Genomic DNA, 72,089 nt, shown 5'->3' with positions numbered 1-72,089 from the left:
ACAAGAAAACAATTAGAAAGGCTGGAAAGATAGCTCAGTGGGTATTGCACGAGCCTGAGGGCCCAAGTTCAACTTAGAACTCATGTCAAGAAGCCCAAGATGGTGACACAGACTTGTACTCTCAGTGCTGGCAAGATGAAGACAGGTGGATCCTCAGGGCTTGCTGGTCATACAGCCTAGTTTAATCAGCAAGTTCCGGGCCAAATGAGAGAACCCTGTTTCTATACAAGGTGGGTGGTACCTAAGGAGCAACCCCTGAGGTGGACCTCTGGTCTCCTCACACACGAGCATTCATATATGCATGTGCACATACACACATAGATACAAAATAAACATGAAAATAACAAAAATAGATATATTCACCCAAGACTAGCTGCTCAGACTTTGTTAGAATCCTAAGGCCAAGTCAGGGCATGCTGACACACACTTTTAGTCCCAGTACTCAGGAGGCAGAGGCAGGTGGATCTCTGTGAGTTAGAGACCAGTCTGGTCTATAGAGTGAGTTCCAGGTCATCTGAGACTATATACTGATACCCTTCCTCAATTAACTAACCAACTAATTAATGAATAAAAAACCCTCTTGTCTTAAAATTTATTTTTGGTAGATAGTAAAAATCTTTGTCTCAAAAAAGTAATTATAATTTAGGTTACTTCAGGAGTCTACTAATTACACACACACACACACACACACACACACACACACACACACACACACACACGAGCTCCTTGTAAATAGAGAGGAAAATGAAGACGCCACGGGGTTGCCCCAAGTGAACGTGAAGTAGCCCTCCATGCCCCCATTGCTTCTCCTGGCAGAACAGTGCTTGCTGAAGGAGAGAGGCTAACTCTCACTTAGTCACCATTTCTAAATCCCTAATACTTAGATATTGGATTATCTCTAAAGATAAGGAAACATTTTATAAATATAAATAACAGGATTATAGCAGATCCCACAGCATCTTGAACCAGGATTAGTGTGGTCAAAATATAGTTCCTTAATCCAGGACTCCTGTAAGTAATTGCCCCCTCCCTGTGAATTATCTGAGTAATCCGATTACAGACAGATGGGAGATGAAAGTTTCAGAAAACGGACCAGGAGTGTATTTCTTGTAATAATCTCAGAAATGCGTTTAGTCCTTCCAAGATATCTGTGTCTCGATCCATTCTTGATACCCAGAGAATGACTGTCGTGTTACCGCTCTGGGGTGGAGTGGAGCTGGGTATCTTGGAAGGATTATTAATAGGTTTCCTGTGGGGTGATTGTTTCATTTCTGCCAACAGAAAGGGCATGTGGGGAACAGATGGCTGTCATTCGGCACAGCCTGACTCCAGATGACAACACCCTTCCCACGTTGAACTCGGAGGAAGCTCAAACCAACGTGGCTGTGGGCAGTTGCCCAGTGACTGCTGAAGCCATCCCACACAGCCTACCTTGAGCTTTATGCTTTGGTGTCTTTGGGGCAGAGAAAATGGTTTCCTGAGTGGGAGATTTGAGATGATCCACAATCCAAACGGTAAAGAGGAACGTTTCCAAACGACAAAGGTGAGACTGGAGAGCATCTTCTCTGTGAAGCGTACTGGAGAAAATACTGATATTGCATTGGTTTCTTCCCTCTCTGTACAAATGGAACAACTGCTCTGCAATGATCTGGGTTGAACCTTAGACCAAATAAACAGTCTTTGTGTGCATGTGTTCGAGCGTGTGCATGAGTGCACACATGCATGTGTGTTGTGGTGTGTTGGCAGGTGCAATCACCCATGCTTGCTCATGGGAAGGTCACAGTTCAGCATCCCTTGCTTCCTCTGTCATTCTCCACCTTGTTTTCCAAGTCAGGCTCTGTCGCTGAGTCTGGAGCCCACCATTTCAGCCGGACCCAATAGCAAGCAAGTACCTGGTTGTACACAGGGATTTGAACTGTGGTCCTTGTGCTTGCTTGGCAAACATTTTACCCCCTGAGCCATCTTGTCAGCATTAATGTTATCAAAGCAAAGTAGACCACCTGAGGGCACATATTAGATAGTCGAGTATCTCTGACCCTTCAAGATATAGTAGCTTACAATCCTCAGGAGACACTACTATGAGATCTCTGACCTTTGAATTCAAACTATAATTTCTTCTTGGAACATAGTTGAAATGCTCAGCGCTTTTGTTTCTGAAGCCCACAGACAAGAGACCTTTCCTTATTTGTCTGACCAGAGAATGAAACTATTTTCCCTCTCACTATGAAGTCAAGGATGGTCTTGAGTCCCTGGCGCTACTTTCTTTACCTCCCATGTGCTGGGACCATAAGCCTGCACCATCAGGCTTGGTTTATACATTGCTGGGAATTGAACCCAAGACTCATGTATGCTAGACAAGCACTCTACCAACTGAGCTACAACCCACATCCTTGAAGAAGAGACAAGAAGGACTCAAGGAAGTCTCAAAGTAGGATCCATAAAACCCACTGGCTGCTAAGTATTTGGAAGACTGTCCCTTTAAAATTGGCCCCACTTTATTTAGCTATATTAAGTCATTCACATATACGTTCAGCCAGCAAGTATTGGCGAGTCACTTAGAATGAGCCAGGCTTTGATCTAGGCCACAGAATATAGTAATGATCAAAGTATAAACACTGTGGTCCTTTCCTCTAGCGTTCTTTAAAAACATGCTTCAGGGCTTGAACTAGATACATCAAACCAGCCCCAAGATTACCCTAATCAACGCACTCTCCTTAACCTGTCTCTAGGCACTCCTAGAGCTCAACTGTTCTTCGCCTTTCTGACGGTCTGTCTGATCCCTTCAGTTTCACACAATGACAAATTTTAGAACAGATTCTCCACGTTGTGTTCCCGAATCTCTCCTCTTCCTGAGGTTCCCCAGAGAAGGAAGAACTCGGTTTCAGCCCCGGAGACTTGCCGTGGCCCTGTGTCCTGCTCGGTTAGCAGGTCCGCAGAGGCAGCGGCTGCAGGGCTGGTGAGCCAAGTCACAATAAGCCAGTTCGTACAGGACAATAGAGAGGCAGAAGGAGATGGCTGACACTTGAACTTCCTGTTGCTCTTTCTTCATAGCAAAGCATACTCTACCTTTGGAGATATTGCTTTAGTCATTAAAGGACCAAGAGAGAGGAGCATCCCTCCCACAACCTCTTTCCTTAGCAGCCAGCAGGCTTTCTGTAAGAACCTTGCCCCTTTCATTCAGACTCTACGCACAAGATTCAAATGTTTGAGTGAGATCTGAATTTCCACAGTCAGTAACAATGAGTGTGCTAACAACCCCTTGATACGGCCACACTTAACTTCAGCATTGTGTCATCTGTCATGGAAGCATAATCAGGTCTGTGCTGCTCAAGCCGACCCTGTCACTCAGAGGACACGGAGGCTCTAACCCAGACCATCAGACTAGAAAAGGGAACTACAAAATAATGACTCAGAGCGGTTACAAAGTCCCCCAGAGGGCTGTATGACAGCTGACTGTTGACGTGGGTATGGCTGTGTCAAGGCATAGCCTCTGACCCATGGGACAATGGCAAGTTCTGTCACCTGCTCCTACCCTCAGGGTGAGGCTCAGAGGAGTTTTAATAGTATGCGTAGAAAATGCTCAGAGTCTGCTCCTGAGAGGTTAGCTGAACCTGGCTCTTTGATCCACCTGTATACCATAAATCCTGCCTCCTTGTTTATCTGTATGTAATATTCCTCCTCCTTATTAATCTGTATGGAACTGCCCTGCCTCTCTGTTCAACTGTGTGGTGGTCTGAATGAAAATGACCCCCATGGGCTCATAGGGCGTGACACTATGAGGAGGTGTGGCCTTGTTGGAGTAGGTGTGTCACTGAGGGTGGGCTTGAGGTCTCAGATGCTCAAGCCAGGCCCAGTGTCTCTCTCTCTCTTCCTGCTGCCTACTGATCGGATGCAGAACTCTCAGCTTCTTCTCCAGTACCATGTAAGTCTGCCTGTAGGTTGCCATGCTTCCCCATGATGGTAATGGACTAAACCTCTAAAACTCTAAGCCAGCTTCAATTAAATGCTTCCTTTTGTTAGAGCTGCCATGGTCATGGTGTGTCTTCACAGCAGTGGAAGACTTAACTCAGACAAACTGTATAGAACAAACATGCTGAGCTGCAGCTTCTCCATCAGAGAGGCCAGTGCCCCTGGTCCTAGCCTTTCCTATGTGTCCGTGTGTCTGTCCTTTCTCCATTCCCTTGACACCCCAGTCAGGTCAAGTCTCTCAAGCTGTGCAAGAATTCTGCAAGATTTTTGTCTGTTTGTTTTTAGAGGCAGAGTTTCTCTGTGTAGACCAGACTGTCCTTAAACCCACAGAGCTTTGCCTGCCTCTGCTTCCCTAGTCCTGGGATTAGAGGTGTGCACCACTATTGCCTAGCAAGGTTTAATTCTAATGTGGCTCTCTCTCTCTCTCTCTCTCTCTCTCTCTCTCTCTCTCTCTCTCTCTCTCTGTGTGTGTGTGTGTGTCTAGATTTGTGTAAGTGAATGCAACCTTTGGATGCTAGAAGAAAGCACTCCATCTTTGGAGATGGAGTTGTGGGTAGCTGTAAACATGTCCTGGGAATCAAACCAGGATCCTCTGCAAGAGCAGTACTTGCTTGTTTTCTATATTTAGATGGAGTATCTAAATATATCACTATGTATCCCTGGTTGGCCTAGAGCTAACTATGTAGACCAGACTGACCTCCAAATTACAGAAGTCTGCCTGTCTCTGCCTCCTGAGTCTTGGTATTGAAGGGTAGATGCCATGCCTGGTCCAGAGTCCACGATCTTAACTGCTGAACCATCTTTCTTGCCTTTAGCACCTAACTTTGATGTTATCTGGTGCCCAGTGATGTAGGCAGTCCCTGTTCTGCTCAAGAAGTTGTTCTTGCCAGAGTTCCTCTCCTCTGACTTCTCCCCTTCCCTCGTCTAGTTCCCACTGGCCCATTTCTCTCTCCAGAATGCTGTTCTTTAAAGATGTGTAAGAAGCTGGCTGTGAATACTTTATTTTCACTTCTGGTGTTTTATTTCATTCTTTAGATTTTTTTTTACTTTGTGTAAAATGTTTTTCAGTCATAAAATTTAGAAAATTTCAGCCAGGTAGTAGTAGCACACATCTTTAATCCCAACACTTGGAAGGCAGAGGCAGGTGGACCTCTATGAGTTTGAGGCTAGCCTAATCTATAGAGCAAGTTCCAGGACAGCAAAGGCCACATAGAGAAACTCTGCCTTGAAACATCCTCCCCACCCCAAACTTCATTTAAGTTCAACTAATCTTTATAGATAGACAGACAGACAGACAGACAGAAAAACAGGTACAGAAAAAAATTTTTTAAAGATTAGGTATCAGTATCTCAGGCTGGTTTCCAATTACCATGTAGCCAAGCATAACTTTGAACTTTGAACTTCTGATCCTCCTGTCTCTGTCTCTCACCAAGTGCTCTGGGGACAGGTGTTTGCTACCTTCAGTGCTGAAGATTAAAGCTAGGGCTTCATGTGCGTCAAAGAAGCATTCTACCAATGAGTTACATCCCTGCCCTGTAACTCCCCCTTAATTCCCCCCACCCCTGACATGCTGGGGATAGAACCTAGGGCCTCACACATGCTTGTCAAGTGCTTTAGCTCTGAGGTGCTGCTTTGGCTTTTTACTACTAGTCATGTTTATACTAGATGAGAGAGTGCATCCTAAGTCAACCGTCTCTTATGGTTCAAACACAATGTCACTGTTGGAGGCTGACACTATCTGAGCTTCTGGAAACTTTAGTGTGCGATCTAGACAGAGGAAATCTGTTGTTAGGGGCACATCCTCAGAGATTGTTCCTTGTTCCAGTTCCCTGCCCGGGCCCCCTTCCTCTCTACCCTGAGATGACATTTGTTCTCTAAATCACGATGTTGTGCTTGACGATGGGGCCAAAGATGGTAACCTTGGGACCTCTGAACCATGAGCTAAAATAATTCCTGTTTATGTTGCTTATGCCTATATTTTTCCAGTAATGAGACATCTGAATAATACAGGTCCTTAATGTACAAAGAAAAGGGACTCCAGGTTGGAGTCTGATGACACTAACCTGTTTGGAAATGTTAAAAAATCTCCCTAAAGAAGTCTAAGAAATCCCAGACAGGCTCCCACATCATAAAAGAGGGTGTGTAACAGGCTGGAGTCTCAGAATTCCTGAAAGGAAGCTTGAAATTCCCAGATAATCTAAACTTTCTGAAATAATTCTAGAATCCAGCTGGGCAGTGATGGTTCACACCTTATATCCTAGCACTAGGGAGTCAAAGTCAAGCAGATTTCTGAGAGTTTGAGGCCAGCCTGGTCTACAGAGGGAGTTTTAGGACAACCAAAGCTATACACAGAAACCCTGTCTCAAAAAACAAAACAAACAAACAAACAAAGAAGGAAAGAAAAAAAAATCTAGAACCCACCCCTCTCTGACCAGAACTATTTTACATGAGAGAAACGGCCCAAGGAGGAGATGAGAAACCTGAACCTGCAGTTTTGTCCTATGTCCCCACCATGCCCCCATTTTCTCAAGACTCTCCACTGTCCTGAAACCTACTACTCAGACTGAACTAGCCTGAAAGACTGAGCAATTCTCCTGCCCCTGCATCCAGAGTGCTAGGATTACAGTATGTGCACCAATGCCTAGCTACTGTTGACACATCTTTACTTTCTGTCTCTGCCTGGCCACATGGAGCTGATTTCATTTCGTGAGAATTCTACCTTCCTTTCATGGCAGTTATAACATCCTATAGTTAGAGATTTGTTTGGCATTTGATTGTCTGACTTCATTATATTGTCGCTTAAAGAAAAGGCACTTTGATTTTGACAGGTTTGTTTTGGCAGATGTATTAGCTTTGTTTTTGAACTACAATATTTACCCCAGCCTGGCCCTAAACTTTCAACCTTCTTGCTTTTGCCTCTCTGGTTGGGATGACAAATGGGCACCACCAAGCAATTTGTTTTGTTCAGAAGTACATCTTCAGTGCCGAGTAGAAAGTAGCTGTGGCAGCTTTAATAAGAACCTGTGGCTTCCATGGGCTCATATGTGTAAATGCTCGATCCTCAGTTAGCAGACCTTTTTGGGAAGGATTAGGAGGTGTGGCCTTGTTGGAGGACATGTGTCCTTGGGAAGGTCCATGCCAGTCTCTGTCTGTCTCTCTTTCTCTGCCTGCAGATCAGGAAGTAAGGTTCTCAGCTGTAGATTGCCCTGAAACTGTTGTCCTGAAGCTGTTTGTATTTTAATGTTAATTCCATTTCCCCAAGAAGGGCTGCCTAGTCACATACTCTTTAGGTGACTTCATCTGAATCCATTTTAATTAGTAAAATAAAGGAAAGCCGGTGAATAGGCAAAGCGAGTGAGGTGGAGAGAAGAAAAGGTCTGAAGAGGTCAGAGGATAAGGAGAGGTCGTGGCAAAATGGAGGTTCTCAAGGACCAGCTAGACCCAGGTGATATTAATTGGCATTAAATAGCTATGAACACTAAGGATTTTCTAGGTCTAGTATTTCATATAAAAGGGCAGTTTGTATCTTTGTCTATTTGATGCAATCTTGTTGTGTAGAGGGTTTGTGGATTGAGAGTTGAATATATGAACCTGTATGAAAAGCTATTGGGCTGTAGAGGTGTATTTATGTGGGATTTGGGGGTAGAGAATCACCCCGGAACAGAGGCGGAGAATAGGCGGTAGAAAACCAACAGGGAAGAAAGTTGTGCGGACAAGTTGGGCCATAGGGCGGTTCAGACTGGGTGCCAGAGGTACGCATGGCTCTGAACTAAAGCTGGGCGTGAGGAGTGAGACCTCAGGGATGGTAAAGAAATAAACCATTTTATATTTTTTAATATTTACTACAACACTCAGCTACTGGTCCAGCATCATGTCTGTCTGCTTCTGACCATGATAATCATAATGTAGCCCTCTGAAACAGTAAGCAAGCCACCTATTTATATGTTTTCTTCTATAAGAGTTGCCTTGGCAATGGTGTCTCTTCACATAAGTAGACAATATTCTAGAATGTCTATCTGAAACACTTCATTTTTACTTGTTTGTTTGTTGGCTTTTTGAGATTAAGTTCCACATTGCACTGTTGGCCTCAAACTTGGCATATGACCTTGAGTCTCCTGACTATAGTGAGACTCCCTAAAATTTCCAGCAACACTTCCACATGCTTGATTTAACTTGTGCCTTCCACATAAATATATAAATGCATTGTTGTGAGTATGCCACGGCAAAAAAATAAATGAACACGTGTGTGTGTTTCTACAATGTCAGAATTTATTGAATAACAGAAGATTCACAAGGTTAAGTGGTATTAATGGCAGTAATTTGTCAGATAATCCTACTTACTTTTATAGCTTGGCATAGGCAAAGGCAGGTTCGTTTATCCCAATCTCAATAATTAATATTAACTCATATCACACTCCTCACAGTAAACAAGTTTAATGTCTATATGAATATATAGGATCAAGTATGCATTCATATACACATATCAAATCTTAATGAGGTATGTATTTATGACTTATTAAATAGGGTCATTTAATCAACACTAAATTGTTTGGTTTAACAAAAATACCAACACAGCGTGTTGGAAGAAGCTGGAGATGAATAAGGATGTCAGTAAAAGGCAATACAGCAATAGCATGTGCCTTTATGCGCAGAAAGTCGTAAACCCAGGAACTTGGAAGCAGATACAAATAGCCTAAAAGTCTGAGACAAACTTTTATGGATAGTAGGGTACGGGTGTGACAGAGTTACAGGAGAATAGGTTGGCTTTTGTTGTATATGCCTTTGGCATTCCTTGACCTCCTAAACCATGCATGTATATTGATTTGATAAGTAAAATCAGTTAAAGGCGCTCTTATTGAAAGGGTACTAAATGGTAAACCTGGCTGGTGGCCCACACGCCTCATTACAGCTCTGCCCCACAACTCCACTCCCCACCCCCGTGCTGGAGGAGAGAGGTATGATCAGAGAGAGAGAGAGAGAGAGAGAGAGAGAGAGTGTGTGTGTGTGTGTGTGTGTGTCTGTCTGTCTGTCTGTCTGTCTGTGTGGTTGGAGGACAATGTTCTATGTGCTAAGCCAAAGAGCTTAGGCTCTGTGATGAAAGGATCAGGAGCCTTTGGGGCTGCTCAGCAGTGGCATGATAGGGTCAGACAAGCTCTCTGCGCACGCTGACCTGACTGGCCACTCACATTCTGCCACAATGTTATTATGGAAAGTTCTAAGTGTTTCATCAGAAACCTATATATTCATTTTGTTAGTGTTTAGTGCACATAACATCCCTTTAGTTTTATTTATGTGTGTGGATGTCTGTCTGCGTGTATGCCTGTGCACACATGCATGCAGTGCCTAAAGAGGCCAGAAGAGGGTGGTAGATCCCCCAGAACTGGAGCTGTGAACTGCTGTGTGGATTGAGATTCAAATCTAGGTCCTCTGCATGAGCAGCCATTGCTCTTACAAACCAAAGTATCTTCCAGTTCCCTAAGTTATGTGTTTCTTGACCAAACAATTATACAGTTAACATATAAATACCTAGATTCTGTAACATCTCACTGTGTGCGTGTGTGTGTGTGTGTGTGTGTGTGTGTGTGTGTGTGTGTGTGTGCCTGTATGTTCTAAGACCAGAGGGTCAAAGTAGGGTGTTCTCCTCTATTGTTCTGCACCTTATTTTCCAGACATGGATCCAACTGAACCTAAAGCTTGCTGTTTTGATTGGACCGCCCAGCCAGTGAGCCCATGGATTTCCTTCCCCCTTCCCCTCATAGCCCTGGGATTGCAGGTGTATACCACGGATTACAGATGTATATGACCACGTGTGGCTTTTATATGGGTGCTGGGGATCCAAACTCACAACCTCCTACTTGCTCAGCTCACACTTTTTCCACCGAAGCATTTCTTAGCCCAGTGCACATTTTACTAAAGTCAGGCTTGTACAGGTAACTCAACACTTAGCACCCAGGGGGCGATTATGCAGGATCACAGAGGTGAGGCTAGCCTGGGCTATGCAGTGAGACTCTGCCTCAAAAACAAAATAAAACATTCCGTAGTGGTTCCCTCTCATGTAATAAGCCATCTGTATATGCCCATTTTCCATTAAACCACAGTAAGTTTACCCATTTGTAGGTATTAATATATTTCATCTAAATCTGCCTGTGTATATGTCATTTGCAAGAATTTAAGACATGTTCTACATTTTAAAACTAACTCCATAAGGTTTTATTTGAAAAAAAATCTTATGCTTTTGAAATATTACTTAGAGATGTTTAATACATGCATGGTGTAGCCGATGTTTCTATTACTATATAGACTATCATTATTATTTCTTTATTATTGCCCCTTTGGATTGTTTTTCAACTGGTGAGTCCCAATATGAAGGTGGCTGAGTGCCAACATTGGAGCCACCATGTAATGTGAGGACTGAGAAAGAGCACAGAAGTTAGGAGGTGACTTAGAAGATGTCCTGGACCAGTTCCAGAAAGACCAGAGAGGTTGTTGGTGTGATAGATTGGTTGATTTACTAGCTCCTGCTTTAAAACGTGGTAGTTGTTGGGATGTGGTGATGATGGTCTTAATCCCAGGTCAACATAGAGAGATATGTCTCAGAAAGAACCCTAACCTAGTCAAAGCAAACCAGACCAAAACCCACAACAAAACAAGTTAAACATCAACCCCACATTCTGATCAACCAACCAACCAACCAATCGAAAGAAAGCCCTATTGGAGGAACGGCCTTTACAAAGACCTTTAAATCCCTGCCACCTCTAAGGACAATGTAGATTGTCCTGATGCTGTTTGTATTTTAATGTTATTTCCACTTCCCCAAGAAGTGCTGCCTAGTCATGGGAATCCAACTGAACCTTACCATTTTAATTAGTAAAATAAAGGAAAGCCAGTGACTGGGTAGGTCGAGGGAGGTAGAGAGGGCAGAGAGGACCAGAGGTCAAAGGACAACGAGTGTTTGTGGCAACATGGAGGTTTTCAAGGACCAGCTAGACCCAGGTGATATTAATTGGGGTTAAATAGCTATGAACATTAAGGATTTTATAGGTCTAGTATTTCATATCGAAGGGCAGTTTGTATCTTTGTCTATTTGATGCAATCTTGCTGTGTAGAGGGTTTGTGGATTGAGAGTTGAATATATGAACCTGTATGAAAAGCTATTGGGCTGTAGAGTTGTATTTATGAGGGATTTTGGGGTAGAGAATCACCAGGGACAGAGGCAGAAAGCAGGCAGTAGAAAGCCGCCAGGGAACGGAGTTTCTTGGTCAAGTTGGGACATGGGGTGGCTTCAACCAGGTGGCTTGAGCCAAATGATGGAGATGCACAAAGCCCCGTATCAGGGTCTCGCCTGAGGAGTGAGACCTCAGGGCTGGTAAAGAGATCAACCATTTTTATTTTTTTAATATTTACTGCAACAGGACACAGCTGTGTTTCTGTTATCTTGGGTTTCTGTGTGTTTGTCTTGTACAAAGTATCATATCCTAGGCTGGACTCTGTCTGTGTAGCCAGAGATGACCTTGAACGTCTGATCTCTTCCTATCTCCTTAGTGTTGAGATCACAGGAGTGCACCACCTCTATGTGGTGACACTGGGGACTGAACTCAGGGCTTAAAGCACACTACAGAGGGCTTTCAGCATGCTGTGAAAGCTCCTCAACAACTGAACTATATCCCCATTTCCCCCCTAAAAATAGGGTCTCACTCTGTGGCCCTGGCTCTTGCTGGATTTTAGCCTCTGAAGGGGGGGCTCAGGTATGAGCCGTCATTCCTCATTCAGCAAATAATCTTTGCTTTAACTCCGCTGAATTTAATTTGTCTGAAGTTTTTCTTTTAAAAGCAGGCCAAGTCGACCTGCTTCGCGTGTGCCTTGGGGCTTTGATTCTATTTGTCCAATTGGGTAAAGCTTAAGTCAATAGATGGGACAGGGTAATGTAGTCGTGTCTCTTACCCAGCTTTTATACAATTATGAGGTGAGCAATCGCCCTGGTGATCTGTGATGGGCACGTGGGAGGCAGCTTTTAGCATTACAAAGAGGTTTCTCAGTGTGAAAGATTTCTCATTCTGTATTAACCAGAGCCTGAATACTCAGGACAAGAGCAGAGCCCAGTGGGCTGGAGAGATGGCTCGGTGGGTAGGAGCACAGGGTGCCCCCCAGCAGACCGGGATTTGATCCCAGGACCCATCTGGCAGCTCATCGCCACCTGTCACTCTAGTCACAGGAAGTATAACATGAAGTTTATTTGTTGCGAACATTTTTAGAGTCTCCCAAGAACCCATTGTGATAAAAGGCCTGGAACCCCAGTGTGACGATATTGGTTATAGGAGAATTTTCAAGTTTTATAGTGTTTTTGTTAATATGTGTCTGAATATGCTTGGCAGATGGGAAGTGGCACTCTTACAAGATGTGACCTCGCTGGAAAAGTGTAATCTTGTTGGAGGAAGTGTGTTACTGTTAGGTGGGCTTTGAGGTCTCCAAATGTTAAAGTTTCCAGTATAACCCAGGACCACCAGCCTAGGGGCAACACCACTCACAGAGGGCTGGGCCTTCCTATATAAACATTAATTAAGAAAAATGACTCTTGGGGGTAGTGAGAGAAGAGAGAACATGAGGGTAGAAAGCTAGTGAAGGAGCCATCTAAATGTTTTCTTTTTCTTTTTTTAATTTTTTTTTTTTTTTTGAGACAGGGTCTCTCTGTGTGGCCCTGGCTGTCCTGAAGGAAGGACCCAAAACAGAGGCCATGGTGCAGAGCAGCTTAATGGCCGGCTCCTGTGGGGTGGTACTACCCACAGTGCTAGTGCACTATATAGGAAAGCTAGCGGCTTTCCTATATAATTATTTTTTTTAATAAATGCAATATACAAACTTTATTTAACAAAACAGGTAAAGTAAAACAGGCATTTATACTAAGAAAAAACTACAGTTTGTAACAACTTAAAATAACCTACTTGCAGTTGCATTTAACTGAGCTCTGTTGCTGTGAAGAATACAGCTCATGCACAGGTATGGATGAAAGATTTGTACATTTTTCAAGTATTCACCGAATACTACCCTATATACACATATACATTAGATTTGAAAGATTAGATGATCCCAGCTGTACTTCATTTCTGTTGTTCTTTTGGAAGAGGTCGTCTAAAGAGAAGAATGTGCGGTTCAGTTCATGAATCATGTAATGAACCCATCCTAGACTCTGTTGGACACCAAGTCTCCTCCACTCCTCTTCGGACATCAGATGAGTTTTGGGTACTTGTTTAGAGAGTTCTCTGGGTAACATGACATGCCGATATTCATAGTGCTCGTCGAAATACTTGTCTGAGTAGTAGATCTGCTTGTGGGCCATCCTGCCAGTGCGCAGAGGAAAAAACGGGAGCAGGAAATGAGGCGCAAGGAGCTCCACGTCCGCCTAGGACCAGCACAACGTCTTGAATGCTCCTATATAATTATTAAGAAAAATGTCTCAGAGAGAAAGAGAGAGAGAGAGAGAGAGAGAGAGAGAGAGAGAGAGAGAGAAGAGAAGAGAAGAGAAGAGAAGAGAAGAGAAGAGAAGAGAAGAGAAGGGAAGGGAAGAGAAGAGAAGAAAACTTGGAATAACATAGCTCTAACTGGAATTTCCCCATTAACTCTCTCCCCTCAGAGCTCAGGGAACTCTACAGCAGAGGATGTAGAAAAAGTGTAAGAGTCAGAGGGGATGAAGGACAGTAGGAAATCAGGTCTTCTGAATTGACTGAGCAAGGCTCATATCAACCTTGGTGGTTTGAATAGGAATGCCCACCCCCGTAGACTTATGTGTTTGAATATGATCGGCCCATGGGAAGTGGCACTCTTAGGAGGTGTGGCCTTGTTGGAAAGGTGTGATCTTGTTGGAGGAAGTGTGTCACTGTGTAGGCGGGTTTTGAGGTCTCTAAGTGTTAAAGCTTCACCCAGTTCAAAAGGCAACCCCTCCTGGTTGCCTTCAGATCAAGATGTACAACTTTGGCTCTTCCAGTACCAAGTCTGCCTATAAGGTGCCATGATTCCAACCAGGGTGGTAATGGACTACACCCATGGAACTATAAGTCGGTTCCAATTTAATATTTTCATTTATAAAAGTTGCCTTGGTCATGGTGTCTCTTCATAGCAATGGAAACCCAAACCAAAACATGAACTAACAGAGACTGAAGGAGCAAGGACAGGTATTCCAGGGATTTGCACCAGGTCTTCAATGTATACTATGGTTTTCAGCTTGGTATTTTTATGGGACTCTGAAGTGTGAGAATGAGTATATCTGTGCCTGCTCTTAAGGCTCTTTTCCTTCTGTTGGGGTGTCTGGTCCAGGCTCAATGCGATGGGTTTTGTTTTCATCATATTATATTTGACTTAGTCATATTTGGTTGTTAACTCCTAGAATCCTGTTCTTTTCTAATGAGAGACAGAAAAGGAGCACAATCTGAAGGGGAGGTGGGAGGGGTTTGGTTAATAGCCGAGGGTATCTCTGTACTCAGTGTGTGCCCAACTCCTTAGTGAGATAGGTAGCTACCATGAGGTACCTAAAGGAAAGAATTACCACAGGACAGAAAGCTGCCTCAGTTACCAAGGAAGCCAACTCAGAAGATCCTGTGTGGTGTCTCGTGACAGCAGTGAGTGGAGGGACATTCAGCAAGGTCTACATCTTGTCTTCTATCACTTATCCCGGGGTGTGAGCCCAGCTATTCTGGTTTTGGGGAGTTTGTTCTGACAATGGAATATTTCCTCCACATTGCAGACAATCCTAAAAATGTCTCAGACAACTTCCTTATCATGCAGGCCAATAGAAAGGAAGCTAAGAATTAATTACGCTAATTTCACAATGAATTGTCCTGCATAGGAAGGCCATCTGTTGGGAATTGGTTCTAATGCTTTGTTTTAATTCTGTTCCCAAAAGTCTTGCTTCCAGACCTGAGAGTCCCTGCCCCTAGCTGACTTTGATTGATCACAAAGGATCTCCATACATCCAGTGGCTGGGCAGGTTGACAGGGGTGAGACTTTAGATTGCCAGTCAAGGAACCAAGGGAGAGAGGGAGAGAAGGAAGGAGTCCATGACAGGGAATCAAGAAGAACAGACTGAAAGGCCCGCCAATCTGTAAGAGTCCAGGAGAGTGGCCCTAGAAGCCATTCTCCTGATTGTGTCTGGAGTAGCAGAGATGAAATATAGTTTAGAAAATATTAATTCCTGAATACTAGAGGGGAGTGTGTACTAGCCATGGGGAGGTTTTGAAGTGCCCAGACATTGAGCAAGTCAAGGCATATCAAAATTAGCTAGTGTGTGTGTGTGTGTGTGTGTGTGTGTGTGTATGGTGTGGTGTATGTGTGTGTGGTGTATGTGTGTGTGTGTGTGTATGTGTGGTGTATGCGTGTGTGTGTGTGTGGAGTGTGTGTGTGTGTATATGTGGTATATATGTGTGTGTGTGTGTGTGTGTGTATGTGTGTGTTTCATTTGTGAATACAGAGCTCTTTTGGTAGGTGCAGTGCTTGTGTGACCCACCAGGAGCCAACATGGATTAACTAATTCTCTGCTACAGCCATCAACTCCACTGTACTGTTTTCTCAGCTATAGAATGAAACTCACTCTAAAGGTTTTTATAAGCTCCCTGGGGGCTCTTTCAGTTTGAAAAGTGCATGTGTGTCTTTTCCATCTCCGGATATGTTCACCCCATGAGTTTGTGTGTAGACTAGTGTTTAAATCAGTTGGTGTTTCCTAATATAACTTGGGTCACTCAAGGCTGTGCTGGCCAAATTTCAAGGAAACAGTAATCTGTCAGGTGGATAATTCCCATGTGGTCAAGTATTGGTAGGGTCCAATCATTCTTAATAAGCCTGAGGCTGGAAGCAGGGCTTCCTCTGCCCTGAATGGTGACCTCATTAATACAAAGTAAATTTCTGGGAGCTCAGGTATGTGTTGTGTGTCTGAGGCCAGAAACTGTGGCAAGAGCGTGTCTGCATGTCCTGTTCAGTCAAATGCCGTTGCCACCCATGCTGCTTTTCGGATGTACATGTGAAAAAGTCTCCTGAATCAATGTAAATTTAAAAAGCTGCTCTTCAAACATGTGAAGCTCAGCTGCTGGAACTTCCCAGTTCCTCTGGCAGTCCTTGTCCTCATCTCCCACAGTATGGCCACGACGGAAGGCACAGAGCTTGTGACTTCAGGGCGCAGGAGTTGTCTCTCTGGGTCTCCCCACTTGCTGAGAATCATTTCAGGGTGCTGAGTGTAGTGAGGGTCTGGGCTTACCGGGTGTCTTTGATCTTTATGGTAGCTGGCAGTATTTAGAGACAGTCTCCCACGGGGTGTGTTTTTCAGGTTTCTGTTGTTTGTCAAGTTTGGTCTGTTCTCTCTCTCTCTCTCTCTCTCTCTCTCTCTCTCTCTCTCTCTCTCTCTCTCTCCTTTTTTCTTCCTTTCTTTCTTTCCTTCTTTCTTCCTTTCTTTCTTTGTTTAAAGAGACCTCTTGTCTGGCTAGCCTGATTTTTGCCCTGATTTTTATCTGGGCCTTCTAAGGCTGTAAGCTTGGGTTCTAATTGCCTTTAAGTTGGACGCCATTTATAAAAGTTGGGTCCTGGCTCTACCTCCCAGTCCCATGCTCCTAGAAATAAGACTCAGACTCAAAAAATATATTCATGAATACTTTGGTTATATAGCTAGGCTCTTTCCTAACTAGAATTATAACGTAAGATAACCCATTTATTTTAATCTACCTTCTGCCACGCGGCTGGTCACCTGAGCTCAGGCACCATACATCTGTCTCCTCACATCTTCCCTGGAGGATCTGCCACATCTGGCTCTATCCCAGAATTCTCTCTGCCTCCTGGATGTCATACCTCCTATGTCCCGTCGAAGCCCTAATTTATAGGTAATGCATCCATACAATTCTATGCACAGTTGTTTGTTTTTGGAGACAGGTTCTTACTCTGTAGCTCTGATTGGTCTGGAACGTGCAGTGTGGCCCAGGCTGCTCTTGCCCTGCAGGGATCTCTTGCCTCTGCCTCCTGCTGGGATTACAGGTCAGTGCCACGACACCCACCTTCATTTTTGCCGACCAAAGCAATGTAAAAATTACTTTCTTTGGAACCCCACTTTGTCTTTTCTTTCTTTCATTTCATCCTTTCTTTGTGTGTGTGTGTGTGTGTGTGTGTGTGTGTGTGTATGACTTCATCACACACCTGTGGCCTGAGAATGCTTTTTAACTACTCATACACCCATTCTGTGTTCTGAATAAGCTTTAAAAGCAAAGCTAACAGCCTCCAAGATAGCTCGGAGGGAACAGGGGCTTGCTGCCAAGCCTGACAGCTTGGGTTAGTTCCCTAGGACCCACGGGGTGGAAGGAAAAATCCGATTCCATCGAGTTGTGCTCTGACTTCCACGAGCAGGCGGTGGCACATATGCACATATACACGTGTGAATGCTTGAACACACAATACACATCAAAACAAATGTAAAAACTAAACAAAATGAAAGTGCAGATCCTGGCTTAAAGTGTACTTAATAATATCTCTTTATGTGAAAATGTCACATTACTGTAAAGAATGTTGGCTTTAACTCATAGTGATCCTTCTGCTTTTGCATAATCCACATTGACTTTGAAAACACCATGTAGTCCAGGTTAACCCTACCACATTGACTTTGAAAACACCATGTAGCCCAGGTTAACCCTGAGTCCACTACCCTCCTGCTTCTATCTCCCATATGCTTGTTGATGTATACTTCCTTCTTTATTTTGTTTTATTTTTTTTATTGACATGGAGTCTCGTGTAACACAGGTGAGCCTCAAACTCACTGTGTAGTGGAAGCCAGCCATGAACTCCCAGTCAGATGTAGGCGCCTAGGAGACTGGAGGCGTCACTCTGCACCTGGAGTTCCAGGAGGTTGTGGGTCACCCAACATGGGTGCTGGAGCGGCAGGTACTTCCAGCTCCTTTCCAGCCGTGCTTCCTGCCTCCGGTTCGAAGCCCTTGGACACTCATTTCGTCAGCACGCAGCACACAGAACAGACGCAGATGGACTAACCTTAGAGATCTAGAAACGCAGTTTGCAATATTTCTATTGAAAACTTCTGATTGATTGTGTCAGTGGAGTTTCAGTTGATGTGAGCTAAGCATCTGCCTCTTAGGAAGAGACTTTAGGGCACAGACTCAGGTTCTCAAAGAACTACTGAGGCTGGCAGGAGTTGGGGAGGCTGCTGGGAGTCCTGGAGGCTGCTGGGAGTCCTGGAGGCTGCTGGGAGTCCTGGAGGTTGCTGGGAGTCCTGGAGGCTGCTGGGAGTCCTGGAGGCTGATGGGAGTCCTGGAGGCTGATGGGAGTCGGGAGGCTGATGGGAGTCAGGAGGCTGAGCTTTATGACAGCACACAGACTGAAATGTCCTGCCAACAGAGTGTAGCCGCAGGAAGGCAGGAAACCAGTTCCTCCCTTCCCCCAACCAAGCATGCACTCCGTTTTTAAAGAACCGGTTAGTACTTCAGTGGTTCTGAGACAGATGCCTCTTGAACATTGTAACATTAGGATGATGTTGCAAAAAACTCCGTGTCAGCAGCCACAGTGGAGAGTACCACCAGCCTTGCCTCTTTTGCTTTCTGGGTCTTGCATAAGGCATAAGATTTTAAAATACAGCCAGGCATGGTGGTGCATGCCTTTCATCCCAGCACTTGGGAGAAGAGACAACAGGAGCTCTGAGTCCCTGGCCAGCCAGGCCTACATAGTAACAAACCCTTTCAAAACCACTAACTACATAAATAAATAAATTACATCAGTGTGTCCTGGCACAAAGCATAGGATGTAATGGCAACACGTAACACACTCAGACCTGTAACACACTCAGACCTGTAACACACTCAGACCTGTAACACACTCAGACCTGTAACACACTCAGACCTGGCCCAGTGTTCTCTCTTCTGCTATGATTTTTTTTAATTGTGTTAAAACACACATGAAAAATGCACATGAAATTATATTGTCTTTTGAAATTTCTGAGTTCATATTTATTTATTTAGTTACTTTTATGTATATGAATGTTTTGCCTGTACCACTGTGTGCCTGGTGCCTGAGGAGGCCAGGGTAGGGCATCAGATTCCCCGGAACAAGAGTTATAGACAGTTATGTGGTGTATAAGATCAATCATGTGGGTGCTGGGAATCAAACCCGAGTCCTCCAGAGAGCAGCCAATGCTCTTGACAGCCGAGCTATCGCTGTAGCCCCCATTTTACTACTGCCTTACCTGTGTAAGCATACAGTGCGGTTACAGCTGTTCGTCAGCCAGCATGACCCACCACCTTCAGAATCCTTCTCATCTGAAAAACACTGCTTCTGAGGTTGGTCTCTGGCTACCCAGTCTGCAGTCCCCACAGCCACCAGCTTGTCTCTAAGGATGCCTCTTAGGCCCTTGGCAGAAGTGTAATTGTCAACTTATGACAGACTTATTTCACTTATCACCATGTTCAAGGTCCCTGCCTATTGTAGCATTTTAGAATTGTCTTTTTTAAAACAGGGATACTATTCTTTTGAATGTCCGTACTACATTTTAAAAAACCCATCCATCCATCCATCAGTGGAAACTCTATTCCATGCTTTTCCTATTGTGGACAGCACAGATTCAAAGTCAAGTAAATAAAGATCTCTGAAATTTTGCTTTCAGCTCTTTAGTGCAAACACCCCAAGCAGAGCTATTAGATCATGTAGTAATTTTGTGCTAATTTTTTGAGGGGCCCTTTGTGTTTTCCACAGCAGTAAAACCATCTGACTCTTCCACTGAGAATGCACAAGGCTCAGATTTTGCCACATCTTTTCCAACATTTGTTCTTTGCTTTTTTGTCTTCCCTTTGATAGTGTGTGGTTGATACCGAACTTTACAGGTTTGACTCACTTTTCTAATGATGTTGGGCATCTTTTCATGTACTTATTGTTTATTATATAACACACAGAGAGACAGAGACAGAGATAGACAGAGAGAGAGAGACTGAGAGAGAGAGGAAAAGAGGTTAGAGGACAACTAACTTTTGGGGGTCAGCTCTCAATTTCTCACTGTTCCTACTTTACTGTGCCTTCTGCTGGTCTGAAAGCGTCTGGTGACTCTCCTGTCTGTGAGTTCCATTCCCAGCTCTCAACATTTCACACAGACTCCAGAGATACTCATCAAACTGTTGTGACTGAATCATCTCCGGGGCCTTCTGTAATTTCCTATGACTCCCTCAGTGTATACTGAACTGGCTTCCAATCTTTCTAGTCACAGCCTATGCCAAAGTGAATGGATTTTTCACTTATTGTGGTGGTTTGAATTAAAAGATAGTTTCTGCAGGTCCTAATGCCATGGCACTATTAGGAGGTGTGGCCTTGTTGGAGTAGGTGGGGCTTTGTCAGAGTTTGGTGTGTCACTAGAAGGACATTGAGGTCTTGGAAGCTCAAACCAGTTCTCTTCCTGGTATCTGCCGATCCGAATGTGGAAGTTTCAGCTCCTTCTCTAGCACCATGTCTGCCTGGATGCTGCCATGTTTCCTGCCATGATGACAATGGACTGAACCTCTGAAGTGTAAGCCAGTCCTAATTGTTTTCCTTGATAAAAGCTGGCATGCTCATGGTGGCTTTTCACAGCAATAAAACTCGAAGACACATAGCTTCACCTGCATACAGGTGTGTTCCTAGAATGAACTACCCAAAGCATAGTTGCTCAGCTACTGGGCATGTTGCTTGTAGTTGTTAATACAACGTATGGTCCTCCTTTTTCATTTCATAAACAAGACTGCATCTGTCTTAGGTTGTTCTGGCAAAAAAGTCTTCTTTACCCATCCTGGAATATGCATTATCAAAAGCAAACAGTTCTACCTTAGGTTGGTAAGGCTCTTGCAGAATTGTACATGTCTGACTGCCAGCCTGTTAAATTAATAACTCTGGGGATCTATTTTTAGTTTCAAGCCATGTATAGTGGCCACCAACATGTTGATGTTGTTAAAGTTTTATTACAATGTGCAGGAATAAAAGTATTTCCAGGGCAAGAAGAGGTAGCATGATCAAACTATACATGCAATTCTTGAATCTTGACCAAGATGGAAATATTGACCTTGGGTCATGAATAATTTTATCAGCAAGATTTGCAGCATAGCTCAGCAGAGCAGTATTCTTTAAATTTACAATCTCAGTATGCAAAGTTAAAATATCCAGAGTGGTGTTAGAATGATGCCAAATACCCTGCATGTGTCTTTAAACTTTTTTCAATTATAGTGTCTATCATTGTAAATTTTAGAAGTGACACAAATTCATTGGTATTAGTGTGACACTCAAGATGGCTTCTTACTCTTAAACTCTGAACCTCCTCTCTACTAATTTTAACAGTATCATAAATCACACCAATCCATTGTTCTAAAAGCCTATCTAAATCCCCTTGAATACTCAGAATATTAGTAACATTTTTTTTTTTGCTACATGACTAACAAAAGTAGCTGTCTTAATTTCTTGTGTTAAAGCAATTGCAGAATCAGTGGTCCTAGCTATTAATGTATTTAAGTTGCTATGCCAGCAATAAATAATCAAGCCCACTACCATCTTGCTTCTGCTTAAAGCCTGACTCACTTCTTCCAGTATTCGCAAGGTTTTTTTCAGAATATCAAGGCCCTGTAATACTCACGGGCAATCAAACAAAAGCTAGTTAATAAACTACCATAATAGATATACTAGATTTCAATACACTAACACAACTAGAAAGTTTGCAATAAATACAACTCACATTAAATACTATGGAAGAAACAAACGTAATTTTAACATGACCAAATAAAAGACTGGGAGCCTTAACACATGCACTAACACTTGTTTGATCAAAGTCCAGATCCTGTTCCAATTTTATCTATTGCTAACATATCTCCATAAAGAACTACATCTAACTTCCAAATATGTCTCTGAAAATATCCAGAACCAGCCTTCCAATGAAGACTTTCATTTCCTTTTTGTTTTCAGTATTGGATTGATTTCTAGATTAGTCCATGATTAAGTCAGAATAACTTGTTACATTAAGGGAAAGAGAAGAGCCATAACTGTTTTTCCATTAAGTTTTTGAAGGCAGTTTCAACAGCCTTTGTGTTCTCTGTCCCACAAGGTCTAAAAGCTTGAAGCAAGGCAGCTTGTCCAGTCTGGGAACAGGTGTCCAATCAGTGTTATTGTCACCATTGTCAGGCACTCAGCAAGCTCACAGTTCAGCATCATTCTTTGTCCCAGCATCAGCATGTCTCACCAATCACTCTGGAAGCCAGCACACTCCTGCAGCACCCTGAGGAAAGAACACAAACATGCCCTCTTCCCCATATTAAATATCTGATCGGGGTCATGTCATATGCCAATAAGTGGATCCTTCCATTTCACCTCGGCATAAGTGTGCCTGGTTGTAGGTGCCATAGACACTCAGAGCTCTTTGGCATCCAAATTTTAAAAATTTAAAATTAAAAGAGCATGGTTTAAATAAATTTATTGTGTATGGGGATATAGCTCCTCCTTTTTTATTTTATGAAGATACTATTTTAAAGTTCCGTAAGACCTTGTCCTTGAGGATTGTAAGAATTTCCAGTAATATGGGTAATGTTATGTGTTCAACAAAGCATCTCAAATGATCCACTGGAGTAGCCAGTCCCATTATCTGTTTTAATCTGGTTTTGAACACAAAGGATAAAGAAACAGTGTAGGCAATGACTAGTTACATTTTTAGTTGCTTCTCCTGTTAAAGCAGTTGTAACTAGTTGACTGAAAATGTGTCCATAGTCACAAATAAGTATTTTAAATTTCCAAAATCAGAAATATGAGTAACATCCATTTGTCACAATTTATAAATTATTGAGGATTAACACCATTATTCGGTACAGGTAGAAATTGAGGACATTTGGGGCAAATCTTTACAATTTGATATGCACATAATCTAGGAATACAAAATTGTTGTCTCAAGCTAGTGCTATTTTGATGATGTAAAGAATAACATTGTTTGGCTAATTGCTCCTGTGTAAGGCCTATAATCTACCTGGTTTACAAATCTGCTGTGGCACTGCCCTCACTAAGGGGTTCAGGAAATCCAGTATGAGCTCTTAAATGTCCTACTGATCAAGCCAACTCAGTCAGTCAATGGGGTTCTCCGGCTGCGGAGTGAGGATGAAAAATGAAAAAGACAATTAGACAAAACTGCAGCATGACCCCAGCCAGTTCCGAGGCTGAAAGGTGGGTTTAATTCTTCCAGTTTCCTTTTATACCATTTTATTTACATGCAAATCATAATAAGGTCAGCTGTAGGTTAAAGGAACAAGACAGAAAACACAAATAGATGGGAACAAACAAGGCCAGAAACAAAGTCCGTGATCACTGTTTCCAAGGGCTTGTGAGGATGACAGGATTCTCTGAGCCCACTTCCCTGTCCCTGGCCAAAGTCAAGTTATTGCCTGAAGCCTGCTTCTTCGTTCTAGCCTAAAACCAGATTCCTCTCTGAGCTTACTTCCTTGTCCTAGCCCAATGTCAAATTCCTGCCTGGAGTAGTCATATTTCCTTGTCCTGGTCCCCTGTCAGACTCTTGCCAAGCGACACCAAAAGCTCTCCATATCCTACAAAATAAAAAGCAGTACATTCTCTTAAATTGAGTTGTATTTGCATAAATAATTGTAAAATTTGAGACTTAGCAGTATCTAAAAAAGAAACAGTTTTAAGATATTGCAAACCATAGCTATATATTGGCTACCGGTATATAAATTAAAAGCTTGATTTTTTTTTTTTAGCATTTCTTTATTTATTCATCTATTTTATATGAGTATATCAGTGCTGTCTTCAGGCACCAGAAGAGGGCATCAGATTCGTTTACATGATCCCATTACAGATGGTTGTGAGCCACCATGTGGTTGCTGGGAATTGAACTCAGGACCTCTGGAAGAGCTTAACCACTGAGCCATCTGTAAATACACTAACCACATTTTCTATGGGCTCCATGTGTAAATAAATTTATGTGAAATACAAAAGCATGCAAATTTTAACAACTTGTCTTTTGGATAGTGATCATCAATTTTGCCTGAAAAGTCTGCACATGCAATAGGCCAACTATCAGTATTCTGTAATAACCAATTTAATTGTTGTTTGAAATGGGGAATAAATATTTCATCAGGTTCTTTCCCAAAATAATTTTATGATTCTATCCTACAATTCTATATCAACACAGCAACAGCTCCATAATAGGGTGTTAAAACTTTACTTGGAGATGAGGAAATATGAATCCACATTTATGGTCCCTTTTGCCAAAGGACTGCTGTGGGCGAGTGAGTTATAGAAAGAATGCAAACAGCCAGCAATTGATTATCATCTATATAATGTCTCTTGTTGGCTAATAACTTCCTCCACTTTCTGCAAAGCTATTTGTCCCTTATCAGTTAATTGTAGAAGGGAATTAGGATTTGTATCCCCTTGAGAGTATCAAACAAAAGTTCTCCTGTGGCAAGTTTAAGGTGAGGTCTTAGCCAATTCATATCTCTAACAACTTTTGAAAATCATTAAAGCAAGTAGATGATCTTTTCTTATTTTAATGTTCTGTGCCAATTTGTTTAGGATAAAACTGATGTCCCAATTTTTAAAAAAGATATTGCCTTTGAATCTTTTCTGGAGCAACAACTACGTCCTGAAATTTTAAAGCTCATTGTATAATACCAAACGCTTGTGGTAAAACTCCTTCAGAGAGATTTGCTAAGAAAATATCCATATTATGAATAATATACATCGAAGGACTCAAAGTCCTCACTTTTATTGAAGCAGCACCAAAAGTTTTACATAATGTAGGGCTGTTGGTGATTCCTTGAGGCAAAACTCCCAATGCTATTGCTTCATGGGTTTTTTAAAATTACAAACAGGCACATCAAATGCAAACCTTTTACAGTCACCAGGATGCAAAGAACAGTCTGCAAACAATCTTCCAAATCCATAATTCTATAAATATTTCCTAGAATGGCAGCTGGAGTAGGAAAGCCTCATCAACCCTTCAGAAACTGCAACAGGCTGCACTTGCCCTGTTCTTTCTCTAGTACAAATGCGTGTGAGTTAAAATCCTGAGCCTGTGATCGAACTGCAAACTGCAGCCAATAGAACACTGGCAGTTTAACTCTAATTTTCAAGGTTCTCTGCAACACCAGAGCACAACCTTAACTCTGGAAAGCAAAACTCAACCTCCAACAAACAATCCCATCTCTCCAAAATCAACACCAAGTACATCAACCCCATGCTACAAAATTTGGCTGCCAGTTCCTGCACTTGAACACACAATGATGCAGCCCCCAATATGGCACCAGACATTGCCCTAAACCTTATCTTTCATAAGTCTGGTTTCTAGAATAGGAATTACACACATTCTTATTCTAATCGAATAAATATTACTCGATTTAGGCCTATCTTTAGAGACCTATTTCCATGGGTTGACTCATGTTATTCGAATGTCTCCCACCCTGACTTACCAGTTTTAAGCCAACTTTCTGTTAACAATGTTTCATATTTTTAATCATACCCAATAACTACCAAGTCAATACTCTACAAAAAGACATGTAGAGCATATTTATACACTTAAGACCAGTCAGAAACAAAAATAAGGTAGCTACGCAATTTACTCATTTAAACCAGACAAAATTCTTACTTTTCTAGCTGTAATTTCAAGAGGAGCACCTTGTCACCTGCTGAACCCAGTAATCACAGTCAGATTTTTCTAGGAGAAACGACCATCAGCTTCCTCACCATAGAAGCCGAGAAGCTGCTGGCCCCTTTAAGAGCGGCTCGTGCACCCCTAGCAGGGCTCCTCCCGCTGTGCTGGGCTCCTAACTCCCAGAGGATGGTTTGCAAGGGCCAAGTGAGACTGCTTTTTATTTCAATTTTTTTGAAACCAGCTAAAGCTAAATGAAGGGATAAACAACCAGCTGATAAAGTTTTAACCTTTTTTTTCTTTTAAACATAAAACACAGAACAACATTCACGCAACGAAACAAACAAACAAACAAACAAACAAAAAAAAAACACACACAGACATAAACTGACAGACACGAACAGTCAGGGAAGAGAACTAGATGATGACCCAGCAAAGGGACCCAGAACCAGAGCTAAGCATCCTTCCAATAGGAGTCAGAAAGGAGGCAAGATGTCCCCTGGCCTCCCGCCCTAAGAGAGCTCTGAAACAGGTTACGTTCGTTTTTCTTCTCTTTCGACAAAGCATCGCCGGATAGTTGCAGATGACTGCTTTTCTCAAACCCGTTCTCTCTCATCTAGGGTCTGAAGTATCTCTAACTAAGGTCCAAAGGCTAAAAGCCTCCGTGGGAACCTTTTCAGGACCATGTGCTGTAAGTTCCCTGTTCCTTTTCCCACGTTATCGCCTATCTGTACCTTCTGCCGGGAACCATGGACAGACTCCTATAAAAATCGGAAACTGGGCAATTTGTTTCTGACTTATTTTCGCTCCTCTAGCCTTTAGCATGTTTTTAAGCATATATTCAAATGGCCTTCTGCCATTCCCAAGCCCCATTCTTACGGGGTTTACTCGCCTCTAGCCCAAAGTTTCCCCTGCGTGTCCTTCGCTGTATCCACCTTGCTGGAGCCGGACGCTGACGCCCCCTGACCAGGTCTGCTCCGTCAGCCGAGGTCTCCAGCGGCGAGGCGAAGATGAAAAACAGATAATCAGACAACACTGCAGCGTGACCCCAGCCAGTTCTGAGGCTAAGCCGGATTTTTATTTTGTTAAACTGATATGACATAGAGAAACATAAAGGGGAAGACTCACAAAATTCATCTTAAAATTGAGAGGGCTGAGCACTGCTTCAGCGAGCATGTTTGGCTCACAACACACACAGCCAGCCACACACACACACACACTCACACACAGCCAGCCACACACACACACACACAGCCAGCCACACACACACACACACAGCCAGCCAGCCACACACACACACACACACACACACACACACACACACACACACACAGAGCCAGCCAGCCACACACACACACACACAGCCAGCCACACACAGACACACAGCCACACACACACACACACACACACACACACACACACACAGAGCCAGCCACACACACACACACACACACACAGCCAGCCACACACACACACAGCCACCCAGGAGCCTTTAGGAACCAGGTGGTGAGTAAGGAACCTCTGCACTAGCCTCCCTGGTGGCTCTGTGTGTGTTGTGAGCCACAGAGCAATAAATACAACATGTTACATGCAATGGGGTGACTAAGGAAGAGGCTGGTCTTAGAGAGCTGCTTTCTTGTACAGCCAAGCACCGTGGCAGTATTTTAAGTATTGCAAAGAAAAACGTGTGTGTGTGTGTGTGTGTGTGTGTGTGTGTGTGTGTGTGTGTGGCCTATAACTCTGAATGCTGTTGTGGGACAGAAACCCCACACCTGCTGTGGACACGCAGATACTTTCATCGTGGTGACAAAGGACCAGGGAGACGAGCTTCAGCACAGACCCTGAAGGCCACCAACCACAGGAGCCAGACTGGCAGAAAAGCTCCACAGGGGACAGGATTGCATGTTATTCTTCACCCACACGCGCCCATTTTCTGCCATCCTCGCAGGGAAGTTAACAGAGACGGCCAGCAGCACTCACTGCAGACTCAGCCACACAGCCGACACCTTCGCCCACAAGGGCAGCCTCCAGTGTGGACGTGGGAATGGAGGCAGGGGCCGGGATTTCAGTCATTCTGGGCTTTCAAAGCCATCAGAGCTATCGTGTCTCAAGAAATTTTTTACAAAAGCATTTTTTCCTGCTAATATATACTGGGGGGTATCGGGGTGGAAGAGATGCCTCAGTGGTTAAGAGCAGTTATTGTTCTTCCAGAGGGTCTGGGTTCAATTCCCAACATCACATGGCAGCTCATAACTGCCTGCAATCCAGTGCCAGTGTCTGACACCCTCTTCTGGTGACGACTGTCCCCAGGAACACACATGTGGCTGACACACATGTGCTGACAAAACTCACACACTTTAAATGAAATAAAGCAAAGGAGCTGACAGCAGAGAGCATCTGTACACACACACAAGCACATATCTGTACACACACACAGCACATATCTGTACACACACACACACAAGCACATATCCATACACACACAAGCACATATCTGTACACACACACAAGCACATATCTGTATACACACACAAGCACATATCTGTACACACACACAAGCACATATCTATACACACACACAAGCACATATCCATACACACACACAAGCACATATCCATACACACACACAAGCACATATCCATACACACACACAAGCACATATCTATACACACACAAGCACATATCTATACACACACACAAAAGCACATATCTATACACACACAAGCACATATCTGTACACACACACAAGCACATATCTGTACACACGAACAAGCACATATCTGTACACACGAACAAGCACATATCTATACAAGTTGACAGTATTAACCACCATACCTATTGAAAGTAAGGACACGACCCCGAGGTATAGTTGAGGAGCAGGATTTTACAGTTGCATGAGGCTACCTCAGAGGCATCTAAGAGTCCAGATTGAACCAGGCCATGTGTGTGTGTGGGGGGGGGGTAGAGGATGGAGAGAGGAAGAGAAGGAACAGAGCAAAGACAGAGAACCATGGGAGAGAAAATCCGGAAGGACATGATATAACCCCTTATAGGAAGGAGAAGCTGGGGGAAGTGAAGCGAAGACCCTGGCCTGGAGAGGGTTAGTGGAGGGAGGGGTGCAGAGAGGAGCATTGGGGAGCCACAGGTACTGAGGGTGCCTGATGTGACGCTACCCAGCATGCACTTTAGTGCACTAATAGATACCTCAGCTACTTGTCCTGTATTTCTTTGGGACCTGAAGAGCCTGCTTTTGCTACTGGAATCCCAAATCAGAGGCAACCTGCCTAGAGAGGGGGTGAAGTACAAAGAGTGTAGACACAGCACCAGAAGAGAAGTGTGGGGGTCTGAAGATGTCAGACATGGGCACTGTCACCATCTCCTCGACCTGAGCCACCGTCCACACAGACAGGTGAAATATGGGAAGAGCATGGTGGAATGTAGGGTGATATTCTCATAGGAGCCATCGATCCCAAGCAGCAGACATGTGGTCAGGGCTTCTGACGCTGAGATACACACATAGCCACCACCACTACCACAGCCACTGCCACCACCACAGCCACCACCACCACTACCACAGCCATCACTACCACCACCACCACAGCCACCACCACCACAACAGCTACCACCACCACCACCTCAGCCACCACCACCACCACAGCCACCACCACCACAGCAGAGAGGTTGCTACACAGGAGTGTAGGCAGTTTATGCCTGAGTGTGCTAAGCCATCCTGACAGACTGAAAAAACGTAAATACAAGTGGTGGCCCTCCAGGTTCCCTCGTAGCCGTGGTTACAGACAGCCCCACACCGACTGACAGATGACGCTCAAAGCACCAGAAACAGGGTTATAATTTGCAACTAGGATACACTAATTTAGCCGGTTCAAGTGAGACCAGCAGCCCACCTCCCAGCCTGCGGCGGCCGATTGAAACAGAGGTCAGAGAGAGAAAGGCCGAGAGGATAGTAACAGTTTCATTTGATCACTTATCCTAAGTACTTCTTAAACTTTATTTTTAATCTTTTCTAACATTCACATTTTGTCCTTTGAAAAACATTTATTTATTTAGTGTGACTGTTTATGTGTGTCCCTATGTGTGAAGGACAACTTGTGAGAGGGAATTTGTTTTCTCCTTACACTGTGTGGGTCCAGAGGATCAAACTCACCAAGGCCTAGGGCCACCATCTCAAAGGCTCGTGTCTTTTACAAATCCGATCTGCTGGACACAGCGGCACACACCTTTAATCCCGGCACTTGGAACAGGTGGGTCTTGAATTCCAGGCCAGTCTGAGATACACAAAAAAGTCTGTTTTAAAACAAACAAGTCAATCTTTCTGTTGTGTAGGGAAGGGAGCAAAGCCAGCTTTAAAAGGTAGCAAAGCTCGGAACCACGTAGTCAAGGAATCAGAAGTGCAGTGTTTACTCGCTGTAAGCCTCAGACACAAGACAGTCACTTGTTAGCCACTGTCACACACTCCTTTAATCTGTAAACACTTGTAGCAGCTTAAACAAGCTTCCCTGTAACAAAGTGTAGCAGTCCTTTGCAGACAAGTTCAGCATCCCTCCGAAGGAGGTGATTAAAAAGTCCCCCTCCTCAGACACTGCTCAGGTTAATGCCCATCCTATCACTTAGAAACATCGTCTCCCGAGTGCCCAGCCGTCTAAAAATCAACCCGTAAGATTAACCGAAGCTGCTTACTTACACAGTCGGGAGAGGGCAGGGGTGCAGCTGTTACCTATGATTGCATATGTCAGAGAGAAAGGTAACTCGGCCGTCCATCCTCCATCGGAAACACTGCTCTTACAACCTTGTTTCTTCCTGACAGCGGGTCAGCCATTCCGTTTGTCTTGTCTGTTAATTCAGTTAGATATTTTGGTCTGCCAAGGGAAAGAAAAATAGAAAATCAGCCCTCCCAAATTTTTTACTAGTTTGAAAATTCTGTTTTCTGTCAATTTCGGCATTAGAAGGTTTGGCTATTGACTGATTCTCATGGAAAGAGAAAGAAAATGGGAGGCAGGTGGTGGCCTGGCCACAGAGATGGGGGTCCCAGGCAAAAATTACAGCTCGGCGGTTTAACACTTAGTGTGGAGTAAGGAAGTATGGATTTGCTCGCTAAGGAAGGAAACTAACACACCTTGGATCCAAGGATGTGAGGGCTGATGTCTGCTTTCCCCCCCCACGCCCCCCAAGGGGAAATCCATGGTCAACCGTCAGGAGGGGCAAATCCAACCAAAAGTCAGATCATCTTTCATGAGCTGCTTTGCAGGGGGACCAAAATCTGTTTCAGTGTCCCCTCTGCCTCTTCCTCAGCCTTGATGTTTCTTTTCTCCAGTCTGTGTGGAATCTGGACCAGTTGGCCCCTGTGGAAATACCAACTGTTTATAGTATGTTCACTGAGACATCGAAGGATATTACATTTTGATGCGGATCAAAACATACAATATCTCTAAATTTGAGAAACTAAAAATGACTGTGGCTTTGCTCTTTCACGCCCCACCACCCTGAGTCTGAGCAGAAGATTCCTCTAGTCAACACAACACAGCGGAGGAGTTCTATGATACAGACTGTAATTAATGGTGAGGAAGGGGCAATAGGCTCATCTCCGGTACTGAGCCCATATTCAGACCCTGCAGTCACACGCCGTACTAACCTGTGCTTCTATCACGTCGAGAAGACAATAGCTAGTGGCCAGTTTGAATGTCTAGGACACAAAGTCCTGGTCTGTCAGCCCGCCTGGTACCTCAGACCCTAATCTTCTTCCAAACCCATGCCTAGCCACAAGGAGAAGTAGCATGGGGGAACTGTGGTAGTTCCCATGTTTACACCGGGAATTTCCCCAGCACACAGTTCAGGTATGAAGAGGAACGAAACATTAGGGATGTTCCAGGGGAGAAATGGGCAATTACAGAGGAAAGCCCTAAACTCCTGATCCCAGAGAAAAGGGCAGGAGAGACACACTTTATGTGTGGGTGGCCTATGGAGAGAGATGTTGATATTCCTCCAGAAATAGAAACACTCAGACTTTCTCTGCTTTAGGAATCCAAGGACCTACCCAACACAGCATCTGTGTGTGTGTGTGTGTGTGTGTGTGTGTGTGTGTTTGGCTCAACTACCTTCCTAAATAAACTCTCTAAGTTGTGTGAAATGGCCCATACCTTAATTGTAGCAGTGAGGAGGCAGAGACAGGGGGATCACTGTTTCCCTAAGGCTAGCCTGATGACATATAATGAATGAGTTCTAGACCAACTGGGGCAGTGGTTCTGAACCCTTTGGGGGTTGAATGACCCTTTCACAGGAGATTCGTAACAGATATCCCACATAAGATATATTAAATTATGATTCATAACAGCAAATTACAGTTATGAAGTAGCAGTAAAATATCTTTAAGGTTGTGGGGCCACCACAACATAAGGGACTGTATTAAAGGGTCACAGCAGTAGAAAGATTGAGAACCACTGAACCAGGGCTGTATTGTATTAATCTGTCTCAAAGGAGAGAGAGACAGGGAAGAGAAGGGGAGGGGAGGGACACCATTCAGAGTTCACTAACGGTGTGACCTTTTGACTTTGTGTGTCCTTAAGAGAGATGTTCAATAACTCACAGAAAGAGATACTTACAGAGGAAACAACGAAACCATTTTAGAATAGCCTTTTCACAGAAATGGGTGATACACTGGCTGTGAAACTAATTATTAACAGTATCAAAGGCCTTTCCTTTGGGCATTGCAGGTGCTCACCAGACCCCTGCAGCTGACTTTGCAGTTCCTCCCTGACCCTGTCAGCAGCAAACAGCTCCAAGTGCGGGGCTTGAATGTGCGCCAGTGTTCTGTGTCCTCGCTCTTAGAGATAACCTGTGGGAGGCTCCTTAAGAGCTGTGGCAGCAGAGAGGTGCTTTCAGTAGGAAGGAAGCAAATGACCTAAGTCAGTTATTTGACTTTTCTGTTAACTAACAAACCAGAGGAAATTGTGGGGTGGGTCAGGAAAAAGGGTAACTGGAAAGACCTTCAAAGTAGATTCAAATGTGATTGGAGAGAGTGTGTATGTGTGTGTGATGTGTGTGGAGGGGTGTGGGGGTGTATGTGTGTGTGATGTGTGTGTGGAGGGGTGTGGGGGTGTATGTGTGTGTGATGTGTGTGGAGGGGTGTGGGGGTGTATGTGTGTGTGATGTGTGTGTGATATGTGTGGGGGTGTGTGTGTGTGATGTGTGTGTGGGGTATATGTGTGTGATGGGGGTGTAGGGGGAGTATGTGTGTGAGGGGTATATGTGTGTGATGGGGGGTGTAGGGGGAGTATGTGTGTGTGGGGTATATGTGTGTGATGGGAGGGTGTAGGGGGAGTATGTGTGTGTGATGTGTGTGTGGAGGGGTATGGTGGTGTATGTGTGTGTGATGTGTGTGTGATATGTGTGGGGGTGTGTGTGTGTGATGTGTGTGTGGGGTATATGTGTGTGATGGGAGTGTAGGGGGAGTATGTGTGTGTGATGTGTGGAGGGTGTATGTGGGGTGTATGTGTGTGATGTGGGGGGTGGGGGTGTATGTGTGTGTGATGTGTGGAGGGTGTGTGTGTGTGTGTGTGCATGCACCTGCCAGGAGCTGGGATGACTAACAAAAGTGAGGAAACAAACAGTGAGAATTTAAAGACCCAAGGAAATCTACACTTTTGAACACTTTGGGTTATCTGTGAGCTCGGAATCTGACAGGGAAGGTTGGTTCCAGAGGCACTGGAGGCCGCTGTCTAGAGCTGGCTGACCCTGAAACCATCTTACACAAGGAAAACATTAACATTAACCCAGGGGCATGATGGGAATGGAAACTGGCTTTAGTGTGTGGTGAATGGGCCACTCAATACCCCATTATTTTTGCTGGACCAAAGGGTTTTGTGCTTTAGTTTTAAAGAGTGCTTGCTTTAGTTTTAGTTCAGCCTAAAGTTTTGCTCTTTTCCCTCCCCCCTTTTGCTTACTTTTGAAACACATAGTCACTGCCCTGGAACTGGTACCATCAATCAGGGTGGCCCTGAACTTGAAGCACAGAGGTTTTTCTCATGTCTCACCAGGATTGGCTTGGGGCCTTATTTAAGAATGTGAAGTCAAACCGAAGACTGGAACCGACGGATGCTTTGCTCACAGTACACATGTTCGACAAGGCTCAGTACTGCGTTCATTTTGTTGACCTCACAGAATACTGCAGACTGGGAAGCTTTGCAGAGCAGATGTTTATTTGGGTCAGGGTTTGGGAGTCTGGGAAGTGTAAGAGACTGACACCTACATCTGGTGAGGATGTGTTGGTGGAAGGACAGCTGCATGCATGTGACACAGGTCCGGGGGCCAAGCTCACCCCATTCAGTAGGGGCTTACTTCAACACACTGTTCATAAATTTCTTTAAAGTCCCACCTTTTAATACTGTGACAATGGCTTTGAGGGGACATTCAAGCCACAGCAAGTTTCCTGGGACTGAGCAGTGTCTTTATCTGCTGAGCCCCCTCACCTACCCTTTGCTATGAACTCTTTACCCGCCTGCTTGTTTTGTTCATAAATTTTCCTTTTTGTGATCGGTAAGAAGCCTCTGGAAGGCAAGTTTCTATCTACCTCTGCTAATCCCACTGGGCAAGAATAAGAGCACGGCCACAATTCTGAGCCAAATTTGAGGCAAACTTTAATTAAAGATTGGCCAGAATGATGGACCGGTCCATTCCCGGGTTCCCAGAAAAATGGCTACAGGTCACATTTTGCAGAAGCTTAAAAAGGCAAACCCATAAGGTCCCCATATGTCCTCTCATATCCAATCAGAGACAAACCTGGTGTATTTCCTGCCTGTGTGTCCCCCACCTACATCTAATCGGTGACCAGAAACATCCTGATATGTTTCCTGATCGTGTACCTTCTGCCTAACGTGATCAAGCACATTCAGCGTAGTTGGGTCGAGATATTTGTTTAGAGGAGAAACGCGGCTGGTCATCCCCATAACACAGCAGCCTCCAGCATCTCAGGAAGTGTCTCTCCTTGGGCAAGGGGCTTACAGGTTAGAGGCATTTTGTTTTATGGATCTCTTAGACATAATAATTGAAATGTGTGTTTGTCTCACACCCCCATGCTGCTTTGTTCACTCTCCTTTCCGTAGGTATCAACTACAGATATTTCTAAACAGGGCTTTGACAATGTCCATCTTGAAGGCACTGAACTAATACCAGAAATTGTTGGACGGCAGCCAGGGCCCAAAGAGCAAAAACAAGCTGACCCCTGAAATTGTCACTTGGATATTTCGGTAAATATTAAAAAATAAAAATCTGTTTATCTCTTTACCAGCCCTGAGGTCTGATTCCTCAGGCCCAGTTTTAGTTTGGAGCTGTGCGCACCTCTGGCGCCCAGTCTGAGGCACCACCATGGCCCAACTTGTCCACACAACTCCCTTCCCTTGGCTGTTTACTACCGACTGTTCTCCGCCTCTGTACCCCCAAAATCCTACAAACACAACTCTACAGCCCGATAGCTTTTCATAGGTTCATATATTCAACTCTCAATCCACAAACCCTCTACACAACAAGATTGTATCAAATAGACAAATATACAAACTGCCCTTCTATATGAGATATTAGACCTGTAAAATCCTTAATGTTCATAGCTTTTAAACACCAAACAATATCACCTGGGTCTAACTGGTCCTTGGGAAACTCCACATTGCCACGACCTTCCCCCTCCGTCCTCTGACCTCCTCTGACCTCTCAGCCCTCTCTACCTCCCCCACCCCCAGTCACTGGCTTTCCTTTATTTTACTAATTAAAATGGGAAGGTTCAGTTGGAGTTAGGTAACTAGGCAGCCCTTTTGGGGGAAGTGGAATTAACGTTAAAATACAAATAGCTTCAGGACAATCTACACTTGGACATTGTCCTACACACCACAATTTTGAATTATTGGAAGAAATTGTAAGGAAAGTAGACATGTAACCCAGTCCTCCAAGAGCATGCCAACGTACAGATAATGATTTATTCTTACCACACGCCCCGCCATTACTGATGTCTGCCGCTTGATGCTACAGACCTGAAAGTGGTCGCTCTGGGAGCTTGTGTTTTTGGAAAGTGTTCTATTAATATCACATCCTCTGGAACACCAAGAAAACAAATGTACTTTAAAAACAGATGGAGAGTAAGTACAACCATGTTCTCTTCTAACTACTAATTTTCAACTTGGAAAGTAACTCAATGGGTGCCAACAGGGAAAACTATGCTATGTTCTAAAATGGCAAAAGTCAGATCAGGCACAAATGAGAAAGGTCTGAATGGCTTTCGGGATCTCTTAAGATCCTGGAGGACATCGGGCCTCCGGAAGCCCCCAAACCATTCTATGAGGTAAACAAACATGCTTACAATTAAATGGCTGTAAATGGAGCTCAGGGCACCTGGCGGATGGCAGCAACTTCAGATCCTACTTGATCTCGCTCACTGATACCCTGTGCACCTACCTGTGTGGCTATTTCACTTTGATAGCTTGATTACAACACCAGCCTTGTTTTCACTCTCCACAGCTAAAGTGAGCATTTAAAGGAAGTCAGATCAATAGCTCCTGTTTAATGCTTCTTGGGTATGAAGTTCCTTGCTCTAGAACACCAACCACCACCGAATGACCAGGAGCCTTCCGTCCCCTAAAGTCGGCCTCCCTTCAGTTTTGTTGTCTTGATGCACTGAGTAGTCTGGAAGTGCTGTTTTTCTCTCCATCCCAGGAACCTGCAGAAACCAGTGTGCAGTGTAGTCTTTTTAATTGTTATCTTCGAACCAGCAGTATCAACATTGCCTGGATAATTTTTAACATGAAAATTACTTGCCTTCACCCCCATGATGGTGAGTTACAGTGTGTGTGTGAATAAAACTCACAAATGATTCTAATTTATGATAAATTAATCATGGCAGCACGTGTACACAGGTCCAGCCCTGGGAAGCAAGGGGTCAAGAGGTCATTCTCCTCCTCTACTATACAGTGAGTTCAAGGTCAGTCTAAGTTTCTGGTGAGTTTTAAGTTTAAGTTCCAGTGAGAATGGATCCCATATGCTCATATATTTGAATACTTAGTCACCAGGGAGTAGAACTGTTTGGAAGGATTAGAAGGATTAGTAGGCATTAGTTGGAGGACTTTGTCATTGGGGTGGGCTTTGAAGTTTCAAAAGCCCTGCCATGACGATAATGGACCAAATCTAAAACTGTAGGCAAGTCTCCAGTTAAATGAATTATTTGATAAGAGTTGCATTGGTCATGGTGTCTCCTCGAAGCACTGAAGCAGTGCCTAGGACAAGCTTATATGCCTCAAACAAAAGAAAAGGAGAAGGGGGGAAGAGAAGGAAAACTAGAAGTTCTTGAAGAATCTCACTGTTTATCCTTTAGGGATCCTCCTTAGCCTTAGTTGAGCAACTCAACTTTGGTTAATTAACACCTACTGTGTGCCTGTGTTCTCTGACTAACCTGAATCCTACACTGTCAAACTTTGCTGCACAGTAGCTTTTTGGGTTTTGACAGTATAAAGAGTCCAGTATTTCATGTGAATGAAAATCTCCCATGACCAAGTTATTCTTTTGTATGTTCAGGGATAAAGACTGATAAAGATATTTGCATGACTTGTTCTTGTATTAACAAATATTTGCAGGTTAGCAGACCTTCACTCCCCCTTCCTCCTCACCCTCCAATCAGCTGCTAGTTTCTGTAGGTCCAGAGTTCAACAACAGTTTAGCTCAGGATCTCTGTCTTAAGGTCTTTTACAAAACCTAAATCAAGGTATGATGCTAAGTCCAAGTTCATGCACAGGTTGCTTGTGGATTCGGCACCTTATGAGTAGTTTATCTGGTGGCTTTTGTTTCTCATTAGATGTGGTGGTTTGAATAGGAATGGCCCAATAGACTCATGTGTTTGAATGTTTGGTCATAGTGAATAGCACTATTAGGAGGTGTGGACTTTTTGAAGGAAGTGGGTCACTAGGGGTAGACTTTGAGATCTAAGAAACTCAAGTCTGGCCACTGAGTCTCAGTCTTTTTCTGCTACCTGTGGATTAAGATGCAGAACTCTTAGCTCCTTCTCCAGCACCTTGTCTTCCTATACACCACCATGACCCCCCATGGCAATGATGAACTAAACCTCTGAAGCTGTAATCTAGCCCCAGTTACATATTTTCCTTTATAAGAGTTGTCTTGGTTATGGTGTCTCTTCACAGCAAGAAAACCTTAACTAAGACACCAGATATTGGCCAAAGGCTTTCTGCAGTTCCTTGCCACATGGGACTCTTTGTCGCAGAATTCTCTCAAAGGAAGCAAGAGAGAGGTAGAATGCCAAAAGCTGTTGCTTTGTTTACTAGTCTTGGAGATGATATCCCCCACTTTTGCTGCGATCTTTTGTAAGTCATAGCTTGCTCCTTATTCAAGCTTCTAACCATCTGTGTCTTTGCAGAAAGCATTTTTTAAATTATCACTACCCATTCCTGTTGTGGTAAGTATTAAAAAGATTCGACCACTCTGCACTGATCTGTGGCTCTCTCCGACCCTGGAGGTCACTCCCTGGTGCTGGTTATGGCACCATAGGGCCATATAGAACTAACATTAATTTCTCTGATTAGTATCTCTCCCCTGGTCGCCTCTCTGCCAGCCAGGAACTCTGCTCACATTCCCTGTAGCCACCCCTGGCCACCCTCTCAAAATTCCCTTGGCCTCCAGTTGCCCCGTAAAGAAAAACACCACATAGTAAACTCTAATCCAATTGGTATGATATAATCTGTCCACCTAGACAAGTCAAATCATCCTTTACACACACATCTCTTATAAAATATTCATAACAACCTGTATCTATGCAGAGATTCACAGAGAGGAATATCTACCTCTGCTTCCATCTTGACTCCCCCTCCCTGCTTCTTCCTCCCCTCTAAAACTTTGTTCCCACCTCTCCTTCCCTCTCATCCAGTGACAGGCCTCGTTTTAGACTGAGTCTGCCTTCACCTGCATAACAGCATCAGCTTACACATTACTTATTTTAAACAACCTCCCTCCCTAAAGAATTACGATGTAGCCAGTATATGGCCTGACATCTGTGGTTGTTAAAACTTTAGTGTGTCTAAGAAACACCTAGGAGCTGGTTAACAATGTTTATATCCAGCTTTTACCTCAAGAAAGTTAGGTCCAGAAGGGGTAGGTGGTAGCTAGAAGGCCCCTTCCACTACACGTCATATCTTCCTCTCTTTGACCACAGTTGTACACAGAAGTCCCTTGGCTTCCTCAGCTCTGTGCAAGGTCACTGTGCCCACGCTCCTGCATGCTGCTTTGCCCCAGAGCATCTCTGAATAGAAGATGAGGTTGTATCGGCAGGAGTCCTTGGCATTCACCCAAGCATCAAGCCTAACTTGGCACACACCTGCATATTCATTACAGCTAAATTACACTTAGTGAATTCCAGGAAACCTTTCAACAAGACTTTGTACAGATATTTAGGTCCCTAGAGAGCAGAAGATCAAGAACCCCCACCACTGGCTGCCTTCTCATAGTCCTAGGTTCTCAGTGGCTTCGTGTGCTTTTCACCATTTCCTTACCCTGTGTACTGGCTGGTTTTGTGTTAACTTGACACAAGCTGGAGTTATCACAGAGAAAGGAGCCTCAGTTGAGGAAATGCCTCCATGAGATCCAGCTGTAAGGCATTTTCTCAACTAGTGATGGGGGAGGAGTGCAGCCCGTTGTGGGTGGAGCCATCCCTGGCCCAGCCCATTGTGGGTGGAGCCATCCCTGGGCTGATAGACCTGGGTTCTATAAGAAAGCAGGCCGAGCAAGGCTGGGGAAGCAATCCAGTAAGTGACATCCCTCCATGGCCTCTGTGTCAGCTCCTGCTTCCTGACCTGCTTGAGTTCCAGTCCTGACTTCCTTTGGTGATGAACAGCGATGTGGAAGTGTAAGCTGAACAAACCCTTTCCTCCCCACCTTGCTTCTTGGTCATGATGTTTGTGCAGGAATAGAAACCCTGACTAAGACATCCTTTTATACTCTAATGTGGTCCCTTGCTACTTATTTCTTCAGTTGGTGTATTTGCTCATGAGCATTCTTAGACCTATGCTGAGAAATAAAATAGGAAATCATCTAAGATGAGTAGGGTGCTTCCTACTTATTCAAAGTATGCCTTGGGGTTGTGTGACAGGCAGGCCTTGCTTAGAGCAGTAAGAGGTAGGACACAAGCAAATAGATTGGGGGGGAGTGTGAAGCTTTTGGAAGAGTAGAGACATTTGTATGCCGAGAGCTGTTTGCTACATAGGGGGATACATGTCAATACTGTGCTGTAACGATTGTCTATGATAAACATTTGTCTTCCGGATGTTGAGATTTTATTTTAGTAACATTTGGTCTACCCTATGCTACATGCTGCTAGCTCACTGGCCCACGTCCACCCTTGATCACCTCCTATTAATACAGTATTGGATTTGTTTAGTGCATGTACGTGCCCAGTTGAAAAATACCAGAATGGTCTAGTTTTGGCTAAGTAACTGTGAGCAGAATTTCTAGACGAGGACTCAAGAAAGCTCTATAAAAGGAGTCAAGCTAAATTGGCAACTACATGTCACCCTTCACCTCCCTTCTGCCCAGAACACGGATGCAAAGTTGTGCACATCTAACTGACATCATGTGGCCATGAAGTGACTGACAAGGTGGCAAAATCTATGGTAGCCTGCCCTGAGCACAGTGCCAGGCTAGCCCTGATGTAACTGGGCTCCAGCTTCCCAAAAATAAATAAATAAATAAATAAATAAATTAATTAATTAATTAATAAAAACAAATGTCCATAGTCTTCCTCTACTATTACTGAATGTTTCTAGTTTGTCTGCATCAACTTAAATCGCAAAGACTGACTGAAAACTAGCACAGAAAGGCTCTCTAAAGAGTCGTGAGCAGTCGAGGAGCATTGCGACACAGAACAAGTGGGGCAGAAACCATGGAAACTGACTCAGGGGGCAGGGTAAAGGAAAACAAGGCAAAGTGGGGAGTACTGTGTAAGTCATTTTGAAATCATCCTTGGCCACAAGAATTAATAAGCATGATGGTGCCACTCTGGGCTGAACAAAAGCAATCTTTGTGCGAAGTGACAATCTAGCAACCTTTTGTGATAGTTCTTACTGTTAGCATGTGTCCATAAAATTCCTCCTCCATAAACCTCTCAGCTCTGTGTGTGTGTGTGTGTGTGTGTGTGTGTGTGTTTGAGAGGTGTGTGTGTTTGAGAGAGAGGTGTGTGTGTGTGTGTGTGTGTGTTTGAGAGGTGTGTGTGTGTGTGTTTGAGAGGTGTGTGTGTGTGTTTGAGAGGTGTGTGTGTGTGTGTGTTTGAGAGGTGTGTGTGTTTGAGAGAGGTGTGTGTGTGTGTGTGTGTGTGTGTTTGAGAGGTGTGTGTGTGTGTGTTTGAGAGGTGTGTGTGTGTGTGTGTGTGTGTGTGTTTGAGAGAGAGGTGTGTGTGTGTGTGTGTGTTTGAGAGGTGTGTGTGTGTGTGTTTGAGAGGTGTGTGTGTGTGTGTTTGAGAGGTGTGTGTGTGTGTGTGTTTGAGAGGTGTGTGTGTGTGTTTGAGAGGTGTGTGTGTGTGTGTGTTTGAGAGGTGTGTGTGTGTGTGTGTGTGTGTTTGAGAGAGGTGTGTGTGTGTTTGAGAGAGGTGTGTGTGTGTGTGTGTGTGTGTGTTTGAGAGAGAGGTATGTGTGTGTGTGTGTGTTTGAGAGAGAGGTGTGTGTGTGTGTGTGTGTGCGCATGTATGTCTGTAGACATGCATATACCACAACACAGAGGACACAAGACAGTTTCCGGTGTCTGTCCTCAGTAGTACCTTGTATGAGGCAGAGTCTTTCTGATATTTGTCACCAGGCTCGGCACCAGCACGAGGCTGACTGGTTCTCCTCTCTTTGCCTCAAGTCTTTCAGTACTGCAGTTACAGATGGCTTTATTTTACATGGGACCTGGAGACTTGAACGTGGGTCCTCATGCTTGTAACAGCAAGCGTGTGTCCACCTAGCCAGTTCCCCGCCGTTGGCCATGTTGATTCTGACAACTTCCACATATGAAGCGAACATATTTCCTAGTACAGTTCCTTTAATTCTGTTAAGGTTTTACAAGGATTTTCTTTCAGATTTCCTATCATTATGGTAGGTCTATTTTTTATGAGTTATACATCTGACCTAGATAGATGGCTCAGTGAATGTGTCTTTTTATGCCAGCATAAGGGCCTGAGTTTGAAAGTTACCACACGCACGTGCGCGCGCGCACACACACACACACACACAAGTATGGCCAAATCCACCTATAATCCCAGTGTTATGGGGAGTGGTGGCATCAGGGAGTCTGGAGATTGCTGGCTCAGGTCCAGTGAGAGATTCTGTCTCAGCGGAACACAAGTGAGACAGAGCAGGACAGCGATGTCTTCTGGCTTCCATGGGTGCACACCTACGTGCACACATATACCAGTCTCACACACAAAACAGGGTCATGGGAGAAGAGGTAGCTCAGTGGGTAGTCACACCTATGTGAAGAGGGTACACCTCCGCTGTGGACCACGGACTGAACTAATTCATTAAGAAACCCTTGTACGTCATTACGCAAACCCTTGTATGTCATTACGCAAACCCTTGTACGTCATTACGCAAACCCTTGTACGTCATTACGCAAACCCTTGTACGTCATTCCGCACATGACCTGGTAGTTTACCTTTGTCCAGATGGAGCAAAGGTTGCTGATGGACTCACTGAATGTTTTTATCACTACGTAAGCACGTCTGTACCCTTATTAGCTTAGCTTGTATCCTCATTGAATGTCCATAAAGAGAGGAACACCGCTGTCTTCCTCACTATGATGTCATCAACTAAACTGATGCTATGTCCATCCGTGAAGGGGCGCAGCTCTCAGGACTCATCAGTGTGAAGAGTCCAAATCTGAGAAAAGGATTTACCCAGCAACGCAGCTCCATTAACTTATGACCTGTTGGGAAAACATTTCTTTTTCCTTTTTAACAAGGTTCTATTCAAATATGGCGGGACGTACTGAGGGTCTCCTGACGGCTGGCCTGAGGCCCCGTTCTCTCCGTCACTGCAGTGCACGAGCAGTTAGCGGGTTGTGAGGCAGTCAGTGCACGAGCAGTTAGCGGGTTGTGAGGCAGTTAGTGCACAGTTAGCGGGTTGTGAGGCAGTGGCTAATGAGATAATTACTCCCAAGTGAATTCGTTATTTTTCTCGTTGCTCTGGCAACACACCGATCAGAAAGCGACTTGAGAGATGGTTGTCTTTGGCTTACAGTTGGAAAGGATCCCATCCTTCGTGGAGCTGGAGGCGACTGGTGTGGCCCTTCTGCAGTGAGGAAGCAGAGTGAACTAAACAGGAAGGAGAATGGGGCTACCACACCTCAAGGCCCCCTCTAGTGACTCGCTTCTTCAGTCTGGCCCCATTTCCGAAAGCTTCTGAAACCCTCCGGAACAGCACCCCGCTGGGGACCACTGTGCTCAGTGCATGAGCCCATGTCTGGAAGGGTATTTCACACTCAAACCACAGGAGAAGTAATGCATCACACGGCACAGCATGTACTCGTCGGTGATAAAAATAGAACTCGGTGAATGAGATGCTTGAACTGGGGATGGGGGATGGGGGATGGGGGTTGGGGATGGGGATTGGGGATGGGGAATGAGGGATGGGGATGAGGAATGGGGGATGGGGATGGGGGTTGGGGAATGGGGATGAGGGATGGGGGATGGGGATGTGGATTGGGGATGGGGATGGGGATGAGGGATGGGGGTTGGGGATTGGGGATGGGGGTTGGGGATGGGGGTTGGGGATGAGGGATGGGGGATGGGGATGTGGATTGGGGATGGGGATGGGGATGGGGGATGGGGATGAGGGATGGGAGTTGGGGATAGGGGTGGGGATGGGGATGGGGGATGGGAGTTGGGGATAGGGGTGGAGATGGGGGATGGGGGATGGGGAATAGGGATGGGGGATGGGGTGGCTCAGCAGTTAGGAGCACATGCTGCTGGTGCAGAAGACACAACAACAACAACCTAGGCCAAATTGGTACAGTGAGAGTATCATGCACCTTGGGGGTTGAGGGAGAAAGACCATGAACTTGTGCTTCAAAAAGAAGCCCCTTGTGGGGGAGACACTTAGGTTCCCAGCAAAGAGAATGGAAGGACCTTCACGCCGGACAAGGCAGAGCTAAGCACAGACACTAAACACATACTAAATTCTGGTTCTCCTTTCCCAGCCCCAGCTCCCAGAATGATGACTCTGAGACTAATTAGTTATTGTTAAATGCCTAGGCCAGAAACTTTGGCTCATCCCTGACTAGCTCTTAAGTTATTTAACCATTTAATCGGGTCTGTTTGCCCCTTGGTTAGCTGCCTCTCCTTCAGCCCCAGACGCTTCTTCCTTCTCATCTGTCTCCTCGGTGTCTCTCGAGTTTCTCTGCCCACGGTTTTCGTTGCTCTCCTCTGTCTGCATCCCTTCTCTCATCTTGTCCTCTGTGGCTCTCTTTTATTTCTTACTGTTTCCCAGAATCCCTCTCTTTCTGCTCATGTCCCGCCTCCTATTTCCTGCCTCAGCTCATTGACCACCGGATTATTTTTTATTGATAGATGATGGTTATGAGAGATTTTCTCTGTACACAGAGTATGTTGTTACGCTCAGTTTTCACACAGTTTTGTTCTGTAGACGCCAAAACCGAGCACCAGTTGGGTAGATGGGCTTATCTCAGGTTTCCTAGCAACCAGTTTCCAAGACTATGTATATCTCATTCCATAGCCTGTACCCATCTACACAGCTAACTTACTACTCGTAATAAAGCAGGTGATAAATATAAATTATTATATTGCCTATATCTTTCATTTAATTGGTATCATCAATCTTAGAACTATACTAATATTTATATCAAAGAAGAATGTTCTTGCTGCCTTTAAAACAAATTCATAATTTTCCTTACAGTTAGCTACTCTTGGTTGGAACCTATTGGAAGTTAGAACATGAAACATTAAAAGGCAAGATATCTGGAATTTTCCACCAGAGTTGGCAAGATGGCTTATAGGGCTCAGGCGCCTGCTGCCAGGCATGAGGGAACTGGTCATCTCCTGACCTCCATGATACCAAGGCTCCTGTGTGTACGTGCTATTATTATTTTAAAAGAGAATATTTTCCTACTCCTGGATCAATTCTACAACTTCTTAAGCATTTATGGTGATTTTGGTACCTTTTTGCTGATGGCAGAGAGAAGAAAAGAGGTGTGCAAACTCAGAAGGCAGCCCCTTGAAGTGGGTCTCACACAGTCACCAGTGAGCTTGGTCCAGGATTGCCTGTTCTCTTGCGTATTGGTTGGTACACTCTAAAATGTCCTCGCTTTGAAACGGTTGTGTCAAAGCACCTCTCCATTTCTGTAGACAGGGCTGTCTAGCTTGTCTTTTTCAAGGGAGTCTTCCATGGATCATTAATATGCAAACCAGACAAGAGAATTTTTTTTTAAAAGCTGCTGCGGCTGCAATGAGAGGCAACTCCGAGAGGGGTCTGCGTAGGCAGCTGTGAGGGGCCTCTACAGAACTGGAAGATGGTCCCTAGGGTCCCGCCAGTCTAAAATTACAGGACCAATGGGTCTGTTGGGCATATGCTGGTTATCTTATTGCTGTGGAAACCAGGCATCTTCAACAAGGGGGAAATAGCAGTAATGCCTTTCTCTGGGAACATCTGGTCTGGAAATGAGAGCAGCTCAGCGCTGGTCCCTGCTCGGCCACTATTTAAGTCTATTACCTTAGCTGCTGTTTCCGTCTCTGAAACACACATAAAACCTTCCCTGCCTGCCCTATTTTAAAATATATTTGTTAGCGACGTTTTAAATTCCCTTTGACAAAAATAAAACTAGTATACAGTCTTAAAGTGTTGCCTTCAGGAAGATGTGTGGAAGTTAATTTCTTCACTCTGAAGTTGGTGCTATAAAGTTACTACCTGTATTCAAACTGGTAGTAAAACCCGAAGCGTGGAGCACAAGTCCCATGTGTACCTGGGGACCGGTCAGAGTCCAGTCCCACTGTACATTGCTGCGGGTCCCTTCCAGGAGAAAGTGAGAGCATCCTTTGGTTAATACAGATGAAGCAATTGTGGTTTTTTTTTTTTTTTTTTTTTTTTTTTTTTTTTTTTTTTTTGTGGACTTCGTCTTGTTTTTGCAAAGTTGATACTACTTAGGTTTTGGTTTGTTGTCAAACTTCAACATGATCCTTATTGCCACAAACAAACAGACTTCTACCATTCAGGCCTGTGACAGATGACAGTTGTTGAAGATGTGACAAAACGTTCTGTATTTCTGAGACCCAGATAGAAAGATGAGCAGACCAGTAAGTGGTGGGGACATGGAAAGTGAGAAGCGGTGGCCAAGGGCGGATCCCAGACAGCCTGGGCAAAGCATCACATGTGGAGATGCTTAGGGGACACAGCACTTCACAAGCCATGCGGACCGAGGGGCTGAGGGAGGACAGGCCAAGTCTGAGATGGTCGGGAAAGGCTGTCCTAAGTTCAGCGTCAGCCCCCCAAGGTGGACCGCCTGGTAGGGAGACTGCCTCTTCCCATTACAAGAAAAGAACTTTTCTGGTGTTTAACAAGGGGAAGGACATTGGTGTGAGATCGTAAAAATGGTAAACATGAGTTAAAGATTTCTTCCTAATTTTTAGAAGGTATTATGAAACACTAGAAATCTTGGTTACGCCTAAAAATTTTAATCCCAGGGAGATTTAACTGCACCTGTGGGGCCAATGAAAAATATCTCCTATCTCCACTGTTTGAGCTTCATCCCCCTCTGCACGTCCTATCCCCAAACCCTCTGCACATCTGTCACCTTACCCAGCACTGCTCATAAATAGAATCCCATAATTCCCTTGTTCCACTTCCTCCGTGGCTCCCTCTTAACCAAGAGGCCGAGAGAACCCCACAATGCAGCACCCGGAGTTCTACATCCAATGTCTATCAGGTTGTGAGAAGAGCAGTTTGGATGATGCTGTGGGTACCAGCTCTGTTGCTATGGTGAGGGTAACAAACACGTTAACATAACATTGCTATGTTTTTGGTTTTTTATATTAAAATATTACCATTACGTTTGATTGATTTCGGACTGAGCTCCTAAAAGTAGTCAACATACCTAGAATAATGTGTCTTTGAATAAAAGAAGACGCTAAAAGTAGGAGATAAAGCCCATTAGGTAGTATGAAAGGTGTGGCTGACACTGAAATTGAAACGCCCTGTCCTGTCCGTCCCAGATCTCCCACCACCACCCCTACCCCTACCCTTTACTTGTGAAATGCTGAGGCTGGCGTCCCGTGGCTGGTGTCCACTGGAAACCTTCCATATGCTCCTGGTTTTACCTCAGTCACATCCTTCAATTCACACATTGACTTTATAATTATCTTCATTTTACAGTTGAGCACATTGGAGAAAGAATGACTGGGGGCCATATGGCCAGAGAGCAAGTAGAGGCTGTAAAATGCAGCTCTTCAGCTTGAGACTAGCTGGGGAGACGGAAGAAGCCCACACGTTTAGCCTAAACCCTGTACTGCTTTTATTTGGGAGCTGGTGGCAGACATTGTGAAATACGATAGTTTGAAAGTCTTGGGTCTAAGTTCACATTAAGGATCCAAATTTATAAGTGGGGGAGGGGGGTTTTGTGATTTTTTTTCTTTGTGTTTATTTTTCATTTGGCCTCTCCTGGTAACTAGGAAAGCCTGTCTGTCTGGGGCAGAGGAAAGGAAGAGAAGGCTTCTTCTGTTTGTTTGCCGTGAGTCAGAGCATCTAGGACACAGCAGCATGCTCGAGGAAGGGCGCACTGACCAGAGCAAGTGCACACTCTACAGAGAGCCTTCTCAGCACGCCAGTCGCTTTTCCAGAACGAAAACCCAGAGGCCACACACGCACTAGCCAGAAAGAAACGTGGAGAGATCTTTCTTTCAGAACAGAAATGAAAAAGAGAAGGAAAGCAGGAGAGGTCACAGGAGGGGTCTTTCAGTCGCCAGTCTGTCAGAATTAGTAGTGACTGTGTGCCCTTGGCAAGATGGGCAGGACAGATGTGATCCTTGGCCTCAAGTCAGGCATCGAGCACGACACTATAAACAGTGTCATGGATGGGGCACAGAAACAGGAGGGTAAGCCATGAGACATGTCATCAGATAGCATGACAAATGACAGAAGAGACAGGAGATGTGTGTGTGTGTGTGTGTGTGTGTGTGTGTGTATGTGTGTAAGAGAAAGAGAGAGAGAGAGACAGAGACAGAGACAGAGACAGACAGACAGACAGACAGACAGACAGCCCTGCTCACTGGATCTTGGGTCTTCCATTATGAAGGAGATAAAACCAAAGCTACACATTTGAGCAACTGTTAACACCGGGCAAGTGGAAGGGAAGGAGAAATGATCAAGCACTGAAAGCGTGCGAGATATTTTATATATGCATTTGAGCAAATCAATTGAGTTCCTACTACATGCCCGGCACATGGGAAGCTGTAGGATTGATCCTCAGCTCAGGAAATAAGTAAAGGAGGGTGGGGAAGAGGGAGGGAGGGAGGGAGGGAGGGAGGGAAGGAGGGAGGGAGGGACAAGGAAAGGCTTTGAGTGTCAGGGTGAAGAACTCTGAATGTGTGTAGGACACATTCTTTAAGGTGCCTGAGGCAAGTGATAAAATACTGAAATTTACCTGAAAGATTTCTTCATTTTACCTCTTAAGATGCCTGTCAGGTGCTCAGTTTGGCAGGATATATATTAAAATTGGAGAAATACAGATTCTCATGCACAAGGATAACATGTACATTTGTAAAGAGTTTCAAATTTTTTCTTTATAAGATTTCTGTGGAACCAAATTTTTGCCACTAAAAATTGGCATTATACCAACACTCAGGAGGCAGAGGAAGGGGGACTCTCTGAGTTTGAGGCCAGTGTGGTCTACAAAGCAAGTTCCAGGACAGCCAGGACTGTACAGAGAAACCCTGTCTCAAAACACAAAACAAAAAGTCACTATATTCAATGATACCTTGAGAAACCAATTAAACTAATAGATTTCACTGTTAAAAAATATGGAAAGCAGCAGGAAGATGAGGGAAGATATCTTGCTAGGAAAGCATCAATTTCAACAGTGAATGAGTCTTGAGGAAAAATTTTAATGTATTAACCATTTAAGATATTCTGAATTCTCTCCACTCCAGGCCTGGGGGATTGAACCCAGGACTTTACAGAGCCAGGCAGAGATTTAACCAGAGAGCCCCACCCGCAGCTGCTTCTTCTTCTTCTTCTTTTTTGAAATAAGAGTTTTTAATTCTCGTTTCCGTGAAGTGGCATTTTATCTGAGGCAGGAAGTGGTCCGTCCATCCTCTGCACCCCGCTGGCTCGGGGAATAGCTGCAACAAGCTTCACTTCCTCAGAAATAGTGGGAAGGAGTTTTCAGCACATAAAAAACAGGAAGATTAAAGACTTTCCAAACGGGTCTTAAAGTCCCTAAAGGGCAAGTGACCTTTGTTCCTCTTTTAAAAATAACTTTCTACTTTGTTTTTTAAAAAAAATAAGCTAGAATGTCATGTGACACTACTAGGAGCAAGACAAGTGACACTTAGGAAAGCACCTCTCTTCTGAGTGGTTTCTGAGCCCAGGCCTGCTAAGATGTCTTTTGGAGCCTTGGCTGATCCACATCATCTGATAACCCCACAGCAATGCTTGGAATGCTCTGTTCCTGAGCACATCTCAACTTGTCAACGCTCTGTCCTGGGCCATAGGAGCTGGGAGGAGCCCTGTGGGATGGCTTTTTAGAACCAGAGATGCTGAGTTGGAAACAAAGAAGACCCGTTTATCAAGATTTCCTATCGAAGTAGAGATTTCTAGAAGATGAGGAGTCTCAGAACCATTGCTCAGCTCTAGCACATAGCCTGCACATAGACCCTGTCTATTGTCCCTTGATTGGCTTCATCAGCACTCAATGCGTGAGAAGCCTGGAGCAGAATCAAATAGAAGACCTACTCGGGCAACGGGTGGGCTAGGTCAGACCTCACCTTCCATCAGATGAATAGATCGTAGATTGAGTTTAACCTCAGCTATTGTCTGACCTTGCCTCCCTCTACTCTTGATACCTATCACAGAACTGAAATTTGCACAATCCTAACACTATCATTTGCTGGTGTTTAATACTTAAAACTAAACCAATAGCAACATGAGATGGCTTTTGTGGTCTTGAGCCAGCTGTGCTCACAGACTGTTGTGGTTTGGAAGAAACTGCCTCCACAGACCATAGGGAGTGGTACTATTATTAGGTGTGGTCCTGTTGGGGTGGGTGTGGCCTTGTTGGAGTGGGTGTGGCCTTGTTGGAGGAAGTGTGTCACTAAGGGTTGGGCTTTGAAGTCTCAGAAGCTCTAGCCTGGCCTGTATGTCATTGTCACTTCCTGCTGCCCGCAGATCCAGATATACAACTCTCAGCTATCTCTCCAGCACCATCTCTACCTGCATGCCACCATGCTCCCTGCGATGATGACAATCATCGAAACCTCTGAGACTATAATCCAGCTCCAGGTAAGACTCTAAGACCCAGACCAAGTAACTTCAGGTAGAGTCTGCCATCTCGCTGGAGATGGAAACTTTGAATACCACGTTTCAGACTTGATTGCTTCTGGTAGACATGGCCAACCTGGAAGCTCTAGGAAACCGAGTGTAGCAATGGAGAGGCTCCTAGAAAGCAAAGAGGCTGCATGGTCTAATGAACAGCACCTTCTGCCCTGCCCAGGTACCCCAAGAACATGCCTCGAGAGCATTTGTGGGACGGAGGAATGTGGCTCTGAAATATTTCACGTGTGTCTTCCCCCAGAGATGTTTTAGACATCTTAAGCAAAGACTGTGGATATTTCTCTTTTTATTCACTTGATAGCATCACTTTGAGATGATTATGCCATGTCTGCATATAAAGCTTCATTCAGCAATCTGCTTGGAAGGATGTGCTGTGGCTCCTAAAAACCTCAACAGTAAGCAAAACAAGGAACCATGGACAAAGGCCATTCCTCCCAGAGTGGTTATTTCTGAAGAAATTCTTGGGATCGATGTCCTGAATGCTAAACAACTTTTCTATATACTGCCCAGTTGTCTTTCTAGAATTTCTGTCAGGTTTTACCACCTCATAACTGCTATCCTCTCAGAACGTTTAGCTTACAAAGTGTTATTGGCTAAGGATAATTGTCCATTGCTGGTTAAATTTATATTTCTTGGGGTTAGTGAGATGGCTCAGTGGGTAAGGATGTGTCTTCATTTGCTTTTCTGTTTCTGAAAGATAAGTGTGTTTGAGTGGTAGGGGTGGGCTGGGGAGATTGCACTTTAAAGTTCATGGTCCATTATGAAGAGAAGTCGGGACAGGAACTCTAGGCCGGGACCTAGAGGCAGGAACTGAAGCAGAGATCATGGCGGATGCTGCTCACCGGCCTGCTAGCACCACAGCGGGAGCCCTGGTGGGAAACTCAAATTCCTGTGAGTCTTCTGAGCTCTACACAGGTCTCATAGCACATGTATGTGCACACATACATGTACAATGATAGATACATAAATAACAAACAATCATCAATAGATACTGTTTTTACCACTGAGAGGAAGATGAGCAGCTGCTGCCTCCTCCTTTTCTTTTGGCACAGGGTCCCATGGAGCATGGGCTGGCCTTGAACTTGCTTTGCAACCAGGGATGACCCTGAACTTCTTCCCACTTCAGCCCCCAGGACACAGGATTCTCATCATCTGCCACTAATTCTGGCTGGAGATGAGTACATTTTCAGACATTTCAATCTTTTGTGAAGTCTGTTCAACTTCATAGTACCATTTTTCTACTAACTTTTTCAGATTTATTTTTATTTCATGTGTATGAATGCTTTTCTGTATATACGTATGTACACCATGTGTGTGCTTGGTACCCACAGAGTCTAGAAAAGGATATCAGATCTCCAGGAACTGGAGTTATAGATAATTGTCAACCACTGTGGGAATTTGGGGGATCAAACCTGGGTCTTCTGCAAAAGCAATAGATTCTGTTAATTGTTGAGCCATCTCTCTAGCCCCTCTGCTGATTTTTAAAAAGTCTTTATTGGCATTAGATACTATTTATACATTAGGGGGAAATTATCCTTGTGCTGCCTTGTGAGTTGCCGATATTTCTCCAGTTTGACTTTTGATTTTTTTTTTTGTTTGCTTGCTTTATGGCTTCTGCAGGGGAGCTTTACATAAATTAGTTCAGTAATAATGTATTCAATAATTTCTGGGTTTTCTGTTTCATTTTTATTACATGAAAACTCCCATAGATCCTTCTAGTACGTTTGCACATTTTAAAGAGAAATCTGGCATATGTAAAAAGTGTTCCAGTATCCGGTGTCAGGGTAGTCAAGTAGCCCAAGGCACCAGACTCAAAAATTATTCCAGTTTAAGATATAAAATTTGGGCCAGGAGTGGCGGTATACACTTTTAATCTCAGCACCTGGGAGGCAGAGGCATTCAGATATCTGTGAGTTCAAGGCCAGCCTGGTCTACAGAATGAGTTCCAAGAAAGTCAAGGCTAACACAGAGAAACCCTGTCTTGAAAAACAAAAACAAACAAAAGATATAGAATTTGTTTCCAACTGTTTCTTTTTTTTAAAACGATGTCTACATAGTTTTCCAAACACCATTTAGTGATGATTTATTCCTCATAGATTTGGTGTTGACTCTGAACATTCTCTTCTGGGACACTGATCTCTGTGACTCTTTATGCACCTGTACCATACCATGTTAATTGTAGTAAATTCAAAAAGTAGTCCTGTTGTAGGTCATCCCTGGGGAGTAATTCCAAACTAATTCTGAACAGCAAAGCACTGTGGTCTGTTTCCATACTGAGGGGGCTGCCGGACGTGATGTCTATGAACAACCTGATTGCACAGAAAAAGCTACATCTTCAGCACCAAAAATGTCAGCACTGTACTGTCTCAAGAGGTCTGTGGAGTTATAAACCCACAGGTATGACCTGAGTGAACTAAAGTGTAACGTGTAATGTATTCCTCACATTAACTGAGTGAATCTCCAGAGCTCGCTGACTGGCATTAATTCCTACCCAAAAGTCAAAACCGAGTTAATATTTATTAATAGAAAACTTTGAAGAAATCTGTAAAAGGAAGGGTCTGTTGTGTCTCCTATTTCAGATTCACGATCCAAGTTCATATGGAAATCTCTGACATTACAAGAGTCAAGCGTCATGCATGGTGTTGGGATATTCAAGCTACTTACGGGAGGGGTCATGTGACAACAGCGAGAGTCTGTGTCAGAGGCTGTGACAGACACTGATTATGATACAATTGCCACAGCCTGGGGAGACCCCAACTGCAGCAGGCTCAGATCTATCTTGAGGGTGGGGTGACAGGCGTCCACTGCCCTGTCCAGTTAATGGTGTGCTGGGTACAGTGTGCTGTTGCCTACCAACTGAGCTTTCCCCAGATCTCCTCCCATCCCAAGGAGGTACAGCCTTGTTCTAGCCCGTGTCTCTTCAGAACCGACTCCTTGCTATTCTCATCTTTCCTTCACAGCCGTCTCTGAATTTAGAAACCACCCAATTCTATAAACCCCATCTTAACGAAATTACCTCTATAAAGCCCCTCTTTCTGGTAACATCAACTTCAGTTACCAGGCATTGGAAGTTTGAAACAGTTGGGGGGGGGATGCAATTTAACTCCCAATGTGGCTTTTATCAAAACATGAGGTAGAAAGAGAACATGTGTTAATGAGAACCCAGTTAACTGGTCAAGCTCATTTTGAAACATGTTTTTAAAATATTTGGCTAATTCATTGTTGCTTTGTTCAACTAAAGGGCGATAGAAACTATGGGCATAGGAGGGTGGGGGTCATCAATGTTACAGGGCTTGCCCAGGCCACCACCCTGTGGACAGATGATGTATTTCCTGTGCAAAGATGAGGGTTGTCAGGGGTGGGAGAAGGCCAGGGACAGAGAACAGAGAAAATGCCTTGGAAAGGGAGCTGGGATATGTCAAAGCGATCCACGTTCTGTGGTTTGCAGGAGAGCATGTCTGGTTGAGGCACAACAGCTCGATTTTGGAGGAGACCTCGGTCAGCCTGGTGAGCTTTTCCCCTTGACAGAGGTGGCAGGGACTCAGAAGGGCCTTCCCCTACTGCCCCGTCACATTGTGACTGTAAGAAAAACAAGCTACTTGGCTTCTCTTCTCTCCCTGTCCTCAGGAACCCTGTCCTCAGCCAACCTCCCTTAATGTGGGCTCCGATTCAGGCCAGGAACATGATTCTCAAAACATATCTCTATGCCTTTGGTTTCCTACCAGGCAGTACCTTCTCCAGGGCCAATATTTTTCTGCAGATGGTTAAGTGGCTGTTTAGGATTCTGTTTGATTGTATCTATTGACACTTTTTTTTTTTTTTTTTTTTTTTTTTTTTTTTTGATGTAGTAACAGATTCAGAATGAGGAGCTCCAGGGGGAATGCATACTTTCCTCTGGGGACACAAGGAGCCGCCGTCGACTTTCTAGCTGGCAGTAAGTTCGAGCCTGTGTAGCCTCTGTGTAAGAGCAAGCTGGTCCTCAGCTAAGCAGTCCCATCACTGCTGGCCTCAGCTACAGGAAGCTGCTTCTTCATGCACCTCTCCTGGGAGCTCGGTGTCCCTTCTTGTCTCTCGCCCGGGATGTAGAAATCTAGACTCAGAAGAGCATTTGACAATCTCCCCTGTGCAGCTGTATCTGCAGCTTATGAACGATAAAAGGAAGCTCATGGGGGTGTCTGAAAGCCTAGCAACAGAGGCTCCCCAAACTCATGACCTATTTCCACCTGGAAGATTTGTATAAGACCTTGTATATCCAAGTATGCAAAAGCAGGTATAAAAATCAAACAGTTACCGACAAGCCATAAACAAACCTATTTACTTTAAAACAATTATTTGGTATGCATGGTTTTACCAAAATCTTGAGATCAAGCCAGATTACTCAGTGGGCAAGGACTTTTTGTCAACCTGGATGGGCTGTGTTTGCTCCCGGGACCCATGCGGTGGAAAGAGAACTGAGTCCTGCAGGTTGTCCTATGTTTATCACATACACACCCCTACACACACATGCACACAAAATAAATACAAGCGTGTTTTTGAAAAGTTGGATCTCAGCTGAGCAAAGATTTTATTTTTCATAAGGAAATCATCATACTTCCATGAGAGCAACAGAGTTTGCGTGAAGACTGAAAACACTGCAGTCGGGGGCTGCAGAGGGACCCGTGGGGGAGCTCACTTGCGGCTCTTGCAGAGCACTGGAGTTTGGTTCCCAGCACCCATATCAGATGGTTCACCTACTTCTGGCCTCTGAGGGCGCCCACATATATACATACACAAAAGTAAAATACATCTTGTTTAGAACGCTGGAATTCATGGCATATGGTAGTTTTGACTCTGAGGGAGGTGTTTCGGGCAGCCTGGTTGTCGCTGGTGTGACAGCTTGTGTGTATTGTGTGTTCAAAGCCAAGGCTGCAGTGAACTCAAGGACACAGCGTGGGTGAGCTCTTCCAGAGACACCTCAGACTCCGCATGCCTTTGAATCCAGTTTTGCTCATTGCACATTTGGGAACCTGCCGCCAAATTTCTGCAGCTCCTACATTTAGTTATTAGACCCTCGACAGTGATGTGAGCCACAGGTTCAAGGACTGAGGACGGGAGCAGAGAGCCAAGGCCATGTTTGAAGGCCATGGCAGAAGGAACTGCTCCCAGCCAGGCCTGTGGAAGCTTATGAGCCTGCACCTGAATCTTGGCTTATCACTAGTCATCTGTGTGACTAGAGACAGCATACCTAACCCTGGTGCTTCTAACTGTCCATTGCATTGAGGTATGTATTGGAAAGTTTACAAGGTTATTTTAAGAATGTCATAGTCCCTGGCATATGGAAACGTGCTAAACTGACAGCCACAGTCACTAGCTAACGGAAGAGCAATGAGGTTTCTGTAGCCTTCAGAGAGAATGCTTCTCCCTTTAGCCCAACCAGCTAGTACTGGTAGGTTGTTTCTTAATGTAAACATGAAGTAATGTCACAGTTCTGAAAGTGATGACAGCTGCCAGTCCCTGAACTGGCTGGTTTGGAGAGGCAGTGATGTCCTGAGACACAGGAAATGATGTCAAGCCTCACTAGATAAATAGCAGGCTCAGCTCTCTGACCCACTGCCTGACCTGTGCATCTCCACATATGTGTCCAGAGCTTTAGGCATGCTCAACAGGGACGGAGGCTCAGAAACAGAAGGATGTGGTGGGTTGGCCTAAGGCTGCTTCTATGCTAATTTTGGCCCCCAAGGCTGTTTTCCCCAAAGATGAGAGAGTCCACACTAAGACACTGAGGGACCCTGCTCACAGTTAATTCTGATTGATAAATAAGAGCTGGGAAGAAAAGACATAGGCTGGTTTTAGGTTTCCCCAGGCTAGAGACCACAAGAAGGAGGAGAAGCAGAAAGGAGGAGCCGTAGGAGAGGAGGAACACGCAGGAGGGAGGAGAGCATCAGTGGGTTAGCTGAGCTGTAGGAACATGGCCGCGTGGGCTGGCCAAGTGGACCTAAGAGCAGCCCGGATGGAACATAGAAATCAGTAAGTAGTAACTCGGAGTTATCGGTAGGAAAGTGGATCTAAGGATATGGAGGGCGGGCAGCTGTCCAGCTACTGAGCTGCCTAATGCATATTATTAACTAAAGGCAAGGGTAACTGCTTTACGTGATTTTAGGTATACATGGGTGAGTAAGTAATTCCAGGCCTTTGACCTCAAATGTAGGAAACAAAAGTACAGACATAGATAAAGAGAAGCCCTACCTCAATAAATACTAGTTGTTCTAAATTGTTTTAATTGTTTTGAGTTGTTTTAATTATCAAAATGAAGGTGGTTATACGTTCTGTGGTGTATTGATGGTATTGCTAATTTTCTGGGAGAGGGGTTAGAGTAAACCAGGCCTAATTAAAAAGGAAGCTGCTACATTAGATCAGTCTGTTTTTTTCAATTATCATTATTATTTTGGGTTGCTGGACCAAAGGCAGGCTATTTTGGGAGAGAGGCTCTGCACTTGTGACAGTGGGAAAGGAAAATGGCTTTGGCCCCTTCCAAAGTGATATGGGTCAGCCATGACAGGGAAAGAACCCCTGGGGATCTTGGCTGCAGACAGGAAGGAAGAAGAATCAAGAAGACCAAACACGACTGGTAACGTGATTTGCTGATTCCTCTGCATGGGAACAGCCCTGAAACTGACCGAGACATAAAGATGTCTCCAGCCCAAACTTCAGCTGCACATAGCCTATAATCTTGTTGGTTCCCAAATCCTCAACATCCATCGTTCCATCCTTTCATATGGCATGAATGAAGGGTTAATACCGTTTGGCTATTGATCAAAGTAACTCATAATAAAGACAGTTGTCTTTCACCTGCTCAAACAAGGAGCAAAATTCATCTTTAACCGATCTGTGCACCTTACACATTTTGTACAAATACCTTAATAGAACTGAATATTGCTGGTAAGATTCATATATTACAGAATAAAACACCTAAAGTACATCTCTGACGAGATTCACCCCTGGGGATGCAGAATGACCTGCTGTTCCGGCTCCCTGCCTGACCCTGCCTCAGACACTTGCTTCCAGAACAACTTCAGGAATGGCCGTTAATCCCGATGATCTTGGTTCATCCAGCCTTTCAGATGGCTCCAGTCAGGACTGCAGTTAACCCCTGACACTGCAGAAGGAAGCTGAGAAACCTCCCTCTGGGCGGCTCCTCTGATGTGTTTTCCTTTCACTGGATTCTGTCTGTCACTGAAGAACCACCACTTCCAGGATTAACTTAAGTCTTGGACAAGCATATTTTCCCATCTTCTGCCCAGCTTCTCCATGGGTCAACATAATGTTCTGATGAGGTTTTCAAGGTTATCTGCTCAGTCTCTAGAAGAAAGGGAGCCATGTTTTATCCATCTGTACAGCCTTCCACTTATCACTGTAGGATCTGTAAAGACAGGAACTTGACTGGGTTCTTTCTTTATGACATGTCACTTATTAAGACCCCCCCATATTATCTCATCTAATATTCCAAAACCCTACTCCCTCTCTCTCTCTCTCTCTCTCTCTCTCTCTCTCTCTCTCTCTCTCTCTCTCTCTCTCACACACACACACACACACACACACACAAACACATCAGCTTAGGAGACTGGGATATGTATAACTGAGTCTAGTTGTGCTAAATTTGTGCTAAGCAGGCACTGGGTGGTATAAAAGACACACAGGTATACAGGTGAATACAGGCATTTGTTTTTCTCTTCTGGGAACTTAAGACTTGTACTGTGAAATGGGTTTGTAGACTTGTGGTCAGAACTCTTCGGGCTTGGAAAGCAGCAAGCGGGACAGCGCCCATGTCGCAGACACAGTGGTAGGATGTGAGGCCAGGTCAGACCTGGTAGTGGGATGGACGTTAGACACTTGACAGCAAACTATCCCAGCATACCATGGGGATGAGATGGCATAATTGGAACTGTTCCCCAAGAGATAGTGTGCTGGAGAGGTGACTCGGCTGTTAAGAGCTCTGACTGCTCTCCTAGAGGACCAGGGTCCACATGACAGCTTATGATCATCTGTAATTCCAGTTCCGGGAGACCTGATGCTGCCTTCCGGCTTCTGTGAACACATATACATGTACTCAGGGGCGTACACATACACATCAAACAAAGCAGGGATTTTAGAAGGATGAGGAGGAAGAGGAGAAATCCAGGGAACTGATGAAGAGATCCCTTGAGCAGTCTAGGGGGCTGAGATTCTAACCTCAGCTAATGGCAACATAATCAGCCAGGGGGGAACGCATATGAGAATGAGACACTTCGAGGGAAGAGATGATAGAACTTGGCTGAAAGTGAGGGAGAAAATGGAACTGAAGGGTGATACCTGGTGAGGGGAGGAAGCAGTGACAATAAAACTTGAGGTGGGAAGAGATATGGGATGAGTAACATGGCTAGCCCAGGCTGGCCTTACTCCACAGGTAGCTGAGAATGGCCCTGAATTGTGGCTTTTTCTGCCTCCGTCTCCCAGGTGCTGGCAACTGTCACATGCCTATCTTAAACATTTTAAATTTAACCACCGGAGATATCTAGATGGAATTTCAATTGCAGCAGAAAATGTGAGACTGTAGTTTGGAAAGGGATTGAACATGATGCATGAGATGTTAAGCAAATGTCTGAAGACAGCTTCCAGGTGAGTATCGAGTATTTCTGCATATCTTCTGAGTGAGACACTGATTGTCATTCAAGACTATGTTTCCAAGGATGCTTGTATAGCACGCAGCTACAAAGATAGAAAAGGAGTGACCCACGTGTCATGTCCAGGATAATAAACAGAATTCTCCCTCCAGAGTGAAAGACAGGCATGTTTATAGGCCTGCTATAGATCATTAGCGTTAAGAATGTTGTCAAACAGCAGAGATTCTCCCATTGTGCCATAACCAGCCTACCTGATGTTCCAACTATATATGTGGAAAATGCTTTGATTTATTGAAACTTTCTTGTACTCTATACTGGCTAGTTTTATGTCAACTTCCAACAAACTAGAGACATCAGAGAGGAGGGAGCCTCAACTGAAAAAATGCCTCCATGCAACCCAGTTGTAAGGCATTTTCTTAATTAGCGATCAATTAGAGGGAGGGCCCAGCCCGTTGTGGGTGGTGACATCCTTAGGCACTCCAGTGGTTTTGGCCTGTATAAGAAAGTGGCTGAACAGCCATGGAGAGCAAGCCAGTAAGCAGCACTCCATCATGGTGCCTGCCTCACAGTTCCTGTCCTGTTTAAATTCCTGTCCTGATTTCTTTTGATGATGAATTGAGATATGGAATTAAAAGCCAATGAACCCTTTCCTCCCCATGTTGCTTTGGTCATGGTGTTTGATCATGGCAACAGAAACCCTACCTAAGACATACTATAACCACAGAAACTTCACATAGTTGGCTCACTGCTGGAATATGTTATTTCGGGCAACTCAAATCCATGTTCCTGGGCTGTGTCACTCATTTGGCTCAAGAACAAGCTCTCTCCTGTTCCCTTTAATGTAACGGTAAGAGATGTGCTTTGCATCGGCACAGGAGACATACAAGAAGTAGATTTGGCTAGGTTCTAACAAGACAGGCACAGCCAGGCCCAGTTAGGATACCATGATCTTGTTTGTACACAGGGAGGAAAGAATTCAGTTCAAGTCAGCTGATGCAACACCTGTGTGTCTGCTCTCTGTGTGAGACTGTGAGCTACTGGAGAAATGATGGCAGAAAGACATAGTCTTAACCTCAAGGATGGGGATAAACACATCTACAAAAAGATACTACAGAGCTTGATACGCATAGTGATTAACACGTGTGTGGGGCACAGAGGTGATAGTCGCTGAGTCGAGGGTCAGGTAGCCGAGGAGCACAGCTGTGGTGGGTGGGTGTTTTCCTAGAAAGATGGAAGCCATGACTTAGCTCAACAGTTGGAGGAACAGGACTGGTATGTCAGGAACTAAGGTGATGGAGGGCTGGAGAGATGGCTCAGTGGTTAAAAGCACTTGTTGCAAAGGACTTGGGCTTGGTTTCTAGCACCCACATGGTGGCTCATAACCATCTGTGACTCCACTTCAAAGGATCCAGTGCCCTCTTCTGGCCTCCACAGGTACTACATGCACATGACGGATAAATGCCATCAAACCACCCATGTGCATAAGGTAAACTAAATAAATCTTACCCCCTCCCCCAAAGAACTTGTCTTTTATAAAAAGAAGACGTTGATCTCTGGCCAATGGGTGGGGGGTACTGAGGACATGAGCTCGAGGTCTTTAGAGCACTGATCTATCAAAGAGAAACCAAGATTTACAACAGGGCAGAGCAGGAATGAGGAATGATTATACTTGGCCTATCACTGCTGTGTGGGGTGACAGGACTCGGTCATGTAGCTAATTCAAGAACTTTTCAGAAGATGCTAGGGTGGATAAAGTGAGTAAGATTTTTGTGATACGTGGAGCTTTAATAGCATCGATTCTGGGAAAGGCAACCCTCCCCTTCCCATGTTCCCTCCCCCTCCCTCTCCAAATCCCACTCTTCTGAAGCTATCTTGCCCCTGCCAATTTCCCCTACATCTCTCCACATGCCTTCCCTGGGACCTGCGTTTTCCAGGTAATTCCAACAGACGAGAAGTGTCTGGAGGAAGAGGTGACTAACCCGGCACAAGACGTCATGGCTGCCCCTCAGAACGGAAGCTCTATTGCTGTAAATGGTCATTAGCGAATGCTCTGTAACTATGAGTCTAAAGCATGTTTCCTTAGAGATAATGACATGTTGATATTAGGATTAAACCACGAGAAACTGCCAATGTTTGACCATCTTCGGAACACAAAAAGAGTAATTTCTTGCGGCCTAGCTTGTAGATTTTAACCGGGTCAATCTGACCTCCAGGTCAGTATGGTTTGCTGCAGGGAGCAGCCGCAGGATTGGAACAGCTAAGGGGAACGAAAGACAAGAGCCTGGGGAGAGGGAAGGCCAGGCCCACACAGCTTCAAAACAAGGCAAGTGGGCTAGTGATGGGAAGGATGAGCTCAGATACCGGATGACACCCCAACCCCGCCATCTCCCCGCCCCCAGCTCACTGCTCTTTGCCCTGCCATCTCCCCCCCCCCCCCCCAGCTCACTGCTCTTTGTGCAGAGAGAAATGGCATTTCATTTCTAAGTTTTTCCTGTAGGCTTTATTTTAACATTTATCAACAAAATTATTCACACAGCTATTTTGTTTTCTATTTCAGTTAAAACCAATCCAAGGGAAAGGACTTGATCTGTTCTTGTTTTTATTTGGTCTTTTGAGGTGGAGTTTCCTTTGACCTGTGTTGACCAGGTCTGCCTTGAACTTGGAGCCTCTGTGTCTCAAGTACTGGCATTCCAAGTGTGCACTGCTATGCCTCGGTGTGTTTTAGAGACAGATGGTAAGAGGCAGGATGGACAGAATTGATCTCGTGAGTAGGAAATCGCCCTTCATTTATTTTACAAGATCATATTTTGGGTAACAGCAGCTTTTATGCAAAACTCCTTGCACACTGATTTGAAAAAGAAGAAATTGTTTTTATATTTTGGAATAGTGTTTGATTGCCAGGAACATGAATTAAGGAACAAAACGTAAAAACCAAACAGCAGCAGCAGCAGCAGCAACAACAACAGAGGCAGGATTGCCACTGGAACCTAAAAGAAAGTAGAAAGTTCACAGCTCTATTACTGTGGTCCAAGGCAAAGATGTAATTAGTGCAGTTTACCAAAAAGCCATCAGCAATGGCCCCCAGCCAACTCCCATCCACAAGGGCCACACCAGACATCCTCCACTAACTCTGCAAAGCCGTGCTGTGCATTGACTGAGGAAAGGCTTTGATAATCATTTAGAGCACTGGTCCTCAACCCTCCTCAAGCTGTGCTGACCCCAGCCATAAAGTTACAGTCGCTGCTTCATAACTGTAACGTTGCTACTGTTTCGAATCATAATGTAAACACCTGTGCTTGCTGAGGGCCTTACCTGACCCCTGTGAAAGGGTCAGAGGTCGTGACCTACAGGTTGAGAGCCACTGGTCTAGAGCATGGCAGGAGAGAACATGAATCTGAAGTGGAAATCTACAGTTACAGCTCAGAGTATCTTTAGGGAAACAGGACTAGGTCAAAGCCGCTGTTAGCTGCACTTCATAACAAAGGAGAGCGGAGGAAGGCTGGTGACCTCCACCCAACCCTGCATAGGACTTATCTGTTGTACCTGGTCATTTAAGTTCCTGTGGTCATCCTACCCACCATCCAGGCTGCACATTGTCCATTGTCTCTTCAGACACACATCCAGAGAACGTTCCACCAATAACTCCCTCTATAACACCACCCTGGTGTCTCCTACTTGGTCACAAGAATGTCTTCCTGTCACTGTAATTCCCCAAACGTACTGGAGAAGTATCAATGAAGGCTGAGTGAGGTGGATCCTGCCTTCACATGGAACTGGGGCTGAGGAACCACAGAGTTGATCCTATGAGGAAGTGTTTTTCTCCATCTCTAACTGCTCATCCATTCATTCCTTTGTCTGCTTCCATTAAAGATTTATAATCCCAACCAAAGTCTAACATAGGACAGGAGGCAAGATCTAAACTCTGATGATCCTAAGTAGTGAGTTCGAGGAACTGGTGGACAATATCCTCCGTGGACAGCTAGATCCTGAACCCTCAGTAACAAACACATACAGTGTCTTGGAATGTGCATTCCCAGTGAAACCAAACAAAGAGGTTTGGTGTGCAGTGAACTGAGTCCTGAATTGGGCCTTGGCACACAGGGGCTGTCATGTCTTATCTGCTATTGAGTAGCCAAGCAGTCTTGGACAAGCCACTCTCTTCCTTGGACCTTCCTTCCTTCATAAGGTTCCCAAATGAAACAGATTGGTAATTCTCAATAGTTCATTCTCCACTGACATACAACACAGTCCCTTGGCTGTCCCATGGCCATGCCAGAATTTGAGATGATCATATGGGGCAAAGCTGGGATTTCCCTGTCCTTTTCCTCTTTTCAAACCACATCCTCATTTCAAGACCATAACAGTATGAAGAAAGACTAAGAGCGCTTTTTACCGTGAACATTCTCTGATCGTAAACATAAGCAGGTAGACTCTGTAGCCGTGTGCTTCTGTGTGTGGGCATGTCCCTGCCAGCCTCCCCCAAATGGTTCGAATATTTGTCAAGCAGAACCCAACTGGGTGGCTTAAATGTCACTCCGTCTATTCCTCTCTTCTCCTGACCTTTCTCTCCTGTCCCCTCACACCCCTTTCACGGTCCAAAGCTGGGCAGTCTGGCATGGACTCTCCTAATCCACCTGCCCATGAAGCTCATCCAACCCTGGGAGATGTGAGCTGAGCCTGGTGACAGAACCAAAGGTCAGTTTTCCTTCCTCTCAGCAATCGGCAAACAAGAATGTCCTGCCGAGGACCAAAGCCAGATGGACTTACACAGAGCACACTGAAGTCTTTTGTTTTTCTCCTCCCTATATTTTGGAAGCTCCAGCAGGAATGTGGCCTGAATTTAAACACAAGGAGTCATGGCCATTAACAGTGAGTACTTTTGTAGGTTCATACAGCCTTTTCTGCCTTTCTTCTCCCGTGGCCTGGAATGATCTGCTGTTTGCAGACAATCCCCTTGTTGTGCTCTCCAGAGCAGGCAGAGCCTGGCTCTCCCATTGTCTCTTATGCAGGCAAACAAAAGCGGTCTTCTTAGTACAGAGCTCTGAACTGATAAAAGGCTGATTAAAGCCCCCTTTGTGGTAAAATTTAATAGGTCTGGGTCGGGCATTATATTTGATTAACCCCGGCCAGTTATTACATGGTGTTTGATAGAGATTACAGCTTTGCCCACTGGCTCTCAGCAGGGTGGAGCTTTGAACTGCTAGGGAACCAAAGGCTGAGCTGGCTATCAACAAGCAGAAGTCAATGAATCTCTCTCTGGTCCCTCCTCGGTCCCTTTTAGTGGCCCCCATTCCTTTGTATTCCTTCTTCCCAGGGGAGCACCCAGTACTTTCCAGTTATCGAGTGCTTTGTGACAGACAGGAAGATATCCAGTGAACTCCATTCCATGGCCCATGTCAGTGGACTGACTGCTTTTCCTTGGAGCAGCTGCCATATAAAGAAAAACTTGGAGCAGACTCAGTAGGGCTCAAAGGGATGACGCTCTGAGATGTTCTTGGCTCAAACCCTCTGTTTCCTATGACTGGGCCCAGTGCCTTCTCTCTGCCCCCATTGAAGGGGTAAAAGAGATCAGATGAGCCCCACAGAAGCTCAAGCCTGTCCTGTTAGCCCTTCTGCTTTGCTCTTACCTTCTTAGTGACTGACACTGAGCTTGTGGCCACCCACCCCACCTGCCTTGTACTGTGAAGACTGGCAGACTAGGGCTGCCAATCTTCTAAGAACAAACCCATAGCTAATGATGTCACTTCTGCTGCTTTTCCTGCTAGTCCCTCCCCTTCTCCCCAGTGACATGGATCATGCCCTGCATATGTATTTCCAAACCACCATGAGGCTGATGAGTGATGGTCCTAGGTCCAGGTCTGCACTACTGCTGTAGCTAGGCTTTCTGTGACCTCAGTGTCACAAGTGTGCAGGACAAGAGCTCTGTCAAGTATCAGGAAGAGGAAGCCAACATGGTGTCAGAGAGATCTACATAAACACCCCCCCCCCAGCATGCTTTTGAAGCTTCACCATAACACACTGTCTTGTCATTGTTAATGACCTCTCTGTGTCCTACAAGAGCACAGAGACTGACTCAGTACATACCGACCCTTTCATTTGACTCTTTTAGTGATTTGAATGAATTCAACGAGGGACTTTCACAACCAAGTTATTTTAAAAGCAGGAACTTAAACTGGCCATGGACACGTACATCGGTGATCCTAGTGTTTCTGAGGCAGGAGGATCGTGAGTTTGAGGAGAGCTTGGGTTGCACAGCAAGACCCTGTCTTGTAAAAGAAGAAAGGGTTGGGGAGAAAAATGGGAACTTTGCCCCATTGTGGTTTAGCTGAGGAAGCTTGTTCAGCCGCTCTGTTTGTCTTTTGATGTTATTAATATATATTAATCATACACAGAAGTGAGGTTATATGTGTGTGCATGCATAATGCATATTAACCATTTCCCTCCCATTACCTCTCTCATTGCTTCCCACACCCCCTTCACCTTCTTGTCTTTTTTCCCTCTATGTTTCACAGTGGGTTTCACCAGTGATAACAGCAGCATGCACCCTTGTGTCTACACAAAAGCTCCTTTCCGGTGAAATAGCTCTTCCGTAGATAGCAAACGCGGCACTGTCGCATTCCCAGGGTTAGCAATTGCCTGGTTTTGCTACAGTGGTTTAAATGAGAATGGCCCTTGGTCCCAGCTGGTGACGCTGTAGGAGTAAGTCACTGGTGTTTACAGTCTTTCCAGATCCAGTCTAACTTCTCCGCCTCTGTCTGCCGCTGTGGACGTCAGGACTTGGCTTCCTGCTCTTCCCACCATGCCTGCTCCTTGCTGCCACGGCTCCCCATCACGACGGACTCTTATCTGTCTGGAGCCATACATCCCAGTAAACTCCCCGTCTATAAATTGTCTTTTTCACAGCAACACACGCTTATCATGTACAAGGTCCTTTTACTTCGTTTTGGTGCTTGCATGGCAGATGTGTCTCATGTTAAAATTTATTTGATCTCTTTTTGTCTGATAGTTTGGCCTTTGAATTCTCCTAAACAAACTAAATTCCTTTTTATGCAATGACTTATATACTTGAGGGCTCTAGAACTTTTAATTGACATAATTGTGTGTGTATATATATATATATATATATATATATATATATATATATATATATATATATATATAAATATATATGGTAAAATAATTTAGTTCAAATGTAAAATGAAAATTATCAAAAGTGGTGAGGAGTTTTCCTGTGCTACCGTATAATGTGGATCTTACTGGAGATGACCACTCAAACACAGTACATTGCTAATTGAAAGTCCTTATTCAGACCTGCTGGCACCATGCCCAAGTGTTGGAGATCGAGGTGTAGCCCTGAATGTCTAGGGGCTTTATATCCTAGCATCCCCCTGAGCAGCTGCAGCAATTTCACAGAAGCAAACAGTTTTGGTTTTGTGTTGGGGACTTTTTGGTTTTTGTTTTTCTTTGAGACAGAATTTCTCTGTGTAATAGCTCTGGCTCTCCTGTAACTTACTTTGTAAATCAGGCTGGCCTCGAATTCACAGAGATCCACCAGCCTCTGTCTCCAAAGTGCTGGGGTTAAAGGTGTGTGCCACCACATTCTACAGAACAAGCGGTTTTAACAAACACTAAGACAAGCAGTTGGAGGCCAGTCCATACACACAGCAATTTAACAGAAGGAAGGATAAGTTAGCAAGAACATTCTCACCTTTGATTCCTAGAATAGAGCTCAGCACTTTTCCATGGGATCTATCAAGTTAAGATTGTGGTTAAACCTGAAATGGCCTCATCAAGATTTCCAAATGGAGGAACCTCTGCACTGTCTTTCCTGGACACAACTCTACAAACAAGTCCTCCAAATAGAATGCTGTTATCGTTAGCTTTTTGTTGTATATTTCTGATGGGATGACACCACACGCTGAAACACACACACACACACACACACACACACACACACAGAGAGAGAGAGAGAGAGAGAGAGAGAGAGAGAGAGAGAGAGAGAGAGACAGAAAGGCACAGAGTTCATCTCAGGACAGGAAGTCTGTGACAGATTAACATAAAGATTTTACTGCAGCCCAACTTGGTGAATCAATTTGTTTTTATTGGAATTCCTCACAGAAGCAGGAGTTGACTCAATTGTAGCTACATTAACAAAATTCTTACCACAACATGGGCGACAGCTCCCAGAAGCTGCAATCCGGTGCTCTCTACTTGACTTGCACATGCTGGTCGTGTTCTCATAGAAGCCTGGCTGGTCGGAGGCCCAGAATATGGGGTGGGGGAGAGAAACAATCCTGAATCCTCCGAATCTTAGGATTTCCAGACTTGTGAAGTTTGTTTCCTGAGTCTCATGAGCCCCTCCCTCCTGCTAGCAATGTTCCATTCAGGGGAAGCTCTCTACCACACCCCTCCCTCCGGTTCCTCAGCCAGCAAGAAGGATGAAGCCCGGCAGAGAGGAGGGACTGGAGGTCAACATTAGCCCCAGGCAGACCTTGTCTCAAGTGTCTCTTGTTCTCAAGACTCTTTCATCTCACCCTAAATCTTTTATTCTCTCCAAGGTTGCCAACCATCTTCCTCTGCTCCAAAGATGCCATGTAAGCATCTAGATCCCAGTGGCTGTCCTGGTTAGGCTGTGGAGTGTCCCCCAGAGCCCCATCACGATACTATTGGGAAGAGGTGGACATTTCGGCTGCAAGACCTAATGGGAGATTGTTAGGCATTGAGGGTACATTACTGTGGGACCTAGTCTTTCTGCTCTTCTCCAGCCTGAGGTGAGCCACTGATTAACACTCACACTGGCTTCACACTCAGCACAGAGAGCTAGTTGTGTTACACAGCCAACTGACCATGAGCTAAGTGTGCAAAGCGGCCAGCTGAAATCAACTTCCTTCTATTTGAGCTGATTATATCAGATGGGGTGGTTTAGTGTGTGTGTGTGTGTGTGTGTGTGTGTGTGTGTGTGTAGACACACATATGTGTATGTATGCTTATGGATGTCACTTGCTGTTCACCTTGGTTTGTGTATGTGAGTGTGGTCTCTGTAATGTGTGTGTGATGTGTGTGTGTGTGTGTGTGTAACACAGGTCAATGATGGGTGTCTTCTCCTATTCCTCTTCTCCTTATGTTTTGAGACAGGCCTCTTGCTGAATTTGAAGCTCACTGATTGGACAAGACTAGCTGATCATCCAGCACCAGGGATTTTCCTGTTTCCCTTCCTCTAAAGCTCGGGTCCCCCACACGCACCACAACCAGCTTTTTACATGGGTACTGGGGGCCCAGATTCAAGGCCTCATGCGTGTGCATTTTATCATTTGGTTTTGTTCATTCTTGGATCTTTGTTTTTCAAGACAGGGTTTCTCTGTGTAGCCCTGGCTATCTTGGAAACACACTATATATACCAGGCTAGCCTCCAGTTTACAGAGAACCTGCCTCTGCCTCTTAAGTGCTGGGATTAAAGGTGTTTGCACCACTGACTGGCCCCATTTGTTTTTTTGAAGCAGTGTTTCTTCCTGGGACTTGGGTGGTCAGTTAGACTTGGCAGGCTGACCAGTGAAGCCCAGGGATCCACCTGTCTCCGTCTTCACAACACAAGTAAACACCACCATACCTGTCTTTTCAGAGGGGTTCTGGGGACCAATGTCAAGTTCACACACTCACATGCAGAGGACTTTACCAACTCAACTATCTGCCTAGCTGCTGTTTGTTTGTTTGTTTGTTTGTTTGTTTGTTTGAGACAGTCTAATTTTATAGCCTAAAGATGGCCTCGAACTGATTGAAGTCCTCCTTCCCTAGTTTTCCAAATGCTAAGCTTGCAGGAGAGTGACTATGTCCAGCCATCTCAGATATGTGTTACAGGGAAAGAAAGCTAGCTGGCCCTTGGGGTTATGGTTTATATTGATTTGTGCAATGCCAAAGCACACAGTATGCCTTCTCTTCTGTGACCTTTCTCCCGCCTTCACTACGTCATACACTGTATGTCACAGGGCCACAGATATTACAACTGCAGGGAGTATCTTGAGGCAAAACTAGAGAAAGTCTTGAAGGGCTGGGGGGATGCTTACTGGGTAAAGCACTTGCTCTGCAACCATGAAGACCTGAGTTCAAATCCTCAGTGCCCACATGAAAACCAGATGTACCCTCAAGCAACTGTAACTAAAGGAAAATTCCGGGGGCCTGATGGCTAACCAGCCTAGCTCAGTGAGTTTGGAGTGCAAGGAAACCATGTCTCAAAAAGGAAAGTGGAGAGTAATTGGGTAGGCATTGCAGCAGTGACCTTTGCACTCCTACATACATGTGTGTGCACATATGAATGCATATAATACATACACATACACATGCACACATGTTGGGGGATGGTCCGGTGCTGTCATATGTTTAAAGGCTAAATACTAACCCCCACCCACCCCTGCAAGATACGGTTGCACCTCTGCCATGAGCAGATCTTCTCGTACACCAAGTGATGCTCTATAAACTGTAAGCCTTGCTCCCAAATTTAAAACTATTGGTTAAATTAATGGGCTGCAGCCAGTTACTGGGAAGAATAGAGGTGGGCGGGTTTCAGCTACTGGGCTGGGGGTTGCAGGTAACAACTACAGAAAGAGGGGAAGAAAGGAAGAGAGGAAGGAGGGAGAAGGAGAAAGAAGACAGAACAGGAGGTCTCCATTAAATGTGATGTAGTAGCAGGAGCATATGGCTGAATGAAACGCCCCCTGAGGGCGACTCATGAAGCAGAAATGACCCAGGCAAGACACAAACAGCAAGTGATGAAGAAGCTCAACTGGAAAGTGGACAGTCCAAGGTAAAGGAAAACAGATTAGAGGTCATTAGAGTAATTCTGCTAAAGCTGACTTTAAAAATACATAGGACTCTGCCCTGACTATTGAGGGGTTGAATGGGTCATATTAATAACTAATAAAGTTATTAAATAATATTTTAAATACCTTTCACACACACACTCCTTAGGAAATGCCTGATAAAAGAAGAAAGTAAGTGTTGAGAGATGCTTTTAGGAAAGAAAGGGTTGACTGCCAGGAAGCGTGGACAGCGATTACACAAATAAGGGCTGCCGACAGCACTGTAGGACATGTTAGGATGCTGCAGCCTGACCTGTAGCTTTGGATAGGAGGTGCGGTTAGTGTACTGGCTGGGTTTGTGTCACCTCGACATAAGTTGGAATTATCACAGAGAAAGGAGCCTCAGTTGAGGAAATGCCTCCATGAGATCCAGCTGTAAGGCATTTTCTCAACTAGTGATCAAGGGGGAGGGCCCAGCCCATTGTGGGTGGAGACATCCCTGGCCCAGCCCATTGTGGGTGGAGACATCCCTGGCCCAGCCCATTGTGGGTGGAGACATCCCTGGGCTGGTAGACTTGGGTTCTATAAGAAAACAGGCTGAACAAGCCAGGGGAAGCAAGCCAGTAAGTGACATCCCTCCATGGCTTCTGCATCAGCTCCTGCTCCCTGACCTGCTTGGGTTCCAGTCCTGACTTCCTTTGATGTAAGCTGAATAAACCCTTTCCTCCCCAACTTGCTTCTTGGTCATGATGCTTGTGCAGGAATAGAAACCTGACTAAGACAGTGAGGGTAAATCCCACGGGTGTGAGGGAATCAAGAGAGCATGTCCACAAGGAACTGAGCCAACGCTGACTTATGTTAACCGCGGCATGAATGCACTCTGAATTTCTTCAAAGTTCAGGTAACAAAACCCTGTTGCTAAGTTAGCATGAAAGTAAGCCTCTGTGAACTTAAGTCTAAAGAAAGTTTGGGGAACTTTTCCACAAGACCTACCCTAAAATAGTAACCAGCTTGACTGCTATAGTGGAGGCCCATCACTACACACAGGCGCAGGACCTGTGAGAGGGGTGCCCATGCTGGCAAAGAAACTGAGGGAAGAGGTTGGAATTTGCCTACGTAAGGACATACGGAGTTCTAGGTTATAAAGGAAAAAGCTCTCTGTCTCTCTCTTGACGTGTGTGCATGTATCTGTCTCTCACACACACTCAAGAGCCTTCTCTCTTTCTCTACACATGCACACACACACATACACACTTCCTCCACAAATTTTTGGATATGTAGTCAAGATTAAGTAATGGTCACATCTGAATACTGAATTCCTCACTTATGTAGTTTAAGGCCATTGTTTCTCTGCACACAGAATGTTTGAGCTGGCAGTTTGCTCAGCATCCAATGCAGCCCCCCAAACACAAGCTCACTGGTGACATACTGCAAGGCTTTTCCAAGTTGAAGGATCTAGATGCAGAAAAGGTAAAATTCAATTTCTGCAACAACGAAAACTGGGGTTTGGTTTTGTTTTAGATTCATGAAAGAGAATGGATGTCGAATTTATAGTATTTTTTTTTAATTTATAAGTAACTATATTACTGGTAAGAACCTCAGCCCACCAGGAAGGGTTGTGTCTATTGCATAGAAAATAGACACCTGGGTGGACAGATGGCTCACCAGTTAGAAGTGCTCCCTGCTCTTGCAGAGGACTCAGGTTCCATTTCCAGCACCCACATGGCAGCTCCAGTTCTAGAGGATCCAACATATACACACACCCAGTGACACACATACACATAAATATAATATTTTTAAATCATATATCAAAAAAGTCACTCCCATTAGAAACAGAAAGTTGCTTTTGTTATTTTATTTTACATAAAAATAACTATGGGGCTGAGAAAGAAGAAAACAATTGTCTTAAAAAGGGAATTTAAAACAAAGGCATTTAGAGCCAGGAAAAGATACACAGCTTTAATCCCAGCACTGAGAAAGCAGAGGTACACAGATCTCTCTTAGAGGCTAGCCTGGTCTACGGTGCAAGTTCCAGGACAGCCAAGGTGACACAGAGAAACCCTGTCTCAAAATAAATAAATCAGAAGACAGAGAGACAGAGGGAAGCAGTGAGAGGATGGAAAGAGAGGGAGGGAGGAAGAAATGAAGAAAAAAAGGAAGAAGGGAGAAGGAAGGAAGGCAGGCAGGAAGACATTTACTTGCTGATGGTTCAACCACCTTCAATTAGGACAGCCAAGAGAAAATGGAATTTATTAAGCCCACGACGAAGAAGTGCTATCCTCAGCCGGAAGCAGGCCTGAACCCAATGCTAGAGAAGGACTAGAGTGGGGTAGGGTGGGGTAGGCAAGGCAGGCTGCAGGTGAAGAGGCAGGGGACAGCCAGTTGGTCCAGCACCCGAGCAGGCCAGCATTAAGGCGTAGAACCTGAAGCAGTGGACCCAGTGAGCATCGCAGGGTGGGGGCTCCCAGGACAGCTGATCATTAGCCTG

The 72,089-nt window shown here is 44.7% G+C and overlaps 2 long non-coding RNA genes and 1 pseudogene across 4 annotated transcripts; 2 read left to right on the top strand and 1 right to left on the bottom strand.

The window, feature by feature from the left end:
* Positions 1-13,064: 13,064 nt before the first annotated feature.
* Positions 13,065-13,303, bottom strand: LOC308419068 (cyclin-dependent kinases regulatory subunit 2-like; annotated as a pseudogene). The gene has a single exon. The product of its transcript is annotated as a cyclin-dependent kinases regulatory subunit 2-like (transcript).
* Positions 13,304-42,871: 29,568 nt separating this feature from the next.
* On the top strand, positions 42,872-54,720 carry LOC308418581. The gene is made up of 3 exons (XR_013974963.1): positions 42,872-43,162; positions 50,005-50,118; positions 54,018-54,720. It is a non-coding gene; the product is annotated as an uncharacterized lncRNA (long non-coding RNA).
* An 8,807-nt stretch (positions 54,721-63,527) lies between these two features.
* LOC308419309 lies at positions 63,528-68,269 on the top strand. 2 transcript variants are annotated; one of them, XR_013974990.1, is made up of 4 exons: positions 63,528-63,677; positions 64,918-65,033; positions 67,367-67,579; positions 67,944-68,269. It is a non-coding gene; the product is annotated as an uncharacterized lncRNA (long non-coding RNA). The 2 variants fall into 2 exon arrangements; XR_013974989.1 differs by lacking the exon at positions 64,918-65,033.
* Positions 68,270-72,089: the final 3,820 nt, after the last annotated feature.

Source organism: Micromys minutus (genome assembly GCF_963924665.1).
Source record: "Micromys minutus genome assembly, chromosome: 3".
Lineage (NCBI taxonomy): Eukaryota > Metazoa > Chordata > Mammalia > Rodentia > Muridae > Micromys > Micromys minutus.
The sequence above is the reverse complement of the archived record's forward strand: the minus strand, read 5'-3'. Positions and strand labels throughout refer to the sequence as shown.